The sequence below is a fragment of the Lactuca sativa genome, chromosome 4 (genome assembly GCF_002870075.4).
Source record: "Lactuca sativa cultivar Salinas chromosome 4, Lsat_Salinas_v11, whole genome shotgun sequence".
Classification (NCBI taxonomy): Eukaryota; Viridiplantae; Streptophyta; class Magnoliopsida; order Asterales; family Asteraceae; genus Lactuca; species Lactuca sativa.
In genome coordinates, this window is record NC_056626.2 from 161,517,702 (window position 1) to 161,589,790 (window position 72,089).

General features: G+C 37.5%; 5 protein-coding genes across 5 annotated transcripts; 4 read left to right on the top strand and 1 right to left on the bottom strand.

The window, feature by feature from the left end:
- Window positions 1–5,043: 5,043 nt before the first annotated feature.
- Window positions 5,044–9,053, top strand: LOC111921361 (uncharacterized). Its single transcript, XM_023916917.3, has 8 exons — window positions 5,044–5,231; window positions 5,676–5,997; window positions 6,090–6,287; window positions 6,427–6,699; window positions 6,791–6,893; window positions 7,018–7,136; window positions 7,209–7,385; window positions 8,197–9,053. Exons 2-8 carry the CDS (start codon window positions 5,698–5,700, stop codon window positions 8,923–8,925), a joined length of 1,899 nt encoding a protein of 632 aa, XP_023772685.2. The 5' UTR covers window positions 5,044–5,231; window positions 5,676–5,697; the 3' UTR covers window positions 8,926–9,053.
- Window positions 9,054–12,771: 3,718 nt separating this feature from the next.
- On the bottom strand, window positions 12,772–14,324 carry LOC111921363 (protein ELF4-LIKE 4). The gene is made up of 2 exons (XM_023916918.3): window positions 13,999–14,324; window positions 12,772–13,447 (listed from the first exon to the last, which is right to left on the bottom strand). Exon 2 carries the CDS (start codon window positions 13,385–13,387, stop codon window positions 13,046–13,048), a length of 342 nt encoding a protein of 113 aa, XP_023772686.1. The 5' UTR covers window positions 13,388–13,447; window positions 13,999–14,324; the 3' UTR covers window positions 12,772–13,045.
- Window positions 14,325–24,151: 9,827 nt separating this feature from the next.
- On the top strand, window positions 24,152–25,466 carry LOC111921364 (ubiquitin-like protein ATG12). Its single transcript, XM_023916919.3, has 5 exons — window positions 24,152–24,305; window positions 24,454–24,512; window positions 24,899–24,967; window positions 25,053–25,115; window positions 25,202–25,466. Exons 1-5 carry the CDS (start codon window positions 24,272–24,274, stop codon window positions 25,259–25,261), a joined length of 285 nt encoding a protein of 94 aa, XP_023772687.1. The 5' UTR covers window positions 24,152–24,271; the 3' UTR covers window positions 25,262–25,466.
- A 33,046-nt stretch (window positions 25,467–58,512) lies between these two features.
- Window positions 58,513–59,860, top strand: LOC111921348 (uncharacterized). Its single transcript, XM_023916903.1, has 2 exons — window positions 58,513–59,320; window positions 59,373–59,860. Exons 1-2 carry the CDS (start codon window positions 58,513–58,515, stop codon window positions 59,858–59,860), a joined length of 1,296 nt encoding a protein of 431 aa, XP_023772671.1.
- Window positions 59,861–60,475: 615 nt separating this feature from the next.
- LOC111921349 (uncharacterized) lies at window positions 60,476–62,500 on the top strand. Its single transcript, XM_023916904.2, has 3 exons — window positions 60,476–60,728; window positions 60,811–61,238; window positions 61,748–62,500. The coding sequence occupies exons 1-3, from the start codon at window positions 60,476–60,478 to the stop codon at window positions 62,498–62,500; spliced, it is 1,434 nt and encodes a 477-aa protein (XP_023772672.2).
- The last annotated feature ends 9,589 nt before the right edge of the window (window positions 62,501–72,089 follow it).

Sequence of the window (72,089 nt, forward strand, 5' to 3'; positions counted from 1 at the left end):
CCGTTAGCTTGTTCAACTCCCGGTAATCAATGCACATCCGGTGTGAACCATCCTTCTTCTTGACGAACAGAATGGGTGCTCCCCATGGCGAGCTGCTCGGCCGAATGAATCCCTTTCCCAGCAACTCCTGGAGTTGCGAGGACAACTCTTGCATCTCTGGAGGTGCAAGGCGATAGGGCACTTTAGCAATAGGCGCGGCCCCCGGAACCAGATCGATACCAAACTCTACTTGCCTCACAGGAGGTACTCCCGGCAGTTCCTCGGGAAAAACATCTGAAAACTCACGCACCACAGGGACCTCCTTAACTGACTTCGGTCTCTCGGAAACCTCCCGCGTATCCGTCACATACGCCACAAAACCCTTACAGCCCTGCTGTAGACACTGCCTCGCCCTAGCGGCCGAACAAAAAGCTGTTCCTGAACGGGTACCCTCACCGTACACCGAAAGAACTCCCCCACTATGGTCTCGTATGGTCACCAACTGACGCTCGCAGTCGATGACAGCGCCGAATCGGCTCAACCAGTCCATGCCCACGATAACACAGACATCCCCCATCGCAATAGGAATCAGGTCAATCGGGAATTCAACCCCGAAAATCTCTAGTACACATCCCCGAAGAACCTCCGTAGCACGAATCACTTTCTCGTCAGCTATAGAAACTCGTAAAGGTCGACTCAACGACTCACGACTAACGCCGATCTGCTGACTAAAGGCTAAGGACACAAAGGACCTACTCGCACCCGAGTCAAATAACACTAAGGCAGGCACAGAGTTCACAAGGAAAGTACCTACGCGCATAATAACATAAGCATAATATATCGACATTAAAATAATTACACAAATTACAACATACCTGCCACAACATCGGGCGCAGCGCGGACCTCCTCCGCAGTCAGTTGAAAGGCTCTCCCACGAGCCCTCGGGGCCTCGACCTTCACCGGTCGAGTCTCAGTAGTCCTAGCAACAGGTGCAGATCCCTGACGAAGCTGCGGACACTCGGCCCTCCGATGGCCGGTCTGGTTGCAATGGAAGCAAACCATAAACCCCTTGGGGCACTCCCTAGCAATGTGCCCCTCCTTGCCGCACTTGTAGCAGGCACCGGCTCGACACGCCCCATCGTGACCCTTGCCGCACTTTACACAAGTGCGGTTCTTCGAACCTCCCGTCCTCGAATCGGCGGACTTGATCCGCTTGGCTGCCGGCTGAGACTGAGCCGGCCGCCGGTCTGCCTGCTGAGACTCGGCCTCCTCCCTGGCCTGAGTCTCCAACTCGATCTCACGCTTCCTGGCATTCGCCTGAAGCTCAGTAAAAGTATGGTAAGTGGAGTTTGACACAAACTCCCGGATCTCCCTCCTCAGAACACCCAAGTACCGGCTCATCCGAGCCTGCTCTGTGGCCACCAGCTCGGGGCAAAACATCGCCCTTTCATGGAACTTCCGCGTGATCGCCGCCACCGAATCAGTACCCTGCTTGAGGGTTAAGAACTCCTGAACCAATCGTTCCCGCTCCACCGGGGGAACGTACTCCTCCCTGAACATGGTAGTGAACCCCTCCCATGTCACTGCCGCAGTCTCTGCCAAAGTGAAGTTCGCCGTCACGAACTTCCACCAGTCCTTTGCTCCCAGACGGAGCTGGTTCAAAGCGAACCGTACCCTCAGGTGCTCCGGGCATGAACAAGTGTAGAAGCACCCCTCTATATCTGCGATCCACCTCATCGCAGCAATCGGATCCTGCGTCCCATCGAACTCTGGTGGCTTCGTGTTGCTGAACTCTCGGAACAGCAATGAATCACCCCCCTGTGGCCTGGCAGCGGCCACAGCTGCGGTAGCTGCAGCGGTTGCAGCCTCAGTCAATGCGGCGTACCGCTCGTCGAACGTCTCCATCAGGGTGGTCTTGATAGACCCAAACATCTCCGGGATCTCAGCCCGGATCGCCGCCGCCACTTCCTCGTGGATCATCTGACGAATATCCTCGTCACTCACACCGCTCGTACTTGCTCCGTGACGCGGTCTAACCATGATATCTCTGAAATACAACATAAAACTATCAGAGATTCTACCGAGTATAATCGTACTCGATACGCAACCCTACTCAGTCCCAGATATCCAGGGATTCTTACTTGGGCCTCCCACTGACCCGGTGTCCTCGGTAGTACGGGCCCAATACTACCGACCACACCACATCAATGTTCATCCCAAGTCCTCCTCCCCAAACTCCGGATAGTGAGTACTCTACTTCTGATACGCTCTATCTACCCGCATACTAGCAAAGCATCTCATATAGGCAATTTCCCTAGACTAAGGCATCACAAATCAGGCCACTCTAGTCCTATCATGAATACCTAGTCTTCTAGCATGCATAACAATTCATATCATATAATATTGTAAGGTATTTTGGGGATCTTTACCGTTCGGGCGCTGACTGATCGTACACACTGCTTCTTTCTTGCTTACCACAAAACCATTTACAAAAGTTTATGCCTTTATTTGAAAAGCTTCCTCAAATCCTCGGTTTGAGTTCAGTTACCCCCCTAAGGTGCACCCGAATCCCTCAAACCTGGCTCTGATACCAATTGTAACAGCTCAAATTTTTCAAACAAATTTTTCATTTTAAAAACATAATTGTTTCCATTTTAAACATGGCGTAAATAGATTAATTATTCTGTCAAATACAATTATTCAAAATCCCAAGATCATAAAGACAATCTTCAGTGTGTATCGATCATGCCGGCGCCTTCCCACGGTCCTCGCTAGTACCTGAAATACATGCACAACAACTGTAAGCATAAATGCTTAGTGAGTTCCCCAATATACACTTACGTACATACGCCTTTCCAGGCCCTGACCTTCCGGTCCTCATAACATAATCGCCTTCCGGCCCATAACATATTGCCTTCCGGCCCACATATCATACATAGCACACATAACAATTAACTTACCACATATAGCATACATATCACATAACCTATCCGACCTTCCGGTCACACAGTCAAACCCATTCCGGGTACAGTATAGTGAGAAGACTCACCTCGTAAATGCTGAAAGCTAGCAACTCTTGAAATCACTCGTGCACAATCCGACGAGCTACAACCTTCCTATAACATCACATATCTCATTAACACTTATAACTTCTAAGGGTGACTATCCCTAAGAAGTCAGACTTAGGTCAACTCTGGTCAACGGTCAACGGTCAGCTCGACCGGACTCGGCGAGTACCATGACGACTCGGCGAGTCTAGACGTCCTCCAACTTTCTGAGATTCCTTATCTACTCGTCGAGTACCCTCCTCGACCCGACGAGTTACCCTTGAAAGAATCGCGGGGCCACCCCGACTCCACTCGCCGAGTCTGAAGAACAACTCGGCGAGTCCCAGTAAATCTTCAAGCTACTCGCCGAGTCTGAAGAACAACTCGGCGAGTCCATGCCATGCAGACGAGCAACTGCTTCCTGAATTACGTGTGGTCCCGAGATATACAACCATGGGACTTTCTGGACTTCTAAGCATCTCATTACTGGGGGTATAAACGTTTGGGTAATAACATAATAACCCATCTAATCACTAAATGGGTTTCATAAACCCTAACTTCATAAACACAACAAACAACAGAAGGAAATCCGAAATATTACCTGGAATATGCCCTCTCTGTGTTTCCAAACCGCAGAACTCGAATCCTTTGCTGTTCCTTTAGCCAAACCTTTCTTCTCTTTGTCCCACAACCTCTTCAAGCCCTAATATCCTCCAATCTTGCTCTAGATGCCCACAACCGATTAGGGTTCCTCTCAATCGACTAAAAACGAACAATGACGGCACATAAGAGCATTTTATACGATCCAAAACCGAACGGTTAGGGTTTCTGCTGAACAGCGTCGACTCGCCGAGTCCATACCTGGACTCGTCGAGTCCAGTCGCGATCCCGTGACCAAGTCTGCGATCCTACTCGGCGAGTCTAGGCTCCAACTCGCCGAGTCCCCTCTTAAATCACCCAAAAACATAATTTAAACAATACCTGCGATTTCGGGCTGTTACAGTTATGCTTATGTGGTGGATTTTGGGGGAACTTAATAAGTGTTGGCTTACAGTTTTAGTTTTGTTTCAGGTACTTTTGAGGACTGTGGCAAGGCGAATATGTGACCGTACACATACTTGGTTTATGTTGATTGGATCTTGGGAGACTCTAATTTTTGATAATATTTTGAAAACAATTGTTATGTAAACAGTTTTTTTAGAAAATGGGTTGTTTTGAAAAGTTTAAATTTGTTGTGATTTTTGAGACGTCACACAAAAAACTTGGAGCTTGAAGACTTGAAGAAGTCTAGAGCAAGGAAAGCAGGTTGATACTTATGAAGATCTAGCACTCTAGCATCCAAAACACTTCCTTCACCTTCTTATTTCACACAACAACACACCAAACTCAAGAGATGCTCAAATGGGATTAGGGTTAAGGCAATGGACGTTTGCGGGAGATGGAGGTTGTCAAATTAGGCAACAATAGAAGTTAGTGTTTTTAAATAGGGCCTAAAGACCGAAAATTAGAGTTTTCTCCATTCAACAAGGCCGCACGAATTTTATGTGTCACACCGTGAACTTCATTAGATGGTCGTGCGGTGACCAATCCTATTGTCACGTCGTGAGTCCATCCAATCCACAAATTAAACAACAAAAAAAGTTACATACCAGGAATCGAGAAGCAGATGTTAGATTCGTAGATGACCATATGTACGAATCCTGCAGATGGCGTCCTACCGTCATGCAATATCGTAACTATTTTTTTAACATTTTACTATTTTTTTAATTATTTTTTAACAAATAATTTATAAGACTAACATAGTTCATCATTTTCAAATAAATAACTCTTATTTATTTCGTCATAATACTACTACTACTCATGCCGTTTGGGTCGAGTCACCTTTTTGGACCATGTACACCCAATATCGAAGTCAAGAAAGTGCCCACCGGCCACCTCTCGTTTTCACACAAACATTTCAAACTCTTTCGATCTCTTCTTATTTTACATAAAAGGAAAAATAATAAAATAAAACAAAAAATAAGAATAATAAGTCGGTTATTTCTTCTTTGTTCTTCCAAACAGATGGCTTCTCTGCCAACTTTATCAAACAGACGTTCTTGGTTTTAGGATTTATCCAACTTCAAATTCCTCTCCTTGATTTCTCCGGTTTAACCTTCGAATGCTTTCCAGATTTCTCTAGCACCCGGGGTTCTCTTCTCACAGGTTCGTAATCAAATCGTGTTCTATTTCTTGTTTTTGTGATCGCTTATCGGAATAATATCGTCTCTCGGAGTTTGGGTTTTTAGGGTTTTTGTTTTGTTAAATATTATCATGATCAGGTTCTAATTCTACCCTCGGTTTTTAATGTTTTGATGAATTTGAGTTTATTTGCTTTGATCGTCATCGTTATTTCCACATTTTTCTTCTGCTTAATTCCCGAGTGATAGTTCCCAAAAGAATAGTCTTCCTTTTAAGCCATGGCTATACGACTTCTGTCGGAATCCGTTTCTTGTAGGAAATGTCTGTTGATTTCTTTGTTTACAATTTTAGTTTAAAGAAGTTGTACAAATTTGAGATTAACTGTCTTCAAAGAAAACGATTGAAGAATTCCATACGCGTTTTCTATTTAGAGAAACTGTTTTTCATACAACTTTTTTGGTTCTTCAGCCGATATCAAGCTCTTAATCTCATGGCGACAGCAACAATGGCAACAGCAGCGGGTGCAGCTGCTCTGTTATATTATACTTTAAACAAAAAACTACAATCAGGCACAACACCCGATGATGAAGAAGAAAGTGATAGCCTTGTACAGAGTCATGGTTCTTCAGGAGTTGAACGAGTATCCAGTAGACTAATCCAGGCTCCTGCAACATGGCTGGAAACCATTTCAACTTTATCAGAAACTCTTCGATTTACATATTCAGAAACTTTAGGTAAATGGCCAATTGGAGATTTAGCTTTCGGCATCACCTATTTGTTGAAAAGACAGGTTAGCATGTAAACATGATGCCAATTTCACGCCATGATTTGACTCTTCATTTGCTTGATGGAAATATGGAATTTGACAACTTTGATCTACAGGGGAATTTGCATGTCAGTAGTGTATATGGAGGTGAAGAAAGCCTGCAACTTACAGGGCCTGAAATAGTTTCTGAGCTTAAATATCTCTTGGACTTGTTGACTCTTTGCTGGCATTTCTCCAAAAAAACATTTCCCATGTTTCTAGAGGAGACAGGCTTTTCACCTGAAGATGTTCTTATTCAGGAACCCAAAGCTGGAGTAAGTAAATGATGTTGTGTATTAAGTAAAAAAGAAAACATAGCTTACTAGATTAAGGACTGTTTCTTTGACTAAATGACCATTTTACCCTCAAAAGAAAACAAGACTGTAATATGACATTTTGGTTGATTTATTTCAGATTTTGAAGCCGGCTTTTACAATATTAATAAACCATAAGACAAAAACATTCCTTCTATTGATTCGTGGGACCCACAGCATCAAGGACACTCTAACAGCTGCAACAGGGGCAGTTGTGCCATTTCATCATACAATTGTGCATGAAGGAGGAGTTACTAATTTGGTATTAGGTTATGCTCATTGTGGAATGGTTGCAGCTGCTCGATGGATTGCAAAGCTTGCAACTCCTCTTCTTCTTAAAGCATTCCAAGATTACCCTGATTATAAGCTTCAGGCATTACTTTTTACTTCTTATCTTTCCTTTTCTTATATTCCAACATTTAATAGTAATATATATTTAAAAAAAGATTTTCTATTAAATTCAGATCGTTGGACATTCTTTGGGTGGTGGAACTGCTGCACTTTTAACTTATGTCTTAAGGGAACAGAAAGAACTCTCTGCAACTACCTGTGTCACATTTGCTCCAGGTAAACCTATCAAGTTATAGCATTGTACTTTAATTAATTTATTTTTTTTAAAAATTGAAGACATTTTACTTTTGAAAAAATCTAGATTTCTATAATTGAACATTGTTGATATGATAATTATTAGGTGCTTGTATGACATGGGAGTTGGCAGATTCAGGGAATGAATTCATTACATCTGTCATAAACGGAGCTGATCTTGTCCCCACATTCTCAGCTGCTTCAGTGGACGATTTACGTGCAGAGGCAAGTACTAAAATTGTAAATACAATATTCTTCAGGGGGTGAAATGAAACATTTTTTTGTTCTTCTTCACAGGTTACAGCATCAGCATGGCTGAATGATTTAAGAACTCAAATCGAACATACAAGAATTCTTAGAACATTTTACCGGTCAGCATCCGCTTTAGGCTCCCGCCTTCCATCCATGGCAACCGCCAGAGCAAAAGTCGCTGGAGCCGGCGAAATCCTCCGGCCAGTTTCCAGTGGCACACAGGTAAATACCACGTCCTTTTTGTCCTTTTTTCTAAAAGGGACAACTCAATAAAATTTGGCCTCATAATCGATTTAGTCCTTATATGTTTTTTTTTTATATTCAATTACGTCTCAAAAATCGGCAATTGTATTCGTTTTGACCCTTTTACTCGGTTAACAAGTCATCTCACTTTCAAAAATTACATTTTTGGCCCAGATTTTCAAATTTATTACAAATTTGGTCAAAAAGTTTCACTTTTGGACCAGATTTCAAAATTTTGTTATGAATTCATCTTAAATTTAGTTTTTTGCATCTTTTTTTTTTCAAAAAAAAAAATTGAATATGTTTTGTTTGTTGTATAAATTCATATTTATACAAAAAAAAAATTCACATAAAAAACCTTCTTTTTTCTATATAATTTTTTAAAAAACAATTTTGTATGCAAAATACCTATATAAAAACCTTTTTTTTAAAACAATTTTTTGATTCAATTGCCCATGAGTATAAATATGATTTTATACAACAAACAAAACATATTAGAATTTTTTTTTGAAAAAAAAAAGATGTAAAAAACTAAATTTAGGATGAAATCGTAACAAAACTTTGAAATCTGGGGCAAATGTGTAAATTTTGGACCAAATTTGTAATAAAATTTAAAATGTTGGCCAAAAGTGTAAATTTTGAAAGTGAGATGACCTGTTGACTGAGTAAAAGTGTTAAAATGAATAGATTTTTGAGACTTAATTGAATTAAAAAACAAAAACATATAAGGACTAAATTGATCAAGAGGCCAAAACATAAGGACTTTTATGGACACAATTGTAATTTGTAGGTGGTGATGAGGCGAGCACAAAGCATGGCTCAGGCGGCATCCGCATGGTCCCGCCCGACTCTCGACATCTCATCATGGTCCTGCATGGGCCCCCGCCGGAGACCGGCGGCAGCCGCCAACATGATGTTGCCGGAGCAGCCGTCTTCCACCACCGAAACGACAGCTCGAGCGCTCGAACTCCCAGTGTCTTCATCGGACGAAACAAACGTATCGGGCTCACGTTCTGCTGACGTGGCGGGCACCCATGAAGACCGAATGACCGAGTTTGAACTATGGGAACAGCTTGAACATGAGCTGTATGAGCAGAGTGAAGGGGAGGAGGCTGACGTGGCAAAGGAGATGAGAGAGGAGGAAGAGGCGGCAAAGGTGTCGCCGGAGAACAGTGCACCGGATACGAAGGAGGCGCATAGGTTTTTTCCGGCGGGGAAGATCATGCATATAGTGACGGCTCCAGAGGTTGTGGAGGAGAGAGAAAATATTGCCACGTCATCAAGTGAAACAGATGATGATAAGGTTGATGATGAGGTGGTGGAAGATAAAGTGGGGATATATTTGGCGCCAAGGTCGTTGTATAGTAAAATTAGATTGTCACATAGTATGATAACTGATCATTTTATGCCGGTTTATAGACGACAGATGGAGAAGTTATTACGAGAGCTTGAGAAAGAAGATAAGGTGTCGTTGAAAAGTCATAATAGTAGCTCTGAAGAAATTGAACTAGTGTTATAGTAACTGAGTCTTGTACATAGAGCTTGAAGGGCAGAAGCGTAAATAGTTCATATTTGAAGATTCTGACCTCTGACTGACACGTGTCATGTTTGTTGTGTTTAGTTTATAATGAAACCAAAGTTTTGATATCTTATGTAGTCACAAAGTGAGTTCTAACAGAGTCCTGATATGATGCCTGAGTTGCTTTCTTCTCATGATGCAAAAAATGATAGTATCCCCCATGTGATATCCTTCATAGAAAAACCAAATATTTCAAATTAAATGAAAAGCTTATTTTCAGAAGTAAATAAAGTGGTTCCCCAACTTATCTCAAAGGGAAATCTGACATGAGCAATAGTCGAAGATGTTGGATGAATTGGCAATATGATTGTGTTTGTTCTCTTTAAAGATTTGTTCGAGACATGATCAAAGTTTTTGAGTGTTGGTGTCATGTTTGATGATGATCGTTTGTGGCAAGAGCATTATATGCACATACATGGGTATGAAGAGTTCCGCTATAATGCATATTGGTTATCTGAGAATGCCGAAATTCTTTAGTTTACAGGTGAAAATAGGGCTGAAAGGAATTTTATAATCACCTGTTGTACCATTGGCCATGAGTAAAACAAAAGAAACGAGTGAGAAACTATTGGTGGGAAGAGGCGGTTGTTGGTGATTTTAGTGTTATGAAATTTATTACAAGTTAGTACAAGGGAATTTATAAATTACCAGTGGAGTTCAATTCTTTTTCACGGATAATGAGAATGACAAATTTATTACTAGTATAATGGCATTCATTGCAAGTTAGTAATAAGAGACGAGGTCCATAGATTATAAATCTTTTATCTCAGAAAAAACAAACAACATTCATGACATTTTAGTACAATGAAATTTATAGATTACAAATGGAGTTCAATTCTTGATTTTATTACAAGTTAGGATGTGTGGACTATATGTTTGTATAAAACGGATTTGATCTCGGTTCGACCAAATGACAAGGGTCGGTGGGGGCCTCCATCCCGGGTGCAGGGCAACGCCCGGACCCGATAATTTATTTGTTAAGAAAAAGGTTATTGAAATCTTATTTTTGGAATACATTCTTCATATTTATCCTTAAAACCAACATCTTTTATTTATGAGATAAAATCAGTATCTAATACTTCCCTAATACTTATCTTTGGTCATCAAAAGAATTTCAATTTTATACAAACCCAAATTTGTGGCATCATATTAGTGTCTTGATTCGAGACTATTCCTTGAAAGATTATCATCATAATTTGAATTTCATGTAACATAGGCATAAGTTCGAAACATCTGACTCGAAAAGTGTTCACACAATTCTTCAAAAAGATCAAAGTTTTTACTGGTTTCAAAAATCTTATCCTCCTCCCTACCCTAATAGTGGTGTGTAATAAAGGCTTACAAGGTAGAGGTTGTTTAGGATTAGGAGGTTGTGCAATAAAGACTTATAGCCACCTTAGTATGATAAAGAAATATTGTAGACATTTTTATTGGTTTTGTGCACATCAAACAGGAGATTAAGTGTTGACATAAAAAAAGTTTCAATAAAACATCAATGCATTGAATTCTATAAAATTCAATGGATTATCACATCATTATTTTATTTCATATAATTTTATTATTATTTTTATTTCATATAATGCATTGGAATCTACAAAAATTTATTGAAACATGTATTTCTTAATAAAACTAGTTATTTTTTAATCATTTTATATTACAAACCTTTTATAATAGAAGAGTTATATATATATATATATATATATATATATATATATATATATATATATATATATATATATATATATATATATATATATATATATATATATATATATATATTCAGGTTAATTTAAGACCATTCTAATTTTGTGAGATCGTGAGACCAAATCTAAAAATAATTTTAAAATGCAAAATAAATGGAAAAATCCAAAAATTCTTTTTTTAAATATTATTTTCGGAACTTGAATTAACTAAAAAATAAAAAATAAAAAAAAATCCCGTTTTCTTTTGAAAAATACGTGAAATATTCTAATAAAATATTACACTGACATATTCTAAAAAATAATTTTAAAATGCGAAATAAATGGAAAAATCTAAAAATTCTTTTTTTAAATATTATTTTCGGAACTTAAATTAACTAAAAAAAAATAAAAAAAAAATAAAAAAAATTCCATTTTTTTTGAAAAATACGTGAAATATTCTAATAGAATATTACACTGTACATATTCTAAAAAATAATTTTAAAATGCAAAATAAATGGAAAAATCCAAAATTTCTTTTTTTAAATATTATTTTCGGAACTTGAATTAACTAAAAAAAATAAAAAAATGTGTATTACGGTCTCACAAAATTAGGCCATCTCACATGAACCTAACCCTATATAAATATATATATATATATATATATATATATATATATATATATATATATATATATATATATATATATATATATATATATATATATATATATATATATATATATACACACACACTTGTAGTCCAAAATTATCTGGCGAAAATAGTATTTACTATTTATTAAAAGAGAAGAGATTTCAACATGGGCGGAGACACCATCGGGGCTTGTTTTCCCCCCTCCAAGCACATATCTTTTAAAAGCTATTAATGAGCTGTATAAGAGGATAAGACTGCTCTAATTTCTTTTAGTTGTGGTCATTGTTAACTTCTAAAAAATTAACAACTTCAAATTTTTATCTTTTTTGTTGTTGCAAGAGTGCTAAGATTTTTATCAATAACAAACAACAAAGTAATTTTAATTTTATTTAACTTATAATTAATATTATTTTTATTATTAGTAATTTGGTTTTGTATAATTAAATGATAAATCAAGAGCAATCAAAGAGTAATCCGTTTTTTCCACACCAAAAGAAAATTTTCTTTATCCATATCGCATCTCGTTAGTAATAACAGACAAGATTTTATACGTCCAGAACCGGAAAAAATAATAATGTTGAAAAAGCAATTAAAGTGATTATGTGAACTTAAAAAAAATGATATATCAAATTTAAAAGGTAAATTTTGGTTTTTTGATTCGTGATTGCGGAATGTTTTCGAGCTTATTACGTTGCCCCCTTATTCTAAAGTTCTGGGCTCCGTCCATATAACTTGTATATAGTGAAATCTATCAAATAGAAAAAAATCATAAAAAATTAATTATGAATTCAGCCCCTTGTCTTTTTAATTTTCAAAACTTAATCCCTGCTTCCTATTTTGTTTTGTTTCTAATCCACTTACATTATTAAAATATATTTGTTTCTCTAATGTTACATATAATTGGTACTATATAGCCGACCACTTGGTACAAGCACAATGGTTGATGTAAAAAGGACAAAAGAGTCCCGATGATTTGGCAGGGGATCATGATTACCAAAAGCTACTTTCGAATCCTACTTTCCCCACAAAACTAAAAGCATCTTCAATACAGACCTCATCCAAACCGAATCATCAAACATCACAGCTCACATCTCACAACCACACTGCTTACTTTTTCTTGATTTTGGGCCACCTTTTTTTAACAATATCTATGGCCGAATTCATGTCCTTCCTTCCAACCAAAATCACCATAATCAGATTCTTGAAATAGCACACAAAAAGCTTTTCCTTTTCATTTCAGAATCAACTTTGGTCAAGATAAAAGATACCCAAATGGCCACCTATCAGAATTATTCCATAAAGATTACATTTTTCTTCATTATAATATGAATCTTGATCATAATTGCTTAGAAGCTGTTTGATATGTCTCTTAGTTGATGTCGTAAAAGGTTGGGTTTGATTCTGTCAGATTCAGACTGTTTGATATCACATCAGATCTAACTCAATCAACAAATATCGAACAACCCTTGATTTATAAAGAGATGAGTATTATTACAAAAACCAAATTACATGGTGATTATTGGTGAAACCCCACTGCAATTTTATAACAAAAGAAGAAGAAACCTAAAAACATGCTTAAATCATGTGGAATAGCTAAACAAGAGACGTTTTAAACAAAAATTACAACATGGGTATGATATTTGGTAGCTTGAATTGCCAATTATGAAAATGATATTTCATTCCTAAAAGAGATGTTAAAAGATGTTGAACTTGATTTGATTAGCATTTTAGCCAGACCTCACTCTTTTTTTCCCATCAGATCTTGTTGTCCCACCTGACTCAGCTTCAGATGATGCATCCATTGATTTGCTAAAAGAGTTTGAAAGATCACCATAAAGATCAACCACTCTTTTAACATTGTTGTTGAGTTCTCTGATTAGACCCACGTTTCTTGTCAAATTAACAGGTAGTTTAGATTCTTGATTCTGATTGATTTCATTGATCAGCAGTCTGTTTTGATCCAAAATGTTTTGGACTTGAACAAAGCTCTTTTGAAATGTTTGTAGTACTTTCCCATCAACTCCTAATTGTGATCCGTTTCCAATTCCTGAAAATATATCACCTTCCATTGTTTTTTTTTTCTTTTTCTTCTCCCTTGTGTTGAATCAGAAACACCCAGAATTAAACACCTGAAGTTTATGAGTAGTGAAAGATTGTAAAGTTAATAGAGAAATCATCACAAATAGTCAATAATGGATTATCTTTTATGGGTCCTAGCAATCTTTCAATTCCGTTTTTGGTTTAGAATTTGGATTGAGATGTAATCTACCTATTTATGATTCAACAAGTCTTTTTATGGGTAAATGATGTTTTACAGAATTTTCTAAGTAGAATATACAATGCCCCAAAATTGGTAAACAGGCGTATAATATTGATATTTCAAGAAAGAAATCTATTGAAAAAAAAGATCATGGCATCTTTCAATAGTGTAAAGAGGAAAAAGGGTTCTTGCTTTAAGTATTTACGAACCCCAATTAAACACAACAATGTCATGAACTGCTTTATGAGAAAGATGGCATTTTATCGAACACCCAGAAGGCAAGATTACAAGAAAACCAAATCCATGAAGAAAAGGTCGAACAAAAAACAGAAAGAAGCATTGAAATTCACGGAATCGCATACATCAATTAGAAAATAAAGCAAAAAGGAAGGAGGAAGGAGGAAGGAGGAAATCATTCACCTGCAACATAAAGAACATTATTTGCGGAAACGTCAAAAAAGGGTATCGAAATCAGGTATTCCCCAAAGGCTGAGATTAAGCAGAGACCCTGAAATCATCAGCAAGAAAGAAGAGAGAGATATACAATTGGAGTCTTCTGTATACGAGATTTGACAGTACACACGACGTGTATTTTGGCTCTCTCTCTCTCTCTTTCTCTTTTCTGTTTCTGTTTCTCTCTCTTCCCTCGTTTACTTCACCTGCGGGATTCTCCGCTGTTTCTGAATTCTGATTGCGTTTTCTTTTGCTTTTCTGGACGAAAGAAGACGACTTTTGGCACTCATGAGATGTAAATGTAATGTACCGATGTCTATTGGACCGGGTGGGTTTGAATGTTTTCTGGACCGGATCTAATCCGACCTAATCCCCAATTTTCTTGATTTTGACAGAAAGCAATTATTGTAAATCCAATGATCCATAATGGCACAATCACTTTTTTGGGGTACATAACATAATGAGACCCAATCAAGTATTGCACGTTTAACAAAATATAATTGGTTTTTAAAAGGACCCAAAAGGAAAAATAAAAACCTATCTTTAAGGTAACCTTTTACGTTATTAGCTCATTGATCCATAACCTATATTAAAGATTTAACGGGTTACCATGCTTCTCATATTTTCTCTTCCATGAACGTCATTTCATTTCTTATAATTCTTCTTTTATATTTATTTTCACCTGTGGAATAGACACCTTATATTGTCCCTTATTTTTTAATGTAAAGACCCTTGTATCTACAATTAAAAATTGCACAAAATAAATTGAAACATAGGATGAGGCGTGGTGAGTTCTCACTGCACATGAGAAAAAATGAGGGTAAAAAAAAATGAGGGTAAAATGAAGGTGGGATGGTGTTACCATAAGCATTGCAATGTCATGTCGCCTTAACTGCACCCCATGATGAAAGTACTCTATTTTGACTATGGAATGTGAATGTATGTGTTGAAAGGAAGTTGATGATTAGATGTTGATGACATCAAAAGAATCAAGTGTTGAACGAAATATCCAATCAAAACACCAAATTTTCAAATATGATAATGAAATGACACTTCCATTACATATTTCAGTTGGTGTTTCGGAAACCTTCTTGGTTGGTAAGAGATTTAGGATTTTTATAGCAGTCTTTAAGGCATATTTCCATAAACATAAAGGAAGTGTAGTGCGACTCATCATGCAACGAACCATATCAAACAATGTTCAATTTCTTCTCTCAGCTACACCGTTATACGATGGTGTTATAGGTGGAGTCAGTTGTGATATTATCCCACAATTTCTATGATGATCGCAAAATACATCATTAAGATACCACCCTTATTGGATATGAGAATCTTAATCTTTTTCCCAAGTTGATTTTCTACTTCGTTTTAGTATGTTTTGAACACATTAAACGTTTTAGATTTGTGTTTAATTAAATTAACACAATCATATCTATTGAAATCATTAGTAGATGTAATAAAGTACCTTTCATTGTTCCTTGTAGTTGATATGAACGACCCACACACATCAATGTGTACGAGTTCCAACATAACCTTCCCTCTTTCATAATTTCCTATAAATGGTGCTTTTGTCATCTTCCACAATAAACATGATTCACATTCATCATAAGATGCAGTGTTGTAAAACTCACCGAGTTGGCTGATTACTCGGCCGAGTACTCCCTACTCGGCCCCTTACCGAGGCGAGGTATAGAATCCGAGTACTCCCCAATCGACCCCTTACTGAAGCGAGCAGTGTTGTAAAAATCGGCCAACTCGATGATTAATGTGTATAATATACTTAATGATTTATTATTTAACACACACACATGATTATTACTACATATATATATATATATATATATATATATATATATATATATATATATATATATCTTAAATTTTCAGTAATTATTCACAAAGTGAGACCATTGTGTGTTTTCAGTTTTTTTTGTATTCACATGTATCTAATTTTGTTATATATTTCAATTGACTTATGATTTTAACTTATGATTTTGACATATATGATTTCCCTAAAAATATTTTTACATGAATTACCGAATCCGAGTACTCGCTACTCGGCAATCGGCCGAACAGGTACCGAGTAGCAAGTTCTACAACCTTGATAATATGTATGATCAAATGATTCTAGAATTCCATCCGCTTGGATTTTGGTGATGCGTTTCTCGTTTATGTGGCTAAGACGACAATGCCACATGTACGTTTTATCCAAAGTATTTTTGGATGATATTGAATCAACATTAATTGAGGATTTAACTATTGTTGTCTCTTAAGTTAAAGATAGTTTCATAGATGCCATTACAAAGGACTAGACCTGAAATATAGCATTGCATTTTTTAAGTGCCCATATCGTTACATTTTCAAAAGCAAAATCAAATCCATCGTCATATAAGGCTTTAAAAGGGATAACATTTCTCACCATATCGACTACATAACAAACATTGAAAAATACCACAAACATACCAAAATCAAAAGTAAGCTCATGAGACCCAATCCTATCTACAAAAGTGATTTGCGTATTTCCCATTATTAGGGTTTGATTCTATAGAGTTTAAGAGTTCATATGGTAAAAATAACACTAGATTCAAAAATTATCATCATATTAAGATTTAACTTTTAAATTTGGATCTAAATCCAAACCATAGATCGAGTTATAGCAAGGAAAAGGGTGAGTTTCTGTCTTTAAATCAGGTTTATCAAGCTCATGTTATCTAGGCCCGGTTTGATATACCTCTTATTGGTCCAATAAGAGGTCACCTCTGACTCGGTCAGAGTCAAAGTGTTTGATACCACCATTTATGCCTCTTACTCGGTCCTTTAGCATCTTACTGGGTCATGGAAAAAATTACGCTGACCGAGAAAAACTCTAAATTGCCCTTCTCCAAAAACAACTCATTCTCTTCTTCTTTTCCCAGACGACCATATCGCCCTCACAAAAACAAGACATATCCTTCTTCAACGTTGGTTCTTCCCACCTCCGACTTCCTCCTCCATCGTCACACTACCTCTAGACCATTTCCCCATTTTTCCTTAAATTCACGAGATTGTTTTCCATTATTGTTGCTAGGTAGCGACATTGATGGCTACAGTAACTTCGCTGGCCACAATCGTTTCGTCGACCATCTACTTCCTCTGCCACTCCTCTACCAACGATGACTACCTGCTTCTTGATACTCCATCTATGGCGACAATACTCCAACTCTATTTTTTTTTTTCTGGAATGAATTATGAATGTTGAAATGTTTTCCTCTTGTTGCTTATTTTCCTGCTATGTGGCTGAAATTAGGTAAATATACAAGAAATAGAAAATGAAATCAGATACATATATATGAACATGAATGTTGGATTTTTTTTTTTCTGATATCACATTCCTTTGTTAACATGAATGATGTTTTTTTTTCTTTTGATACCAGGAAGATGATAATTAAATTTTTGGGTTGAATTTATGAATTTTGTATGCTCTTATGAACTTGTATGTTGAATTTTGTTTTCAGAAAACTTGTATGTTGAATTTTGTTTTATTTTTCTGAAATTACATGATATTGTTTTCTAAAATTAGATGTATTAACTTGTATGTTGAAGGTTGATTTCTTGAAGTTGTATGTTGAAGGCCACTTTAGGACTTGAGATAGATTCATTATGTTGTCCAAGTATCCCTAATATTTGGTTCTTTGATTTTTGTAGTTAACATCAAACAAGAACCATTAGAAAGCTGAAAGAATGATGACAAAGAAATTTGTTGATTATTACAGTGAAAAGGGTGTAAACCAAAACCAGTCAAGAGATTGAGGCTTGAAGAATGATGACAAGAAACTTCATTGCTTGGTATTGATGGGTTTTATACAAACAATCCTAATTTGGATCTATGTTTTCACTATTAGACATACAAAAAATAAACACAAAAGAAAAAACCCTAGCATGCATCTAAAGTTTTGAAATACACAAACAAAAGATTAGAATACATAACTTTGTTGCTATATAGTAATAACAACTAAATCTTGAAGTTCCTTTGGTCATGAGAACAAGTACCACAAATGTAGTACCTCTAGTGGCTCACAAACACACAAGAGTGAAAGGATGAATATGAGAGAGAGGAAAGAAGGTAGCTTGCTTTAGAAATTGTCTCTTCTAGGGTTTATCAAGGGTGGGACGAAATCTTAAGCCTAGAGGGTCTATTTATACTTGAGGCTAGCTAGGGTTTCAGGGTGGAAACCCTGATCCCTTAGCTTAGGGCCTAAGCAAGTCCATGGACCTCCTCACCTTAGGCCTTGGACAAAAAATCCTAGATCTTTCTAGGATTTTCGGCCTAGCCCTAATAAGGGTGATCTAATGGCCTAAAGCCTCAACTATTAAATAATTAAAAAACAGCCCCCGTACTTTTAATCAGTTCCTTTAATCCCAAAATTAATTCCAAATTAATTTTTGATTAAATGCTAATTAATAATATGATTCCTAATTAATATATTATTCTTATAATATATTAATAAATCATATTTATGCCCTAATTTATTATTCTTAATAATAAATCAACCTCTCTCCTTAACAGTCATCCTGTCCAGTCATCAGTATGAATGCAACCCAAAAGGACCATGCTACTATCAGGTCAAGTACATACCAATTATAGTTATGGGCTTAGAAACTTAATCCAACAGTCTCTCACTTGGATAATTCTAATAACTATAACTGCCAATGTTACTTCAAGATCTAATTAGTAATCGTAGCTCTCAATAGCCGTTGTCGAACTTTGACCTAGTCAATGACACGTCCTTTAGATAAGGGATCATGTAGTCCTCCGTTCTCAAGATATCATGCGGAAAAAAACATGGAACATAGTCATACTTATTGTATAACAATTTGTTTCCCGATTTTGGATGTGTCTGGCATAGAACTTAATCGAACACATCAACTTAGTCCTGATCGAACCCGACACATAAGTCAACACAAAATCATCGAGGGGCCCAAGATATCGCTTTTAATCCTCCTAGGATAAAAGGAATAGATAAACTTTGACTTATATGCTTGTACTATTTACTCATTGAATCATACACAACAATACATTTTATAACATCAAGTTGTTGATGCATTTATGCATTATCAATGCACAGCCAACTTGTAAACAACAACTCATATATCTCGGTTTAAAGACTATACAATATTATCATCTCACAATCACCCGTGATGAATTCCATGAAGTGATTCATGTGAGCGTGAGTTTAATCCAATACTCAAATCTTATTTCAGGAGCACTCATGAACGTTGTAACAAACTTTTGCTATGTCTAAACGCTTAGACAATCTACAAGTCAATTAATGATAGTCTTGCATTAATACCTACTTTCAATGTATGATCGACTGTGGATAGTTTGAATAATCCTATTATTCAGGAAGTCAAAACATGCAAAAGTGAAATAATAGTAAACAATTGACACAAGATAGTAACTTTACTCATAAATAAAACTCATTTATTTAATCATCAAATGTCAATTACATTGTATATATTACAAGTTTCTAAATATCTATCTAATCACTAAAACTAATATCGTCATTCAACCCAATACTCCTAGCATGTTGTGAGTGCTTAACCCTACTCAGTCCTTTCGTAAGGGGATTTGTTGGGTTCTCCTCTTACGACACATTCTTCACTACGAGGAGTCCCTTTTCTACTCGATGCTTGATGAAATGATATTTTTTGTCGATGTGCCTAGATCTATCATGATCCCTTGGTTCCTTGGTTAAGGCGACCGCACCCTCGTTATCACAGAAAGTCTTCATATACAAAATAACGGAACAACCCCATATACATTTTATTCAACAAAAAATAGAATAGAAGGGTAAAATTATCAATTTAGCAAAGTGAAACTCACGCAAAACATGTAAACAATCGTAAAAGGTGTCCACATCTAGAAATCATTTTCAACATTCAACACATACAATCAGATGCGTAATCAAACAACATAGCTTCAGTCAGAGGCAAATGTAGTAAAAGAGGCAGATGCAGTCAGAGCTTTAAACCCGATCAGTCTCTGACTTAGTTAGCAACTACCAAACAACCCCTTAGTGACTTTTGAAATGGTTAGGAAGGAATGTAAACCAAATACAACCGCATTTGGTACTTTGATTGTTAGATCTTATCAAGGTTGTAGAAGACGCTTGACGTTAGCTAGTCAATGGATTGGTGTTACGGGATTAATTGGGGACCCTAAATTGCTAATTTGTAGAATTTTAAAAAATTAAAAATATGAGTAATATCATAAAAAATCTCGTAAATACAACTAATACCAAAATAAAACATGTTAATATGATTAATACAACACAAATTATTTCTAAAATAGTTTCTATTGAGTTAGAAGCTCTTCAAAGTGTTAAAATTTTATCGTTTGCTTTTGTTTTGCTCATTTTGCATGTATGAATTAATAGATAAACGTCTTTTAGTCGATTGGGTAACGCCTAAGGATTAATCGAAACATAGTCGAAAATTTTACATTATGGATTTTACAATGTAGAGAAGTTTTGAAGAAGTTGGAAAGGTGATGGGGTTAACGAGGAAACATGAAGTCCCAATAAGGATCTCACCATATAACAATCATATTACCACCTTGTGTTTGTCTCTTAATTAATTTTTTATAAGTTGGGGCTAACCCATTTGACTAACATGGATGTTATAAATTAACAACTAATTAAGAAATCTTGGGTTCAATCCAAGGAAAGAAAAGAAAAATAATTATTTGTCGTTTAAAAAAAAATAATTTCTTATTTAACAATAAGTTGCTTTAATTGTTTTTTTTTCATTTTTTATTGGAATTGTTTCATCCCTAAGAAATTGATGGCATTTAGTTGTTTTTAACATAAACACATGATATTACGTGAAGTGATTATCTCTTAGGGCATGTTTGGTTCGCATAATGTTGCTGAAGGAATTGTATTTAGAATTGGAAAATGAATCTGCCAGGACTTTGCATCCAATTCCATGTCCTGTTTGGTTGGCAGAAAATTGAATTGGAATTAATTCCAGATTTTGTTTGGTTCACAGGAATTGGAATTGGAATCCATGTAAAATGACATAATTGCCCTTTTTGTCTATATTTCTTAATTCTACTTTATTTTTTAATTTATTTGTAACGATACATTGCATAAATTATAAAAATAATAAATTTAATTTAATTCAATATAATGTGAAAATCATGCAAATGACTTCATATAAAATTCTTTAAATACACAACCCAATAATGTTACCACAAAAAACATAACTTAAAAGTTATCACTTTCTTCACAAGATATCTTAATATTGTTACCAAATCGTGAAAAGAAGGAGAAATTAGAAAAATCATAAAATTAGAAAAGATGGAGAGAATGTGAAGAAATCGATTAGCTAACGGTTGTTGTAGACCATGAATCGACCATGAAATTCAGAAAGAACTTTAATTTAATCGATATGATTCACTTGAATTCAGAAATCAAATAGCTTGAAACCATGAATCGACCAAGAGAGAGAGAGAGAGAGAGAGAGAGAGAGAGAGAGAGAGAGAGAGAGAGAGAGAGAGAGAGAGAGAGAGAGAGAGAGAGAGAGAGAGAGAGAGAGAGAGAGAGAGAGAGAGAGAGAGAGAGAGAGGAGATCACCAGAAAGTCGTCGGCCAATCCTTGTTACGATGAGGAGAAGACGCGAAGAGGATGTCGGCTCAATGAGAATGGGATGAACGACTAGGTTAATGATATATTGTAATGTTTAGCGAGGGCAAAATTGTAATCTTGTGCTTTCCATGTTATGAAAGAATTAATTCCTTTGAGATTGTGAAGGAATGAACTTTATTTTATTTGAACGGAAAATAATTCATTTAGCATTCTTTTTCCTTCCCTTGAAGTTGAGCCAAACAAGGAATTTGAGGGAATTGGAATCATTTTCCCTCAAATTTCATTCCATTCCTGCCAAACAAACACTCCTTATTTGTTGACCTTATGATGGCTGCATCATGGGACCGTCGAAAGAGTTTAACCCTTAATGTAATTTTATACGATGCTAAACATGCTCATACCAGTTAAATAATACATAATTGGATATATTTTTTGTTTTATAAATATTATACATTAAAATAATCCATCGAGTATACAAATAAATTATGAAGTCAGTAATGAGACTACATGACATAAATAAATTGAACATACATAAAGAGAACATGTAATAATGATTTGGCATCGTGATTTAAAAAATGCCTTTGTTATTCTTCTTTCTTTTTTTAGATAAAAACCAATGATTAAAAAATGACTATATCATATGATTTGACTTTTAATATATTAATATTTTTCATCAATAACAAATGACTATCAATTATGTTTTTGTCGGTTGTGAACTGTGGAATTATTTATGAATAATTTACACAATTTGTTTTTCACGAAAAATCATATTTCATAATTGTGTTGCAAAACTATTCATATATTATAAAAGGGATAATGACTTATAGGGTAAGGTATTTTTTGAAATGTATATATTTAGTCTTTATTTTTTTTTTCTTGTAAAATAAACCCTTGTATTTTATTAATATGTACACATTAGGTCCTTTTCACCGGATTCTACAGGTTTTGCTGACGTGGAAGAGTTTATTTTACAAAAAAAAGAATAAGGACTAAATGTGTACATTTCAAAAAGTATCTTACCATATCAAGTCATTTTCCCTTTCTTTTATTTTGTTGAAATGAAATATCAGGTGGCATCCACATATCCACAACGAGATTTTTCCAACTTTTATTCATCATGAAAAAGAGAGAGAACCCCGATCTCCGTTGACTCCTTTGTGTGTTCCTATACATCACTGGTAGCAAGGAGGAATGATGGCAAAAACAACAAGGTCGAAGGGGGAGGCAGGAGGAAGTAGAGAAGGTAGTTGGCTGCGAGGAGCTGCTCTGGTAGCCCCCTCGTCGATCCTTTCTTCTTTTTTTCTGGTAACATATCTCAAAGATGGAGGCAAGGAGAGACAGATCAAAGAAACACAATAGGTAAAGGGTGTTTGACTATTGTTGTTCGACCGAAAGGAAGAGAGACGAGAAAGCGAAGGGTCGTCACCCTTTTCTTGTTGCTGGATGATCACCCATCTTTGGTGACTAAGCTAATTAATTGCTATTTAGTGTCACTTGTGCTTCCACATCAGCAAAACCTGTAGAATCCAGTGAAAAGGACCTAATGTGTACATATTAATAAAGTATAAGGGTTTATTTTACAAAAAAAAGAATAAGGACTAAATGTGTATATTTCAAAAAGTATCTTACCCTATCAAGTCATTTTCCTTAAAAGAAAATTTGTATACGACCGGTATACCGGGTATAGCCGGTCACAAGGACTGCATTGTTACAAAAAATAAAGTATAAGGGTTTATTTTACAAGAAAAAAAAAATAAGGACTAAATGTGTACATTTCAAAAAGTATCTTACCCTATCAAGTCGTTATCCCATTATAAAATTAGATGTGAGACCCGTATATTATACGGATTGATTAAAACAAAATGGTAAATAGAAAGTAGCAAACAAGAAGTTTATTTGTATTTAAATTTTGAAATAAGTGAAAATTATGAGAAAAGAATTAAAAATAAATAAACATGCGAAAAATAAATAAATTAAAATTACGTGTTCAGTTGCAAGACCCGTGTACCAAACATGTTAATTATAACAAATGTTAAATACGAAGGTTTAAACTGTAATTTATTAGAAATTGAAATTGAAATTTAAAATTTGAAACTCGAAATTAATATCGTTATTATGATATATTTAATTTATGAAAACTAAATTAATGATATATTGAAAAATAAAAAATAAAGTAAATGAGAAGCGACAAGTGCAAAATATATATCTCTAAATTACATAAATTGACATTTAACAAACTGAAAGAAAGAATGACATGTAACAAAATTATTTTTATTTATTAGGGGAGGATGATGATAATGTTATCTTACCAAGACTTCAAGTATTTTTGCACGGTAAAGCTTTCGTAAAAAAAAAAAAAAAACAACTTTACAATTTTTTTGAATTTCATAATTGATATATTACAAAATATATAACTAAAAAAAATGACAATCTATTAAATATCAATCATACATTTGTGAATTCTGATGATCCCTAAAATCAGATACATATTTTCGCCTAAATCGAAAGGAGCCCAGTACATATATACTTCGACGTGATGAGGCCCAATAGGTGTTTCCGGGCAAAAATTCAAGTTTTTACACGTTTCGACTCCTGAGCAAGAAACTGTTTCTATGGCTTCCGATTCTCCGATTGCTTCTCGTAAAGGTTAGCTGACTATGATCTAAATCAATTTCTCGAATACCAGATTTGATCACTTTCCTTGTTAGGTTTTAGTTTCATTGTCTTGTACTATTCACAAAACATGATTGATTAGGTTTAATCTTATTTGTTCTTCATCGGCTTTGATACACAGTCGTTGTACATCTGAGAGCTACCGGTGATGCTCCGATTCTCAAACAAGCTAAATTCAAGGTACTTTTCACTTTAATCAAATTGATTTTGGTTCTTCTTATGATATATCCCGTACGCTAAGCGCGATTTTCATCACATCTCAGCACTTCTGGTTTGGAGTGTACGAAATCGTTTTTGGAAACCCTAGTTCATCTTATATGCACGTTTGTAATAGTATGATCATAAGCTGTTATGCGAATAGAGTTGATGATTATCATGTACGAAGTATGACCGATGATTTGTCTTGTTTACTTGTATAAATGAAACACTTAAAAGGCATCCACAACTCTATCTTTAGGCATTTCACTAACAACAACAACAAGTTGTTAGATTCTGCTCAAGTTTTAGTTTGCGTTTAGATGATAAGAACTATACTTTTTAACTGAAACTGTTTCTTGAAATTTCAGATTGCTGGAACTGATAGATTTTCTAAGGTGATTGATTTTCTTTGTCGTCAGCTTCACAGGGAAACTCTGGTTAGTAAGCTGCTATAATCATCAGCTTCAAGTTTGAAAATCTATGAACATGCTTACTAAATTGGGTTCTTTTTTTATCTTTCAGTTTGTGTATGTGAACAGTGCCTTTTCTCCAAGTCCAGATGAACTAGTGAATGATCTGTATGATGTAAGCTTTCTTTTATCTGCATCTAGTTCATGTCCCATTTTTTTGAGTAATATGCAAAGATAAATTGCTGTTACAAAATGCTGCAGAATTTTGGATTTGATGGTAAATTGGTGGTGAACTATGCGTGTTCTATGGCTTGGGGATAAAGTTGATCATTTACAGCTGGAAGAATTCTTTGATTGGGAATTACATTTGGTAAATTTAGGTAATCTTCTTGCTTGTATTCATAGTTGTTTTAAGAAGATGAAATTTGTAAAATGTTTGATCAACTCTTTAGCTTGGAGTTTATTCATTTGATTGGTGACTTTGTAATTGATACTCGTAGCATATTTCACAAGAATTTCCTGAGCACTAAGCTAAGAGCCAATCAAAATAGAATGCAAAATAAGTGAACATGTGAAATGAAGTATCCTCTTTCCCCTTTTATTCTTACTCCTCACATCATTGCTCATGAAGCCACTTTTTCCATTTGACCCTTTTGTTCTTCTTGAGTACACCTTCCAGATTCTGGGCTTTGTTGTATTTGGGCTTGAGTGGATCCTCATCATACTTTGTGTCTTTTTCACACACCTTGATAAATATAAATTACATAAATATTGTAAGAACATATCACAACCGTCTAAATTTTTAGATCTAGGGTTAATATGAATGTGTCATTTATGTAAATTGTGAAACAAATTGTACCGATTTGTAATTTTAAAGGGACAACATGAGTATTAAGGTAATTATGATTTATTATAATTTCTATAAAATCAGGTTAGATTCAAGTACACCAAGCTCGTGATTCAACCTAATTCATACCATCGTCATTCTAAAACCCCTAAAACCCGGTGATTGCATCCTCTTTCTTTGCATCTCTTTTCCAAATAGTAAATACATTACAAGTGACAAGTTCTGATTGATCACTATCGTCCTTAATTTTCCCCATAAACAATTTTTATTTGGGTTTATGATATACGATTTAACCAACCTGAACCCGCCAAAACCAAAACCTGATTTGTAAACTGAAAACCGAAATATATATTATTCGGTTTATTGTCAGTTTGGTGGCCAACCAATAACCGTTTTAACCAATCAAACCTAAAAAACATCTGATGGGCACATATAGTATTTGAGGAAGGTACAACAATGACATTGAAAGACCTATCAGTAATCAACCGGTGAAAGTTTAGGAATCTGTTGGAGATCAGATAATATTGGAAATGTTGGTGCGTGTGGTAGTGAAGCCTCAAATGATGGTAGTGAAAGAGGAGATTGTAGGAGAGAACCCACAAAAGCAACAACTTCTGGAATCCCCTTGAGATGCACTAGAGTAAGAAATCCTTCAGTGAGATATTATCCATCAATAAATTACTTAACAAGAACCAAATTTGGTCATTGGTCAATTATTTAACAGAAAATAAATACATATATTAAGGTTCAAGGATGAGACCGATAGAAGCAAGGCATACAAGGTTTGATTGGTAGTAAAGGGGTTCTAACAAAAAGCGGTAATTGGTTACAATGAATTTCTCTCTATAGTTGAGTGGATGACCACAATTAGATTGATCCTTGGTTTGTTAACATCTAGAGCAGCTAGATGTAAAGACACCATTTTTGCATGAAGACCTTGCATGAAATAACAAGAAAATTTTCAAATTGTAGTCCTGGTGTGCAAACTAAAGAAAAGTATGTATAGTTTGAAGCAGGCTGCAAGGTTGTGGTACTTGAAGTTTGATAGTTTCATGTAGAGGAACGAATACAAGAGATGTGAAATATATCATTGTTGTTACCTATAGAATTTTAGTTCCTCTTACATCATCCTCTTAAATCTTATTATAAGTTAGTGACATCTTGGTAGTTGGATCCACTGCATAAGTAGTTGTCTAAAGTGATCGAAATGGATGATTAGGGAGTATCTAAGTAGATTATAGGCATAAGTATAGTTAGATACAATGTCTTTGGTACTATAAAGCTTTCCCAACATAAATACATCAGCATAATGTTAAATTACTTCAGCATGGCATTGCTAAGCCATAAGAACACCTTTAAGGAGTCATTTAAGACTCTCAAAGAAGTAATCACCCAAGACCGAAGAAGACAGGGAAAAACTAAAAGAAATAAGAATTACTTAATAACACTACTCCAACAGTTAAACCTAAAACATATCATCTAATAGTACTTAGGTTATGTTTGACAGACTAGCTGAAAAGCTAGTTGCCAACTGATAGATAAAAAGTTAGGTGGTAGCTGATAAAAAAAAAATGATATTTGGTAAAACTAGCTGATAAGCTAGCTGAAATATGCAAAATGACATAAAAATGTATGTGGAACATTGAGTTTTTCTATAATCAATAAATGTTATATTTGAGATAATTTTAAAAAAGTTAAGTAAGGGGTCGTTTGATAGTTGTTGACCGAGTTAGTGCTGATTGAGTTAGTGTTGATTGGGTTAGAACTTCTGACCGAGTCCATGTCTGACTGAAACCATGTTGTTTGATTATATCTCTGACCGGTTGTGATGAATGATGCAAAATGACCATATTATCCCTTGATGGAAATTTCTTTATAGTGCCAAAAATAATGAAGAATTTTATTTATGATTCCAGTAAAAGCAATGAACTTTGATGATACATATACATACGCAAAGTGAACATAATAAAAAAAACATGAATTATTTGTTTTAATCAAATTATAAAGCAAATTGGAACACCAACTTTGACTTTTAATTCAATATTTCACCTTTATTTGAATCATTCTCGACTCTTCTCCCTGATAAAAATAAAAGTTTAAAATCAACAATAAAAATCTTTTTAACAAGAATAACAACATATATTAATATAAAAAACTGCAAGGCCATTTCTATGTTCATAAGGTTCTCCTGGTTCAACCTTTTTAGGTCCATTCAAGTTTCAATTGGCACCACTTGAGAGATAGAGATTAACATATATAGAATATATATATCATGAAATCTGTGAATGGTTAATATGTTGAGCAAATTCGAACAACATAACATAGTGCAACATGATACAAGATTTATTTAATCATAATACCAAATGTTTATATTTCCTTACATGTGAATTAAAGAGTCACATGGAATCTATCTCGGTGGAAATTCAAAGAGTCAAACAATTTTTTTATCTCTTCCATTAATGTGGCACTGGAAATGGTGGAAACGGAGTAACAATAAACAAGTGTATCAACTGATTTTCACAGCAACAATTGACAGCAAAAACCAAACAACAAAAAGGAGCAAAAATCGATTAGCAAAGAAATTACCCTAAATCCAGATATATATTCATCAGAATTTCACACATAAAAATTATGAAAACCCGCTATTGATGGAGATGCTTACCTATCACACTATGTATATAGATTTCAAAAACGATTTAGTGAAACCGATTTCATGAACTGATTAAAGAGGAAGATTAAAAACGTCAGAGCTTACCAGCGATTGAAGAAGTCCCCGACAGGAAGAATCATGATGAAGAAGGCGTTGACGATGGCAGAAGGGAGTTGCAAACTCGGTGAAGACAGAAGCAGGAGATAGAGAAACAATGGGATTGTCGTTCACGTCCTCATGATGTAGCGTAAAAAGAATCAGGGGTAAAGTGAGGAAATGTTCCGGTCAACTTCCTTTTTACCATGGACTGAATCAGCCAATTACCTAGGACCGAATCAGAACAATGGACTGGGTTTGACAGGATTAGCCCCTTTATCAAACAGGCTGACTGGACCGAGTCAGCCAAAAGTGCTGACCGGACCCAGTCAGCTGCTAATCAAACATGCCCTAAGTTTGTTGAAACCATAGTCTGAATAGTTTTTTTAAAAAGCTAGCTTATAAGCAAACTTATAAGCTTTTGGTTTTCAAACATGTTAACCTAAAAAATCTTGAAAAACAAAATAGCTTATAAGCTAGTGTATCTCACAAAACATAACCTTAAAACATTACTCCATGCCACACATGAAGTAAACTAAGCAAAAAAAAAGTATCGAAGAAATTAATAAAAGACATTAACATAGGATTAAACCTAAGCAATCTTTAACGGGGAAAGAGATGTAGCTTTAACAAGCTTCTTAATTCTCGAAATCTTCCTTCATTTGGAAATTATACACAAAACTGGGAGAAAATGAAGGGGATAGTCGCACAAAGAAAACCCTAGAGATAAAAGATAAAATACCTACACTGAGCTGTTAATATTCATCCTTAGCCTAATTAAATTCGGCTACCCCGATACCTGTAATCGTTAATCTTGCGAGAGCTAGGAAGATATGTATAGATCTCTACGAGGATTGACACCCCTAATTGCGATTGCTAGCAACAATCTCGTTGGGATAACTTTCTTATTAATCACTATTCGACGTCTGATGAAGTGTCGTGGCTGGGAAATCACTAGTCAAACAACGTCGATTATGAGGGCTCATGGTAATACATCACAATCGCTTTAGAGATCCGACTACCATTTGGGACGCCTTAGAATTGTAGATAAAATATGTTAGGATTAGTTAAATATCCTACAAAGATAGTAAATTAGTATTAATAAAGCATCCTAAAAAATATTAAGATATGATCGTTAGATATTCTCAAATGATAGTAAGTTAGGGTTGATAAAATATTTTAAGAAAACTTTTTCTAAAAGAAAAAGGATTCTTAATTTAATACAACCAAATAAACTATAAAACTTGTGCACTCACCAAAATTATGTTGACGTTTTCAAAAATACATGTATTCTCATGGAGATGAGTGTGGAAGATAGTTGTGCCGATGATGAGGTTTTCAAGGAATCTTGTTGGAGTTTAATTTCGTATGTTTTTCATTTCTAGTTATCTTTAGGATGTGTGCTTGACCCATTTAAACTATGTAATCCTAAATAAATTATAATAAATAAAAGTATGGTTTGTGATATACTTTTGTGTTATATATATATATATATATATATATATATATATATATATATATATATATATATATATATATATATATATATATATATATATATATATATATATATATATATGCCCTCAATTCAATTTACCCCATGTCGTACCGCCCGACGTTTCTGCCGCCTACCGGGGGTGTGATAGATTGGTATCAGAGCTACAAGTTATAGCGAACTAGTAATTCCATAGGAACTACGACTATAATGTAGGTCATATACTATGAATTAGTTAAACCTAATAAAAGTATTATTATTAATTAACGTACAGATAGATTACTTACGGGAGAGGTAACTAGTTTGAACTATCGCTTAGGTTGCCGAATTTTAGAACAACTATATGCTAAAATGGTCCTACCATCTGGCACTTCTCATCTAGCCTATCCTTGCTTAGTAGTCTTGAAATACAAAAAATAGAATTAATAAAATACCATAATCAAACACTAATTAGATAAAGAGTTATACAAACTCTTATAAATACACTCTTATATTGTAAAAACTATCCATTCAAATCACAACTTAAGAATTTAGGTAAAAAACGAATCCTAGGATTAGTCTAGTATTACAGCCGTACCACAACTAGACCTAGAGAGAGAGAGAAAGAGAGAGAGAGATGTGAGCCCAAGTTATTAAAAAAAAATTAAGTAAAGAAAATAAAAATTATATTAAAAATGATAAATAGTTCTTTATATATGGGTGATAGACTATTTGTTAAAAGTTTTGAAACCACATAGACCATCTATACGATTTTTTAAACTTAGGAACTACATTCCAGATTTCGGAAAACAACAAGGACCGTTGAGGTTTTGTCTTTTATAAACATGCAATATATTTTTTCTAAATACTAAGAATGATATGGTGTGGTTATTCTAAACATTGTGGTTGGTTTGTTTTTTGCCAACCCCACCAAAGACGGTTTGTTTGATACCAACTATATCATTTTCAATTTATGATGTGTCTGCCATGTTAGCCGGAAATAGTGGTAGAAAACACAATATCAGATTTGAGTGATTATGTGGATGTCATGGAAAACGGAATGAACGAAAGCAACTTCATATTTTATGGTTGATGTTACGAAGAAAATTATCAGACAGCAATTCATCCCGCTTCTGTGAATAAGGTTTCAACAACAAATAACAACACTCTTCAAGAAATATCTCGTGAATACCCGCCATAATTTTCTCCGGCTACATCTATACATCCTCTAAATCATAAGAATGAATTGTTGGTGTATTTGAATCCTATGAGTAAGGAAGATTCATGCAATGACACTACAGATTACCCTCCATGATTCACTCCAATAGCTAAAGTTGAGGAAGCGAATAATAGTTGTAATGAGACAACTAAATTCCAATAACCACGTTTTATAGTATGGAAGCTGTTATACAACACCTACATATTAACAACAAATAACCACCAAGGTTGATGTTTTATTTCAGACGGGTTTGATAGTGAAGCGATCGTTTGGGAGTTGGAAACGAACATCATATGGGGACTTCTTGTATGGTAAGAAGGTGGGGAGACCAAATAATCGTGGTAAAGTTTCTTTCTTGTGGAGAACTCAAAATCAAACGAAATACATGGTTTCTCGTTGATCAATGAATTATGTCACCATCGAAATTTGAAAGACAAAGGGGTATATGATGAAGGGTTTTGAGAAAGATTTAAACGTCATCATTAGTGTGGCAGGGGGACATAAATGTCCCCGATGAGTAAAGTTTTAGTTAACACTCGAAGTATTGGGTGCTAGTTAAATTGTGGTGGGATTATGGGTTTTTGTGTGAAGAACGAGGTTATATATTTAGGAGTTCAAGAAGCGATGATGATGATGTTGGATTTATTTGGTGGCATGATTTTACTTATTTATTTATTTTTGAAATCCAGACCACCCAAGGTTGGAACTTTTGAGATTCGAACCTGAGTCAACTCCATTTAGAATGTTTCATACCAAGTGATTTTTGGCTTTGGCTTTGTTTAAAGCGTCAACAAGGAGAGTACATTACATTTTGCGTTTTATTTGAGTTACTAGATATTGAAGTTGTATGTCGACATCTCTTTAGATTAAAGAACCTTCTGAAGGCCTTTTTTTTTTGTCAAGATTGTTACATTTTCTATTTTGTAGTTTTTATTGTCTACTTTTTTTGTTCCTTTTAATGTTTATGTTGTCTATTATTTTCCCCAGAGTTTTACCCAATGTACCAGGCTTTCGGGTATGCTCCGAATGCGTCACCTAAATGATATAGTTTATCACCTTTTTAAATTTCTTATGTCTTGGGAAAAAAAGGAACAGTAAGGGGGTGTTTGAGAGTGCTTTTTTGAAATGAGAAATGATTTTTTTTAACTTATTAACTTATAGCGGTATTAAAACGAAGTTTTAAAAAAAATGGATTAGCTTATATAGTATCAAAATACTATAAGTTGACAAATATTTTTTTTATTGTTATAACAAAATTACACAAAAAAGATTTCATTGAGTAACTTATCAAAAATAATGTATCTGGTTCTACATCGTGATAAATTGTTTTTAAAAAACTATCTATTCAAACACTCATTTTAACTTATACGAATATGAAACAAATAATAAATTATTAATTTTTAAAAAACTTATACGAATATGAAACAAATAATAAATTATTATTTTTTTTTTTAAGCTTAACCAAACATCCTATTTCAAAAAATGATTTTCACCTTTAAACCTACCCAAAGTAGGTCCTCAACTATAGCAAGCCTTGAGATATTGCAACTACGTTTTCTCGACAATAGTCATCGTTGGGCTTCTTCTTCTTCTTCTTCTTCTTCTTCTTTTCTCTCTCTCTCTCTCTCTCTCTCTCTCTCTCTCTCTCTTTGTTTTTTTTTTTTGTTTTTTTTTTAATTATCTAAGAATCTTAGCCGGATGATCTACTTTACGAGTATATAAAAAAATGCATAGTTCGCATTGAAATATCTGTGTAGTTTCTCATGTTTGCCCATGTGATGGCAAATTCTAGATGCTTCTTAAGTTATCCAGTGCATTGGTTTTTTATTACCTTTTTCTTTTTGTTATGCTGTTGGTGTTTCATTTGGTACGAATGAGTTGATGGAAAACATATATAGAATAGTGGTTTCAGTTTCTGGGGTCTATTACAATGAGTCTTGGATGTCATCTACATGTTCTATTGATAAATGTTTGAATTTAATTTCTTTTGTATTTTCATAAGCATTTGAATTTTTATTTTTATTTTAGTTTTTGTCATTCAAATTCTTCTTTTTACCGTTCATATATTTTTTAAAAAAAATCTATCATCTAACCAGCTCACTTAACCCGTTTCAAGGTCTATATAAAAGCTCAACCACGAAATACTAACAATTTTGTGTTAGAATTTGAAAGATATTTCACTCTTCAACCATTATCATTGAGCTACCTCATATTAATTCATCAAGCCTAGAAATATGATAAAATAGCCATTTATATTAACGAGATAGTTCACTTAGTCCAAAAGATATATATATATATATATATATATATATATATATATATATATATATATATATATATATATATATATATATATATATATATATATATATATATATATATATATATATATATATATATATATATATTTTTTTTTTTTTTTTTTTTCTATATAAATTTACTAATGGAAAAAAAAAAAACTGTCCTCTAAATTCAAACCTGCATAACCGTATTTATTGTTGTCCAATATAGTACATAATACGGTCGGACATAGTTACATTTGCTATCAAATCATATAAAACAATGAAATCAATAAAGTTTTCACTTTAAATACATTTTGATCTTATATAAATTTACTCCATCAAATATGTAACATTAAAATAAAAGAATTATCCTCTCTCTCTCTCTCTCTCTCTCTCTCTCTCTCTCTCTCTCTCTCTCTCTCTCTCTCTCTCTCTCTCTCTCTCTCTCTCTCTCTCTCTCTCTCTCTCTCTCCCTCCCTCCCTCCCTCCCTCCCTCCCTCCCTCCCTCCTTTGAATAGAAAGTAAACTGTTCGATTTACTACCCTTGTCTGTCTGCTTGTGTGTTCACTGAATAAATGAGTAAACCAATTTGGACCCATTTCTATTTATTCAATCCTCATCCTAAATGCCCACACAAAAAACCTTCTAGATGATTACTTATTTAGAAAAAAAATTATGTCGCTATTAAATTATATGATATTAAAATGTGGTTTAAGGAAAAAAAATGTTGGATTACTTTTTATGTGATCTTTCTTCTATGTCAAAGTGGCTATTAACTTATATATGATATTAAAATGTGGTTTAAGAAAAAATATGTTGGATTACTTTTTATGTGATGTCAAAACCTAAAACATAAATTATTTTTTATTTTATATGATTGCTAAAACTCAGAATAAGTAAATTGGTACGTTGGTAGCCAGTCATAAAAAGTAAATACCAACGACGCTATAATTCATATGGTTTTTAAAGGTTTAGAAAGTGGCAGCAATGTCAATTGATTTATACATATAATAAATTATTTCAAATAAATTAACAATTTATTAAAAAATTTGTATTCAAAAGGGTATAGATCATTTTTAATAAGTGAACTTTTCTAAATATTTTATTTTGATCATTATATTTTGTTTAAGTTAGCATTAGTTATTGAACTTGTTTATTTTTTGTTATTTTGGTCATTCTAACCGGTGTATAACATTGTTAATGTTATAATTAGTCATTAAACTTTTCTTATTGTTTTATTTTAGTTATTATACTTTGTTTAAGATACCATTGGTCATTGAACTTTTTATTTTTTTCATTTTAGTCACTCTATTTTTTATCATCAATTATAAAAAAAAATTAAAAAAACTATATATATATATATATATATATATATATATATATATATATATATATATATATATATATATTCCATTTCTCCACAATTAAACTTGTTACATCAATTATTTTAGAGTAAATTATATGAATAATCGATTTATGGTAGCATGCATGTTTAATGTTTTCAATTGCTTCATACAAAACATAACCTTTGTGCGTTGAATGATGATTAAGTCCCCAGATTCGGCCTTTTGGAAGAAGAAGGAGACGTGTTAGTGTTTTCAATTAATTGATATGTACTATGATATTTTCTGCTTTGAGCCACCCGATACGAAGACTTTCAATGGGGTCACCTAACGTAAAATAGTTATCGATGATGATTGGGTGCATTTCTACCAATGACGAGCAATGAGGTGGATAATGACAAAATAGTCTTTTTTTTAAAGTCATTGTGAGCGTTCGAGTTAAAAAAGTTAAACACAAAATGTGCACTCTACCCTAAATCACAAGGATTATTCATATAATTTATTCTAAATAATTGATGTAACAAGTTTAGTTGTGGAGAAAAACAAATAGTAGCTTTTTTTTTTTTTTTTAATTTTTATAAATGATAATAAAAAAATAAAACGATTAAAATGAAAAGTAAACAAATTCAGTGACCAATGGTAGCTTAAACAAATTATAATTACTAAAAAAACACTCATAAAAATTCGATAACTAATTATAACCTTGATAACTTCGTTAGATGTTATATATATGCTATCTCCGGTTAGATTGACTAAAATGAACAAAATAAACAAGTTCAATGATCAATGATAGGAAACAAAGTATAACGACTAATATAAAACATCCAGAAAAGTTCATTAACTAAAAATGACATAAACCCTACTTAAACTTGTAACATCCCGATGATAAGGTACTTCTAATTTTAGCCCTATAATTTAATTATGTTGCATTTTGTTCCGTAAGTTCAGGAAAGTGTGCAAAAAGAGCCCTAGTAGCATTTTCGTAAATAAGCCTTGGGCGAGTACGCCATGCGTACGCGTGTACGCTTACGTTGGGTGTACATGTTGTACATTAGGTGTACTAGCCAGAAATGAAAACCCTAATTTTTAGGGTTTAGTTGTATTTAAACCTCACTATAACCTCATTTCCCCTCACCTCATCAACCACCTTTCTCTTAGATCGTTCTTGCAACCCAAATTTGCCTTGTGGAGCCATTTCAAGCTTAAGAATGTGTGTTTTTGTGCTTTGAAGAAGAAGGAAGGGAATAAAACTCACCTTGGAGGTGTGAAACACTTTGGATATGGGATTTGTACCTCATTGGCAACCTTTTTAAGGTATAAAGATAAAAACATTATCCCGCCATCATATTGATCTAGAAATGGGTATTTTAATGATGCTTTTTGGTCCTAAAATGTTAGATCTTGAGCATGGCATGTTCTTGACCCATTAAGCTGTCCTTTCAGAACCTAAGATGGGTCTTAAGTCATAAAAATGGAGTCCCAATGGTTGGTTTTGTCGCATGAATGTTATGGAGAGTCTTAAGGCATTAAGATGTTGGGTTTTTATGGATTAGGCACTTAGTAAGCATGCAAGGTAATAAAGTTGGAAACTTTATTACTCCTAATGACATTTTGACCTTGGATCTACATTTGGACGTGTTAACACATTGTATTAAGGACTTAATGGGAAAAAGAAAAGTTTGGGGTTACACTAAGCGTACTTGGGTTACGCCCAACGTACATGGTCAACGAACCCGATATGGTCAAATAGAGGAGTATGCCTAGCATACCAGTTGACTCGGATGAGTTGACTCGGTTGCTTTGACTCAGTTGATTTATGGATTTTGACAGTTTAACCTTGACTTTGACCAAGTTTGACCTTAAGAGTATTTTGGGCATTTTGGGATTTTGATTGAGATTGATCATTTGGTTGGAATATGTGCAAGTTAGAGATGAGATTAGGAGTCGAGATCTCATCATATTTTGTCCAGTTTGTGATGTGAGTTCCCTCATTGTACTTACGGTTCGAAGGCACCAAGGCCGGTCCTTTGGATTTGATATCCTGTTATGTGATAATATGTTATCGTGCTGTCGTGATCTGTTAGATCTGTATCCTGGTATATAGGATGATGGTATGGTTAGTGATATGTGATCTGTCATACTGTCTGTAGACTGTTTATATGTTTATCTGTTATATGTGCATATATTTGGTTGGTCGTTGAGGCTTTACTGCTTTTTGCGTAAGCCAATAGGCCGGGGGCATACCAACCTGATGGATGATTAGGCCTGAGGGTATTCCATCCCAAGGATGACAGAACCCGTTGAATATTGGTATTCCAACCCGATGGTTGATTCGGAATGGGTATCCCAACCCGATGGTTGACTAGACTCATAGTATATTGGCATTCCAACCCGATGGTTGATTGAGCCTGGGGTATTCCAACTCGATGGTTGATTGGACCCGACATGTTGTTATTGTATATGTTATCTGGTTATGTGTTGGTACTTTAGGGAACTCACTAAGCGTTGGCTTACAGTTTTGGGTTATGTTTCAGGTACTTCGGATGAACGCGGGAAGGCGAAGGCGTGACCGTACACATCCTCTTGTTTATGGATTATGATTTTGGGAGACTCTGATGTTTGAAAATGTTTTGAAAACTATGATTATAAACAATTTATGAATTTGGGTTGTTTTTAAAAGTTTAAATTTCTTTGGGTTTTATGGGTGTTATAAGTTGGTATCAGAGCCTTGGTTTGAGTGAATTGGAGGAACACTCATGTGAATCCAATCTCAAATTAAGAAAAAGGATTTAAAAAAATATTTTTCAAATTGTTTTCAAAATAATCAAAGACGATGCAATGTGTACGATCAGCCAGAGTCAGTAAGTAAACCCCAAATTACCACATTGTTATTTGCTATTGTGATATGTTAGAACAATATGCTAGTCATAGGCTAGGGATCTTCAGGAATTTCATGACAGAATTGCATGATTACATGATGCATGATAGCCTTGGGTTCTTCGTTATATGGAATTGTCATCATTATTGTAGTTGCTTAGTGTACGCATCATAGTTGTACATAACTAAGATTCTATAGTCCGAGAGTGGTTGGTTTGGCCTTATTTCATGTTCTTGTTTAATGAAGGGCTTAGGGTAGAATCAGGTATTCGACTTTCTGTAGGATCCAACATTATGTATGATTAGCATACATGAGTGCTGCAGGGTTTGTGGAAGTTTCATGGATGAGTTGTGTGGGGTCATCCAGCCAGTTTCGTAAGTTTATCCTTCTTATAGGAAGTGAGGATTGAGTGTATGTGTATGCTAGTGTGTATTGTTAGGGTTGTTGTGATGATCCTCTTAGACAAATACAGGTAGGTGTGGAAGGTAGTATGGGCTCGTACTACTGGAAGCACATGACCGTATGCGTAGCAGGGAAGTCACAACCCCTAGGGCTTTGTTGGGAGTTGGTTCCCCTGGTATGATATGCATTTTATCTGATATCTCCCTGGTTTATTTTCATTATGATGATGACAAGACGATTTAAGGCAGGATCCGGATTAGGATAGGGAGTTGGTGGTCAGGATAGGACAACTTTTGATGGGTTTGAGCATTCTAACACTTCCTAAGTGTACATGCAACCCTAATAACCTTGGATCTATGTTTGTCTAATTATCATGCAAAGTTGATTTCCAAGGCTATGATCCTATCTAGCATACATGGGGAACAATTTTAACTTGAATAATAGATAGAACTACATACCTTGTTGTTGATAGTGTTCCTTGAAACCTTGTGAGCCTAGCACCTCAAGTGTGATGCCTCAAATGCTTCATACAAAACCAAATGCAAAGTATAAACTTGATAGAATACTCTAACACACTCAAAATCGGCCAAGCCCTCTTGTTTCACTAGTGTAGCCGATTTTGGGGAGAGATATGGTCCTTATATAGTGTGTTGCATTAGGCAAAACCCTAATGTAACATGACTCTTCATTTCTCAATCCATGGGTTAACTCCATGGAGCATCCATGGAGCATCCTATGGGTGGAACCCAACTTGATAATCCATGGAGCCTTTTAGCCCACTATATAAGATATGGAAGATTTACATAATCTACCCATATATTTAATTAGTTATTCTTTTGATCACTTAATTAATTCTAAATTAATTCTTGATCAAAACTAATTAAATAATATTATTAATATATTAGAACTTATAATATATTAATAAACCATATGTGTTATTTCTCTCATTTAGTTTATCTAATTGGATGGTGCCATGCAACCCAAATGGACCATGCCGGGTCGGGTCAAGTATTTACCAGAAATAGTTATGGACTTAGACACCTTATCCAACAGTCTCCCACTTGGATAAGTCTAATAACTATAACTGCAATACTTCAGGAACCGATCGACAATCGTAGCTCTTTCAAGGTCTCTCGGAACTGAGAAGATGTTGATACGCCATTTAAGATAAGTGACCATATAATCCTCTGTTCTAGATATCAGCCGGACAATTACATGGAACAATGTCTTACTTGTTGTCCAACAGTTTGTTTCCCGATTTCCGATTTGTTTGACAAAGAACTTAATTGAACACATCAACTTAGTTCTGATCGGGCCCGATACATAGGTCAAAACAAAATCATCGAGGGGCCCAAATATCAGCTTCTAATCCAAGAAGGAACAAATAAACTTCGACTCATATGTTTGTTCTACCACTCATTGAATTATACATAAAAGCACGTTTTATAACATCGAGTTACCAATGCGTTTTCGTACAATCAATGTATAACCAACTCGTAAGTAACAAATCATATCTCTAGGTTTGAAGACTTATATGATATTACCGTCTCACGATCACTCGAGATAAAATTCCTTGTTGTGATTCCAGTGAGCGTGGGTTGATTCCAATACTCAGAACTTATGAGCACTCATGAAGTGTTGTCTTATATCTTGACACCTACAACCAACTTCATGACAGTCTTACTTCATATCTACTTCCAACATATGACCGACTGTGGAAAATTTGAATAATATGTAAAATCACAACATACTATTATGGAAGTCAAAACATGCAAAAGAAATTATAGTAAACGATTGACAAAAGATAGTAACACTTTACTCATAAATAAACACAACTTTTATTCATCATCAAATGTCAATTACACTTTACAAATTTTGAAATTATCTAACAACTAAAACTAATATCATCCTTCAGCCCTATGCTCCGAGCATGCTGGAGATGCTTAACCCTAGTCAGTCCCTTCGTGAGGGGATCTGCTGGGTTCTCATCCGATGATACCCTCTTTGCCACGAGGATTCCTTCTTCTATGCGATGTCTGATAAAGTGATATTTTCTGTCGATGTGTCTGGATCTCCCGTGATCCCTTGGTTCCTTGGCTAAGGCAACAACACTTTCACTATCATAGAAAATTTCCATAGGCTCCTTTATAGCTGGTACTACTCCAAGGTCTCCTATGAAGTTCTTCAGCCATATAGCCTCCTTTGCTGCCTTGCTTGCTGCTATATACTCTGATTCACAAGTAGAATCAGCCACTGTCTCCTGCTTGGAACTCTTCCAAGTGATTGCTCTTCCGTTTAAGGTAAAGACCCAGCCCGACTGAGAGCAGAAATTATCCCTATCAGTCTGGAAACCAGCATCACAATACCCTACAACTCTCAAGTCATCATTCCCACCGAGGGTAAGGACCCAGTCCTTAGTCCTTCGTAGGTACTTGAGGATATTCTTTACCGCAGTCCAGTGAGCCTTGCCAGGGTTCCCCTGATACCTGCTAACCATGCTCAAGGCAAAGGCTACATCAGGTCGAGTACAAGTCATAGCATACACGATCGAGCCTACTGCCGAAGCATAAGGTACTCGACTCATTTCTGCTATCTCAGCCTCAGTACTAGGGCTTTGTGTCTTACTCAGTCTGGCGTTACTTTGGATAGGTAACTCTCCTTTCTTGGAGTTTTGCATGCTGAATCTCTTCAACACTTTTTCCAAGTAGGTACTTTGACTAAGTCCAATTAGTCTTTTACTCCGGTCTCTCAAGATCCTTATCCCTAGAATATAGGCAGCTTCTCCTAGGTCCTTCATAGAGAAACACTTCCCAAGCCAGGACTTAACTTCCTGCAGAGTTGGGATGTCATTTCCTGTAAGTAGTATGTCATCCACATACAATACCAAAAAGCTAACTATACTCCCACTAGCCTTGACATAAACACAAGATTCATCTTCACTCCTAGAATAGCCAAATTCCTTGACCTTTTCATCAAAGCTAAGATTCCATTTGCGAGGTGCTTGCTTTAATCTATAAATGGATTTCTCAAGCTTACACACTCTATTAGGGTACTCGTTGCTGACAAAACCTTCTGGCTGACTCATGTAAACATCTTCAGTCAACTTTCCATTAAGGAAAGCGGTTTTGACATCCATTTGCCATATTTCATAGTCATGAAATGCAGCTATGGCTAACATAACCCTAATAGACTTAATCTTGGCTACTGGAGAAAAGGTCTCATCATAATCCACTCTAGGAGTTTGAGAGAAGCCCTTTGCAACTAGTCGAGCCTTATAAATGTGTACATTACCATCCATGTCAGTCTTCTTCTTGAAGATCCATTTGCACCCTACAGTCTTACGACCTGGTACATTTTCAACCAAGTTCCAAACTTGATTGTCACACATGGATTGTATCTCGCTATCCATAGCCTCTTTCCATTTAGCAGACTCAGGGCCTGCCATGGCTTCTGCGTAGCTGTTAGGTTCATCCAGACCTACTAGTGTCTCATCACTAATAAGTGTCTCACCTTCTGCAGCAATATGGAAACCATAGTAATGCTCAGGTGCATTCCTAACTCTTGTGGAACGTCTCAGAGGTACAGAATCGTCAATTGGCTCAACAGGAGTTTCCTCCTCAAGTTGAGGGCTAGGGTTTGAAGTTCCTTCACCACTTGACTCTTGAAGTTCTTCATGGTCAATTTGCCTCCCACTGTCTCCTTGGCTTATAAATTCTCTCTCACGAAAGACTCCTCTTCTTGCTACAAAGACCACATTATCACTAGGTCTGTAGAAGAGGTAACCAAAGGATCTTTGTGGGTAGCCGATGAAAATACACCTCTTGCTTCGGGGTTCAAGCTTATCATGAGTCTCACGTCTCATGAAAGCTTCACAACCCCAAATCTTGATGTGGTCTAGTTTGGGTACTTTACTAGTCCACATCTCGTGAGGAGTTTTGGCAACTTTCTTTTTAGGGACTAGGTTAAGGATATGGGCGGCAGTCTCTAAGGCATACCCCCAAAATGAGATTGGTAGCGAAGTTCGACTCATCATGGAACGAACCATATCCAACAAGGTTCGATTACGCCTCTCAGATACACCATTCAACTGTGGTGTCCTGGGAGGTGTCAATTGTGAGACAATCCCACATTCTAGAATCCGTCCACCCCTATCCAATATGGATTTATAGTCTAAAGTTTAACTATCAAACAATTGACAGTTTATACCCTCTTATTTAATTAATCTCTTTAAGTCACCAAACTAATACCAATTAATTTATGACTTATATTAATCAAATAACAATATTATTATTCTTTATATTATTATCATAATATATTAATAATATTTATTCTCTCTTAATAAATCATCCTATCAAGTTGCTATGGTGAAGGCAACCCAAAAGGACCATGCACAATCGGGTCAAATACTTGCCTAATATAGTTGCAGCCTTAGACACTATTCCAACAATCTCCCACTTGGATAAGTCTAGTAACTATATGCACAAGTACAATTCAATTTGCAATCGTAGCTCTCAAAGACGTTGTCAAACTCTGATCTAATCAATCTTGTCCTTTAGATAAGGGATCGTACAGTCCTCTGTTAGATATCATGCTGATAATTCTATGGAATGATCAGTCAAGCATTTAGGTTTCTCGATCTCTAATTTATTTGACATAGAACTTAATCGAACACATCAATTTAGTTCTGACCGGGCCCGGCACATAAGTCAAATCAAATCATCGAGCGGTCGAGATATCGCTTTTACCTACTTAGGATAAAAGTTACAGATAAACTTCGACTTATATGCATTTACTTATTCATTAATCAACTATACACAACAATGTGTTTTATAACACCGAGTTACTGATGCGTGTTTGCATTATCAATGTATGATCAATTAACAAATAACAAACCATATATCTAGGTTTTAAGACTATATGATATTATCGTCTTGCGATCACCCTTTTATATCATATTCCATAAGGTGATTCCAGCAAGCGCGGGTTTGTTCCAATGCTCAAAACTAGTTCATAAGCACTCATGAACTTCACAGCAACCCTTTGCTATGTCTAATACCATTTAGACAATCTACGCACCAATTCACGACAATCTTCTCTCATATCTACTTCCAACATATGAACGATTGTGGACAATTTGAATAATTCGATTATTCTTAATAAACTCAATTATTCTGGAAGTCAAAACATGCAAAAATGAAACAATAGTTAAACAATTAACATAAGATAGTAACATTACTCATAAATAAAACTCCTTTATTTAATCATCAAATGTTAATTACATTTATCTATTACACGTTCCTACTACTATCTAATCTATGCTAATATCATCCTTTAGCCCAATACTCCTAGCATGCTGCAAGTGCTTAACCCTGCTCAGTCCCTTTCTAAGCGGATCTGCTAGGTTATCTTCTGATGATATCCTCTTCACTACGAGTTGTCCTTCTACACGATGTCTAATAAAGTGATATTTTCTGTCGATATGTCTTGATCTACCATGATCTCTCGGTTCCTTGGTTAAGGCAACCACTCCTTCATTATCACAGAAAATCTCCATGGGCTCCTTTATGGCAGGTACAACTCCAAGATCACCGATGAAGTTCTTCAGCCATATTGCCTCCTTCGACACTTCGCTTGCTGCAATGTACTCTGATTCGCACGTTGAATCAGCTACGGTTTCCTGCTTGGAACTTTTCCAAGTCACTGCTCCTCCATTCAGGGTAAAGACCCAGCCCGACTGCGAACGGTAGTTGTCCCTGTCGGTCTGAAAGCTGGCGTCACTATACCCTCACACCTTCAAGTCATCACTCCCTCCGAGGACTAAGAACCATTCCTTCGTCCTCCGAAGGTACTTAAGGATGTTCTTCACCACAATCCAATGGGCTCTGCCAGGATTCCCTTGATATCTACTAACCATGCTCGAAGCAAAGGCTACATCAGGGCGAGTACAAGTCATAACGTACATGATTGAGCCAACTGCGGAAGCGTATGGTACTCGGCTCATTTCTGCTATTTCAGCTTCGGTACTCGGACTTTGAGTCTTACTCAACTTAGCATTACTTTATATCGGTAATTCTCCCTTCTTTGAGTTTTCCATACTAAAATGTTTTAGTACCTTCTCTAAGTAAGTGTTCTGACTAAGTCCAATTAGTCTCTTACTTCTCTCTCTTACTCTCCTTATTCCCAAAATGTAAGAAGCCTCTCCGAGGTCCTTCATAGCGAAGCACTTCCCGAGCCAGGACTTAACTTCCTGCAGAGTCGGGATGTCGTTTCCTATGAGCAATATGTCATCGACATATAAAACGAGGAAGCTTACTATACTCCCACTGGCTTTGACATATACACAAGATTCATTTTCGCTTCGTACAAATCCAAACTCTTTGACTTTCTCATCGAAGCAAAGATTCCATCTGCGAGACGCTTGCTTAAGTCCATAAATGGACTTCTCAAGCTTACACACTCTATTCGGATGCTTCGGATCCACAAACCCCTCTGGCTGAGCCATGTAAACATCCTCAGCCAACTTTCCGTTAAGGAAAGCGATCTTGACATCCATTTGCCAAATCTCATAATCATGAAATGCGGCAATCGCTAGCATCACTCTAATAGATTTTATCTTCGCAACTGGTGAGAAGGTCTCATCATAGTCAACTCCGGGAGTTTGAGTAAAGCCCTTCGTGACCAATCGCGCTTTATATGTGTGTACGTTTCCATCCATGTCGGTCTTCTTCTTGAAGATCCACTTGCACCCAACGGTCTTACATTATCGACCAAATTCCAAACTTGGTTATCATACATGGATTGGATCTTGCTATCCATTGCTTCTTTCCATTTTGCAGACTCCGGGCCTGCCATGGCTTCCTTATAGCTATTAGGTTCATCAAGATTTATTAGTGTACCATCACTAATATACGTGTCCCCTTCGGTAGTAATATGAAAACCATAAAACTGGGGTTGAACTCTAACTCTATCGGAACGTCTAAGAGGTAAGGATTCATCAATCGGTTCAACCGGAGTTTCCTCCTCAGGTTGAGTGCCAGCGGTAGAGGTTCCTTCATCTATCGACTCTTGAATCTCTTCAAGTTCGATTTGCCTCCCAGTGTCTCCTTGGCTTATGAGTTCTCGCTCTCGGAAAACTCCTCTCCTCGCAACGAAGACAACATTGTCCTTCGGTCTATAGAAGAGATATCCAAAGGATTTCTGCGGGTAGCCGATGAAAATACATCGCTCACTACGAGGTTCGAGCTTGTCGTGAGTATCTCGTCTTATGAAAGCCTCGCAACCCCAAACTTTGGTATGTGCTAATGAGGGAGCTTTCCCTGCCCACATCTCATGAGGTGTTTTGGCAACCTTCTTAGTAGGGACTCGGTTAAGGATATGGGCGGCAGTCTCTAAGGCATACCCCCAAAAAGAGATAGGTAGTGAAGCACGACTCATCATAGAGCGAACCATGTCCAACAAGGTTCGATTACGCCTTTCTGCCACACCATTCAACTGCGGTGTCCTAGGAGGCATCAATTGTGAAACTATTCCACACTCGTTGAGATAATCGTGGAATTCAAGACTTAGGTACTCTCCTCCTCGATCGGATCGAAGCATCTTGATTTTCCTGCCCAATTGATTCTCCATTTCATTCTTGAACTCTTTGAACTTTTCAAAGGTTTCTGACTTTTGCTTGATTAAATAGATATACCCATATCTACTATAATCATCGGTAAAAGTTACGTAGAAGCGGTTCCCATCCTTCGTGGTTGATCTAAATGGTCCACATACATCGGTATGTATTAGGTCCAATAGACCCTCACCCCTTTCACACGTACTTGTGAAGGGTGACTTAGTCATCTTTCCAAGTAAACAAGACTCGCACGTGTCATCTTCCCTAAGGTCGAATGACTCCAACACTCCATCCTTTTGGAGTTGGGCTATGCGTTTCTTGTTGACATGTCCAAGACGACAATGCCACAAGGATGCTTTATCCATACTAGTGGAAGAATCTATGTTTAAAACATCATTTCCTAAGTTATCAACAATCATAACAGTTTCATATATTCCATTACATGGTATAGCTTCAAAGTAAAAGACACCATTTAGATAAGCTAAAATAGAACCATTCTCGTTATTAAAAGAAAATCTAAAACCTTGTCTAAACAAACCATGAAATGAAATGATGTTTCTAGCCATTTCTGGCGAATAGCAACAATTGTTCAAATCTAAACATAAATTATTCCTAAGCACTAAAGAATATGCTCCTATCTTGGTCACAGGCGATGATCTTCTGTTCCCCATGATTAGATTGATTCTTCCTTGCTCCACATCCCTACTTCTTCTTAGTCCCTGCACATTAGAACAAATGTGGTAACCACAACCGGTGTCAAGAACCCAAGAAATAGCATGATTAGAATCGTTAGATTTAATTGTGTATATACCTGCGAAAGATGGCTTGATCTTTCCTTCCTTGATGGCTTGCATGTACTCTGGGCAGCTTCTCTTCCAATGTCCTATCTTGTGGCAGTGGTGGCACTCTGCCTCCTTAGGATTAGGACAGGGCTTAGTAGGATCAACTTTGGTCCCACTAGAAGAGGCACCATCTCGGGCTTTAACCTTGCGATAGTTCTTAGACGAAGCCTTCCTCTTCTTTCCCTTTCCTTGACCAATAGCCAAGACAGGAGCAACGGGTGGATTGGGAGTTGGTGCAACAGACTTGTCTTTGAAGTAGCTATCAGCGACCCTCAAGAGACCTTGGAGTTTGCTTAGGGTGAGCTCCTATTTGTTTATGTGGTAGGTCATCCTAAATTGATTGTACATCGGAGGTAAAGAGTGAAGCACCATGTCGATCGTCAAGTCTTCCCCAAAGTCAACATTTAACTTGCGAAGGCGGTCGACATACCTTTGCATCTTTTGCAGGTGCACGGTAAGAGACTCTCCATGACCCATCTTAGCGGAAATCATGTTAGTGAAAATCTCATAACGCTCTTGTCTCGTGTTTTGGTGGTATCTCTCTAATAAGTCTTGATGCATCTCGTACGGGTACATGTCCTCATAGGACTTTTGGAATTCGGAGTTCATGGTGGCTATCATGATGCAATGTACCTTCGTTGCATCGCACTCATGAGTTTCAAAAGCGGTAATTTCAGCCGGAGTAGCGATTTCAGGGTTGATTTTCTCGAGCTTCTCATCGAGGACATACTCCTTATCCTCATAGCGAGCAATGGTGCGAATGTATCTTATCCATTCGCTAAAGTTCGTTCCATCGAAGGTAACCTTTTGACAAAGGCTCATCAATGTGAAAGAACTAGCAGCAACGTTGTTTGCGTTCGACATCTACAAATAGAAAGGACAAAGATAGATTAGAATATGAATCCCTAATTATCACCCAATAAGAAAAATTAGGGCTAGGATCCAACAATAATATTTACATATTAGAAAAGGGGTGCCGTAATCCAACATGCAAATAATATGAAGGTAAGTGAATGACGATTCACTAATTCTCCACCATAAAAAACTAACTATAAGTCCTAAATGTATTGAGAATTCCTAGGTTCGGATGAGATTCATTGAAACTATTCAATGGCATGTTTAAATCTCGATATGCCCCTCTTGTTTGTGACTGGGATACCGAGGATCACAAAGCGGGTGTGAATTACCATGCAAATTCACATGGTGCCTTCATTGTAACGATCACCTATTCGATGTGCCGGTAAACCATACACGCTCCATCGAACTATGATAAACAATGAATCACCCTTTGCCACCTTTGCTTAGAACCAATTAGTGTGCCGGTAAACCACACATGCTCCACTAACTTCTTAGCAAGGGTGCAAAGTGTAATTTCATGGGATTGCATCAATTCACTTTTCCTAAAGTAACTAAGATTGGGAAATTTTAAAAATGTGTAGTTACTTTGTATTTCATATTATACTTTTAATGAGAGGATGAGGTTGCCCTATCCTACCCGTTCGGCTAACGACCCTCCACCGATCAAGCAAGCGGTGGGTGTGAGTGTACACCCATTAAGCGCCATTTTATAGGCCGCAACCTTATACCCACCTTATAGATCGGCTTCGTGAATGAGGCCTACTAATGGTAAGACTAGCATTTTAGTTATACATATATATATATATATATATATATATATATATATATATATATATATATATATTAATCTTGTAATATTATATTAGTATAGGGTTATATTTTAAACTTTTAAAAACTTAGGGTTTGAAATTTAAATTGTCTAAATTAAAACTTTTAATTACAATACATAAATTTCAAAACTTGAGGACAAGTTTTAAACATTTAAAACATGGAGGATCAAATAACAAATAATTCTAATTAACAATTAATTTCCTAATTATCCATATTTGATTTATTCAAGATTTCTTGCAAGATAATTGCCAAATTAATCAAAATAATTAATTAATTATCATATAAGGAAATTAAATATTTTATTAGTTGATAAATATATTTAATTAGATCAAGATTATAGTCATATATATCAAAAAATCGGATTAGGGTTGATCTAATATGATTAAGGTAAGTTTCCATAAGATAATCATGAAGAAATCCCGAATCTGGCCATTCCTGACGCTTGGACTCGCCGAGTGCACCAAAGGACTCGCCGAGTCAGGCCAACTCACCGAGTCCCTATGGAACTCACCGAGTCCATGACTCAGAAACACAAAAATCGAATTTTGCAGTTAAGTTTTAAACAAACAAGCAACAATTTATTAGAAACCAAGCTAGGCTCTGATACCACTGATGGGTTTTAGCCATAAGAACTTTCCTTTGTGCGCATGCAAAACCCTAATGCTTGGACGTAGGCTTTCTAATTAAACATGCTTTGAATCCAAGACTTCTAATGACTAATTAGGTATAAGAACAATACAAAACAGATCTAGAATCATATCTTTGAATCTCTTGTTTGATCTTGTTGTTTTGGAGCTCTAGAGTCACAATTGTAACTCCTCTAATGGCTTACAAACACCAAATAGCAAGGAGGATGATTTGAGAGAGAGGAGAGGGGAGGGAATTCGGCCAGGGGTTCTCTAATTTAGATAAAAGTGTCAATTTCCCTTTGCCATAGGGTCTATTTATACTTGTAGACTCCTTAAGGGTTACAACTTAAACCCTAGTTGGATAATCTTCTCTTAAAACAATCCAAATCCATTCCTTAGATAGCCTTGGACGATTTTAAGCTATCCTTTAGCTTCTAGAATCCGTCCACCCCTATCCAATATGGATTTACAGTCTAAAGTTTAACTATCAAACAATTGACAGTTTATACCCTCTTATTTAATTAATCTCTTTAAGTCACCAAACTAATACCAATTAATTTATGACTTATATTAATCAAATAACAATATTATTATTCTTTATATTATTCTCATAATATATTAATAATATTTATTCTCTCTTAATAAATCATCCTATCAAGTTGCTATGGTGAAGGCAACCCAAAAGGACCATGCACAATCGGGTCAAATACTTGCCTAATATAGTTGCAGCCTTAGACACTATTCCAACAGTTATTATCATTAATAGAATCAATACACATCACATTATTTCCTAAGTTATCTACAACAGACACAACTTCATACACACCATCACAAGGTAATGCTTTAAAATAAAGAACATTATTAAAGAAAGCATCAATAGAACCAACTTCATTATTAAATGAAAAGGTAAAACCTTGTTTATACAATGCATGAAAGGAAATAATATTTCTTGCCATTTCTGGGGAGTAACAATATTTATTCAAATCTAAATTAAACCCACTACTTAGCGATAAAGTATAAACTCCAATCTTGGTGACAGGTGTAACTTTCCTATTCCCCATGATTAAGTTAATTCTTCCTTACTCCACATTCTCACTTCTTCTTAGTCCCTGCAAGTCACAACATATATGAATACCACAACCGGTATCAAGTGCCCATGAGTTAGAATGGGGTGAGTTATTAGATAAGATAGTGTAAATACCTGCATGGTTGGGTTTAACTTTCCCATCCTTCACATCTTGCTGGTACTTTGGGTAGTTCCGCTTCTAATGTGCCTTTTCATGGCAATAGAAGCATTCAGCCTCTTTTGGGTTAGAAGGAGTGATGAAACCTTTCTTGGTTCCAATTGAAGAAGAGCCATGAAGGGTCCTAACCTTGGTACCCTTCGAAGAACTCTTTCTCTTCTTCCCTCGTCCTTTCCTGATTGCCAAGACAGGGGTGGAGTTGGTAGGAGTAGGAGTAGTAACAACTGCCTTACCCTTAAGACCACTTTCCGCGGTCTTTAAGAGTCCTTGAAGTTTGCTGAGAGTGACCTCTTCCTTGTTCATGTGGTATGTCATGCAGAATTGATCATAACATGAAGGTAGGGAGTGCAAACTGATATCTATTGCAAGCTCCTCGGGGAAGTTCACATTAAGCTTCAGCAAACGGTCCACAAATCTTTGCATTTTATGCATGTGGCCCGTGATGGGTTCACCATCCTTCATTTGGGTTGTTATCATGGAGGAGATGATTTCATACCTCTCTTGTATTGCACTTTGATGGTATCTTTCCATCAAATCTTGGTGCATTTCAAAAGGGTAGAAGTCCTCGTAGGACTTTTGGAGGTCGGCTGTCATAGTGGCCATCATGATGCATGCCACCTTGGTGGAATCCCTTTCATGTGCCCTAAAGTCAACGATCTCTTGAGGAGTAGCAACTGTCTCATCAATCTCCTTAAGCTCCTTATCAATGACATATTCTTTGTCCTCGTAGTGGGTAATCATTCAGATGTTTTTGATCCATTCATTAAAGTTGGATCCATCAAAAGTGACTTTCCCACACAAGTTCATAAGGGTAAAAGAGCCATTAGGATTAGAGCCAGAAGCAGCAGTGTTTGCAGACATCTGAAGAGAAGGAAAAATTTAGTTTAGATATAGAGATAGTCCTTAATAAAACACCCAAATGTAGTATTAAGGCTAGGACCCAATCACAATATATTATACTTAGAAGAGGTATGCCGTAATCTAAGTAATAACATATTTGAAAGGTAGGTGAATGACGATTCACCAATTTCCACCAAAGACGAAATATTAAAATGTTTAATTTGGTTCTTATAAACTCCTAGATTCTTTTGAGATTCAATGAAATTTTCAAAGGCATGTTTCAATCTCGAGTGTGCCCTCCAAGTTTTATGACTGAGATGCCGAGGATCACAAAACGAGGTGTGAAGTAACCATGCAAATTACTTGGTACCCTTAATGTATTACCCCTCAATCGATGTGCTGGTTAACCACACACGCTCCATCGATACTATGATAAACATTAAGTCACCCTTTACCTACCTTGTTAAGTTCAAGTTAGTGTGCCGGTTAACCACACACGCTCCACTAACGACTTAGACAAAGCGTAAAGTGTAATTTCATGGATTAGCACCTTATTCACATTTTTCCTAAAGTAACTAAGATTGGGAATTTAATAAAACATTTAGTTACTTTATAATATTCATCATACTTTTAATGAGAATTTATAAGTTCTTGTCCTACGCGTTCGGCTAACGACCCTCCACCAGTCAAGCAAGCGGTGGGTGAGAGTGGACACCCATTAAGTTGCCATTTTATAGGCAACAACCTTATACCCACCTTATAGACTGGCTTCGTGAATGAGGCGTACTAGCGGTAAGACGACTTTGATCTTATATATATATATATATATATATATATATATATATATATATATATATATATATATATATATATATTATGAACTTATAATATTATAAGTATAACGGTTGAATTTTAACTTTTTAAATTCTAAGGGTTGGAACTAAAGTTTTAATATGACTTTACTTGTTCCAAAACTTGAGGGCAAGATTTGTAAACTTTCAAAACTTTTCATTTCTTGTAACTTATGAGTTAATTAGAGTATTAAAAATGAAAACTCTTCATTTTATAACCCATGTGTTCTTTTAATGGTTTTAAAAACAAAGTGACTTTTGGTTTTCCATAACTTGAGGACAAGTTATGGACTCCATTAAAACACATAATGATCATGAATTAATCTACCACATAGGTTACAAATAATTCATATGATCATCTAAACATCATAAGATCAAGAATATGAATATGAACACTTTCATAAATCAGAAATTACACTTAAAAACTTGTAATTTTGATAATTTGTCATTGTAAATGGATTAACATGAACATTACACCAACTAAAACAAGTTTTAAAACACCAAAACAGTTTATGGTAATTTTCCTAGTCCATTTCCAGCAACAAGAATCGAAATTCTGAAAACTGCAGCCTCTACTCGTCGAGTCCCCCCATGGACTCGGCGAGTTCATACGGGCAGAAAGCAGAAAACTCGATTTTTCATGCAGTTTGCACAAAAATCAAACAAGCAAGCCTAGACTCTGATACCACTGATGGGTTTTGAGCATTCTAACACTTCCTAAGTATACATGCAACCCTAATAACCTTGGATCTATGTTTGTCTAATTATCATGAAAAGTTGATTTCCAAGGCTATGATCCTATCTAGCATACACGGGGAACAATTTTAACTTGAATAATAGATAGAACTACATACCTTGTTGTTGATAGTGTTCCTTGAAACCTTGTGAGCCTAGAACCTCAAGTGTGATGCCTCAAATGCTTCACACAGCACCAAATGCAAAGTATAAACTTGAGAGAATACTCTAACACACTCAAAATCAGCCAAGCCCTCTTGTTTCACTAGTGTAGTCGATTTTGGGGAGAGACATGGTCCTTATATAGTGTGTTGCATTAGGCAAAACCCTAATGTAACATGAATCTTCATTTCTCAATCCATAGGTTAACTCCATGGAGCATCCTATGGGTGGAACCCAACTTGATAATCCATGGAGCCTTTTAGCCCACTATATAAGATATGGAAGATTTACATAATCTACCCATATATTTAATTAGTTATTCTTTTGATCACTTAATTAATTCTAAATTAATTCTTGATCAAAACTAATTAAATAATATTCTTAATATATTAGAACTTATAATATATTAATAAACCATATGTGTTATTTCTCTCATTTAATTTATCCAATTGCATGGTGCCATGCAACCCAAATGGACCATGCCGGGTCAGGTCAAGTATTTACCAGAAATGGTTATGGACTTAGACACCTTATCCAACAACTTTAACTAAGGAGCGGGTGAGGAGATCATGCAGGAGGAGGTTGTTTCCCTCTTTCGGGCATAGTTACCAGAGATGTTTGGGTTTATTAAGACCGCTATAGTGGAGTACTTTGACGAGCGATACACCGTACTTTCTGAGGCTATTGCTGCTGCAGCCACCACAACCGTTGCTGCTACTGGGATTGGCACTGGGAGAGCCTTTCAGTATCGGGACTTCGACAATATGAAGCCCCCTACATTTGATGGAGTTCAGGATCTGATCATAGCCATGAGGTGGTTGTCTGACATCGAGGGATGCTTCTTCACTTGCTCTTGCCCAACTGACCAGAAGGTCAGGTGCGCTCTGAACCTTCTTATGTACAGAGCGAAGGATTGGTGGAGAGTTGTTACCAGCTCGTATTCTCCTGAGTAGAGGACTATAGTGAATTGGGTGTAGTTCTCGGAGATGTTCCATTCTAGATATGTTCCATTGGTGGAGCGTGAGAGGTTGTCCCAAGAGTACCTGGATTTGAGACAGAAGACTGAGTCAGTGACGGAGATCACCAAGATGCTCATGGAGAGGTCCATGTTTTGTCTTGAGTTTGCTGTTTCTGAGCAAGCTCAGATGACCCGTTACTTGAGCATGCTCAAGATGGACATCAGACAGTTTGTATCCACTCAATGTTATGGTTTATTGTTAGAGTTGTTGGGGGCCGCCAGGCGGTATGACATTGAGACGAGTTCCTGACGAGGGAGCAGAGATCGGCCCCGACGCAGTCGTAACCTGTGCTGAAGCGGTTCAAGGTCGCTGATACTGGATCTGGGAGTCAGAGGGACCACACTTGTAGGAAGTGTGGTAAGGTTCATGATGGAGCTTGTCGATCTTCTTCAGAACGCCACAAATGTGGCAAGCAGGGACACATTGTGAGGGACTGCTAGCAGCAGGCTCTAGTATCCAGCATTAGGATTTGTTATCATTGTGATTAGTTGGCCCATCTGAAGGCCCAGTGCCCCTTGCTTGCTATTAGGCCGGTGTAGGTTCCAGATCTGGCTACTCTGAGGATCACAGATAGGAGTTTGGGCAGGGCGGAGCCCACGATGGATCGAGGTCGTGCTTTCCAACTCAAGGCAGAGGAGCCCAGGGCGGCACTAGACGTCATGACCAATATGTTTCTATTTATTACTATGTTGATTATGTTTTATGTATGCTCATTTTTATGCCCCTAATAAGTACATTCTTAGTGAAATCTTTTTCTGCTCTTGTGTTATTTGACTCGGGTGCAAGTCGATCCTTTATATCTTGATCATTCAGTAGGGGGTTTGATATGCCTATTAAGGAGTTAGAGTGTCCTTTGTGGGTTTCTATCGCCAAAAAACACGGGGTTTCTACATCCACAGTATATCAGGCTTATGTATTTGAGATCTTCAGAGTGCCTTATCCGATTGATCTGATCCCTATCCCCATGGGGGATGTACGCATGATAGTGTGCATGGACTGGCTGAGCAGGTTTGGTGCCAAGATTGATTGTGAGGGCTATCAAGTGGTATTTCAAACCCCGAGTGGGGGAGAACTGGTTATCTATGGAGAGGACACCAGGGTTGGTTCGGGGTTTTGTTCGGCAGCCAAGGCTCGACAGTATATTCAGCACAGGTGTGCAGGTTATTTGGCTTATGTGGTTGATACTCGGATTAGGGAGCATACTTCAGTTTCAAAGGTTCCAGTTGTCAGGGAGTTTTCTGATGTTTTCCTGGAGTAGTTACTCAGTGTGCCTCTTAAGAGGCAAGTCAAGTTCATGATTGATCTTGTGCCAGGTGCAGCCCCAATTGCCAAGACGACGTACCACTTGGCACCACCTGAGATACAAGAGTTGTCATCTCAGCTATAGGAGCTGCTAGGCAAGGAGTTCATTAGACAGAGCAATTCTCCGTGGGGAGCGCCGATACTGTTCGTCAAGAAGAAGGATGGTTCAAACTGGATGTGAATTGATTACTGGGAGTTGAACAAGTTAACAATGAAGAACCGTTATCCCCTTCCGTGGATTGATAACCTCTTTAATTAGTTACAGGGTGCATCTTGGTTCTCCAAGATAGATCTGAGGTCTGGGTATCATCAGGTGAAAATGAGAGAGGTGGACGTGGATAAGACCGCATTTCAGACTCGATATGGGAAATACGAGTTCGTGGTAATACCATTTGGGCTCACTAACATGCTTGCAGTATTTATGGATTTGATGAATCGAGTATGCAGGCCGACGCTCGACCAATCTGTTATCGTATTCATTAATGATATCTTGGTGTATTCTGTTAGGTGCTATTTGTGCACCTTTTTGCACACCTTTTAGTCTCATTTCATGCATCTATTTAGCACAATTGTTCTTCCTTTTTCTTGCATTTCATCATATTCATGTTAGTCTCTAGAACAAAGCTTATTTGCACACTTTAATGTATTTTTCAGGTAAACCGGAGGTTAGAACACGCTTTTGGAGGTGTCGGGGGGAATTGGTGAAGATTGCGGGATGATCGGGCGTAAAACGGAAGAATTGAGAAAATCAAGTTTGGGCTCGGACTCAGAGAGCAACACGGGGCGTGTTTGACCATCCCAGGCAGTTTGACCTCACTAAACACGACCCGTGTTCATTTACTTTATATCGACACGGGCCGTGTTTGACTTAAAAACTGCTTTTTGGCAATTTTTCCCTTTTGCCTTATGTCGAGAATTGGGTCATTTACAGAAAAAAAAGAACATATCAGAGCACCATTGGAGAGGAGATTTCGAAGGTTTTTGCAAGGGTTTCTCCGTTAATCATTTGGAAACATTAATTCTCGTTTTTGTAAGTTGTAATTGCACTTAATTTCATCTTTTAGACTTGTGATCTTTTTCTAGCCATGTGTGGCTAGAACCTTAACTTCTCCAATTTCATGTTTTGACTTTTTGGTTGTGAATCAAGTCATATGACTTGATGTTAGTGTTCAATTTCTATCTAGTGAAACTGATTTTACTTCAATCGAATGTTTGATTCTAATAATGATTCTTATTGGCCATTTGAATTAGGGTTAGGTTATTCAAGTTATTCATTTTGAAAAATCCGTAATTGTTTTGTGAATTGAACTAAGTAACAAGCATTATATTGATTTCTTATGAATGAATTTAGTGTAAATCTTTTCACACATTCTTACGCTCCCGAGCTTGTGAGGAGTATTGGGTGTTGTTGGGAACATTCACAATAAGCCTAATGCAATCTTTTAATCTACTTCAAAGAGCTTGTTTAGATTAGGTTAGTAAGGTTAGGATTAATCAAAGAGCTTGTTTTGATTGATTAATGTGGTGAATGGAAAGTGTTAGAGCTTGTTTGCACTTTCAAGTACCAACCTAGATAGAATGAAACAAATGTCTTGTCATCTTTGATTCACATTGCTAGATTGTCATACATGGAGTTGGAGTCCTTACAAAAATCTGAACTTAATTCATTAGTTTAATTGTTTACTTGTGTTTTAAATTGGCTTGCCACATCATTACACTCAACCCCCCCCCCTCTTTATTGTTGGTGACCATAGTACCTTGCGCAAAGAGGTATAGACTAATTATTTCGTGTCTCTGTGGATCGACCCTGCTTTCCTTGTACTACCTTTTAGTGCAATATAGTGGGATTCTTTTAGGAGTATATCGTACCCCTATTATTTGTTGGGTCTGACACGCCTAACAAATTGGCGTCGTTTCCGGGGACACGGTGTTACTAATTGTTTATGCCTAGATCTTTTCGTACAGGTACACCACTGCCAATTGACTCGGAGATAGAGAAGACTGTAAAGAAGTTAAGGAAGCAAGCCAAGCTTCGTAAGAGGCAAACGGTTTCCGGTATTTCTTCATCATCCAATCCCCCGGTCATCAACATTTGGTAGGACATACCCCTCTCAAGTGTATCCGCATCAGAAACAGAAAGCCCATCACTCTCACCACAACCATCATCACCCATAAATACCACTCCACCCTCTTCACCTGTTCATAATATCCTAAACACTTCACCTACAAAAACATCACCCACTTCTCAAGCCATGGCAGATAACCCTGGAGGGAATCAAGGTCCTCCAAAACCACCACCCGAACAAACTCTCCGTCAATGGTCAAGACATGAGGTTACTCAACAACTTATTTCCATCACATACCTAGCCGCCACCAACTTGGAACTAAAATCCGGGCTCATTCACTTACTCCCAACATTTAGGGGCCTGGAAAATGAAGACCCTTACAAGTTTCTCATAGAGTTCCATGTAGTATGTGTGGGTATGAAACCAAACAATGTCACAGAGGATCAGATCAAACTTAGGGCATTCCCACCGCGGACGGTGACTACTTGGGTAGACCTTGCACGGTGGTTCTTGGATAAGTACTTTCCCAAAATGAAAGCTTCAGCCCTACGGAGGGAAATTATCGGAATCAAGCAACACAAAAGAGAAGCTTTCCACACATATTGGGAAAGATTTAAGAAACTTTGTGCCCGTTGTTCAAAGCACGGGATTACCGAGTATCAGCTCCTATATTACTTTCATTGAAGGCATGAACCCAATGGAAAGAAGACTTCTCAATGCTTCTAGTGGTGGATCTTTACCCGACAAAACTCCTACTGAAATCCGCAATCTAATCAAGAACATGGCTGAAGATTCCAAACATTCAAGCCATGATGAAGAATGGTACACGGATGCACCCCGAGGTGTAAAGGAGGTCCAAACTCCTCAAATTAAAGCTCAATTGTCTGAGCTTACGAAAGTGGTTATGATGCTAGCCAAAGAAAAAGGTGTGTAGCCCACACCTCACCTATGCGGTATTTGCACTCAAGTGGGGCATCCAACCAATATGTGCCCACAGCTCCAAGAGGAAGATTATGAAGAAGCAAAAGTCATGGGAGGCTATTCCGAGTCAAATCAGATGGGTTATGGGCAACCATGAGGTGATCATATATGAAACAATAATCAGGGTTGGGGAGGAAACCAACAAGGATATTATCAATCAAATCAATCACATCAATATTAGCAAAGACCACTATTTCCTCAAAATCAACAAAGACCACCCCTCCAACCTCAAAATTACTAGCCAAGGCAGCCACAGTACCCTCCTCAACAAGCGGGTTCATCAAGTATGTCTTGAGAGGACATAGTCAAAAGCCTTGCCACAAGCGCTCAAAGCTTCCAACAAGAAACCAAGGCAAGCATAAAAATCTTGGAGCAACAAGTGTCACAACTTGCTCAATCCATAAGTAAGATGGAGTCACAGGGCAAGCTACCATCTCAAATGGAGAAGAACCCGAAACACAATGCGTGTGCCATTACTTTAAGTGGTGGGAAAAGCTATGAAGGTCCAAAGATGCTGGATGAAGAAGAGGAAGAGAAAGAGATGGAGGTGGAAGAAGCTATCAAAGAAGAGGAAAAGAAAAGTACTTCCAAGTCAAAGAAGCCCATAGAGACCGAAGTGAAAATCACATCGGCTCCATTTCCTTCAAGGTTGGCAAGCACCAAAAGGGAGCGGGAAGATGATGAAATCATGGCCATGTTTCGAAAGGTTGAAATCAATATCCCTCTTTTAGATGCTATTACACAGATTCCTAGATATGCTAAGTTCCTCAAGGAACTTTGCACATCTAAGAAAAAGCTTAAAGGAAATCAAACTGTAAAAGTTGGTGAAAATGTCTTACCCTTGTTACAAAAGCGGCTACCGAAAAAATGCAAGGACCCGGGTGTTTTCACGGTTTCTTGTAAAATGGGTAAACTTTTTGTACCACGTGCCATGCTTGATCTTGGAGCATCAATCAATGTTTTACCCTATTCAAGCTATAAGACAATGGGAATTGGTCCTTTATCAAAAACCGGAGTTGTCATTCAACTTGCCGGCCGATCTTTGGTACACCCGAAAGGTGTATTGGAAGACGTGTTAGTGCAAGTTAATGAACTTGTGTTTCCCGCTGACTTTTATGTTTTGGATATGGGTGATGAAAACACCCCACAATCGAACTCCATCCTTTTGGGGAAACCTTTCATGAGTACCGCAAAAACAAAAATAGATGTAGCCAATGGTACTTTGTCCATGGAGTTCGATGGTGAGGTGATTAACTTTAAACTTTATAGATGTTATTGATACATGTACTAATGATTGCCTTGAGATGTCAAGCCAAGATGTGTTAATCACCATCTTGAGCAAGCAATTTGATGAGACAGGAATTAAGAATTTGGCTGACAAGTACACATTGGAGGATGAATTGATTGAAGTAATCAATTCCTTGGAAAAAGCAGAACTCATGAGAGTTGAACCACCCCACATGAAGCTAACAAGTTCCAATCCAAAACTTCTTCCCTCCATAGTACAACCACCGACTCTTGAGTTGAAGGCTCTTCCCGACCATCTCAAGTATGCCTATCTTGGAGAGGAAAAGACATTACTGGTGATAATTTCCAACAAGTTGTCTATTGCAGAAGAAGATAAGTTGGTGACCTTGTTGAAAAGGTATAAGAAGGCTATTGGGTGGACGATTGCTGATATAAAAGGGTTGATCCCTTCCTTGTGTATGCATAAGATTCTCATGGAGGAAGACTTTAAACCAATTCGAGAGGCGTAGAGGAGATTGAATCCACCCATGATTGAGGTGGTAAAGAAACAAATCATGAAGCTTTTGGATGCAAGTATGATCTACCCTATCTCAGACTGTAAATGGGTGAGCGCCGTTCAGGTGGTCCCGAAAAAAGCCGGTGTCACAGTTGTCAAGAATTCTGAGGGAGATTTGGTGCCAACCCGTGTGCAAAACGGGTGGAGGGTTTGTATTGACTATAGAAAGTTGAATGCCTCAATGAGAAAAGACCATTTCCCTTTGCCATTTATTGACAAAATGTTAGAGAGATTGGCGGGTAAATCTCATTACTGTTGTTTGGATGGTTTCTCGGGTTTTCATCAAATTCCGGTAGCCCCGGAAGACCAAGAGAAAACCACCTTCACTTGTCCCTTTGGAACATTTGCTTATAGGCGTATGCCTTTTGGTCTATGCAACGCACCCGCGGCATTTCAGAGATGCATGGTGAGCATTTTTTTCTGAATATGTTGAAAACATCATTGAAGTTTTGATGGATGATTTCACTGTCTATGGAAACTCCTTTGATGAATGTTTAAGCAATCTAACAAAAATTTTGCAAAGGTGCATTGACACAGACCTTGTGCTTAACTATGAAAATGTCATTTCATGGTGGACAAAGGATTGATTTTAGGTAATATTGTGTCCCAAAAAGGCTTGGAAGTTGACAAAGCCAAGATAGATGTTATCAAGAGTCTTCCTTACCCAAAAAATGTTCGGGAAGTTCGTTCGTTTCTTGGCCATGCAGGTTTTTATTGGCGGTTCAACAAAGAATTCTCAAAGATTACAGTGCCGATGTGTCAACTACTCCAAAAGGATGCTGATTTTGCGTTTACTCAGCCATGCAAGGATGCTTTTGATCGTTTGAAGGACCTACTCACCTCCGCTCCAATCATCCAACCACCTAATTGGGAGCTCTCATTTGAGATTATGTGTGACGCAAGCATTGGGTCAAAAGGTTGACCGAGCACATCATGTTATCTACTATGCATCAAAGACCCTTGATAGTGCACAAGGCAACTACACCACAATGGAGAAAGAGTTGCTTGCTATTGTCTTTGCTTTAGAGAAGTTCCGACAGTACCTCCTTGGAACTAAAGTGATCATATATTCGGACCATGCAGCCATAAAGCACTTACTTACAAAGAAAGATTCGAAGCCGAGGTTAATACGGTGGATGCTGCTTTTGCAAGAGTTCGATATTAAGATCAAAGACAAGAGTGGAAAGGAGAATTTAGTTGCGGATCATCTAAGCCGCATTTTGTCACCTGAAGATGGTTCACCAATCTGTGACACATTTCCAGACGATCATCTATTTGCAGCCAAAGAGGCACCATGGTATATAGAGATATCGTCAATTATTTGGTCACAAGTAAATTTCCCCCAGATTCATCCCGTTGGCAAAAAGATAAAATCAAGAAGGAAGCCAAGCGATACATATGGGACGAGCCGTACCTTTGGAAGTACTGTGCAGATCAAATAATCCGAAGGTGTGTTGAGCAAAAAGAGGTACAATCTATCCTTAATTTTTTCCATTCTTATGCTTGTGGTGGTCACTTTAGACCCCAAAGGACAACTAGGAAAGTTCTAGATAGCGGACTCTTTTGGCCTTCTATATTTCATGATTCTTATGTGTTTTGTGCACATTGCGAGAAGTGCCAAAAATCCGGATCCGTAAGCTCTAGGAATCAAATGCCCCTTACTCCCATTTTAGTGTGTGAGATATTTGATGTATGGGGTATTGACTTTATGGGACCATTTCCGCCCTCTTTTGGTTGTTCATACATTTTATTGGTTGTGGACTATGTGTCCAAATGGGTGGAGGCTAAGGCCACCCATACTAATGATTCCAAAGTTGTGGTAGATTTCCTTAAGGTACAGATTTTCTCACGGTTTGGCACACCAAAGGCGCTCATAAGTGACCGCGGGATCCATTTCTGCAATAGGATGCTCGAGGCTGTTTTGAAGAAGTATGGGGTGACACACAAAGTCTCAACAGCTTATCATCCCCAAACCAATGGACAAGCCGAGGTCTCAAACAGGAAAATCAAAAGCATTTTGGAGAAGACGGTCAACCCAAACCGCAAAGATTGGAGCTTAAGGCTAGATGATGCCTTATGGGCATACCGTACTGCCTTTAAAACCCCCATTGGTATGTCCCCATATAGGCTGGTGTTTGGAAAAGCATGCCATCTTCTGGTTGAGATTGAACATAAAGCTTTTTGGGCTATAAAGAAATTCAATATGAATGAAGATGAAGTGGGAAACAAAAGGAAGCTAGACATTCAAGAGTTAGAGGAGATTCGGAATGATGCATACGAAAGCAACATGATTTATAAAGAGAAAACCAAAGCGTACCATGACAAACTGATCTTCAAGAAAACATTTGTGCAAGGACAAAAGGTGCTTCTTTGCCACTCAAGGTTCGAGTTAATTCCAGGGAAGTTAAGATCAAGATGGGTTGGTCCTTTTGTGGTCACAAGGGTGTTTGGCCATGGTGCAGTGGAAATCATGAACAAGCAAACCGGTAAAACATTCAAAATCAATGGTCATAGATTGAAGCCATTTTATGAAGGATTCGAGGTGAAGAATGAGGAGGTTGATGTGTTGGAGAACCCCACGTACCAAGATTGAAGCATATTCGGGGGCAAAGTTGAGCCAACGACTTAAAACAAGGGCAGCTAATCGGGAGGCAAACCGGGGGTATTTTCGTCATCTTTCATTAAAACATTTTGTTCTTTGCATTTTTTATGGTTTTTAATGTTCCAAATGTGTTTTGTCATTGTTTCCAAACCAAAAAAATGGACCTTGGGATGCAAAATCATTTCATTTCAATGTGAGGGAATTTTTAAGTTCAAAAGAATGGGGAATAGCATCCAGAGGGGTACACGGGTCGTGCCCCACTTGGCCTAAATTGGACACGGGGCGTGTTCATGAAAAATTGTCCATTTTTCATCCAGAGACCAACACGAGTCGTGTTGGATTTTGGCACAAAGTCAACACGGGTCGTGTTCATAAAAAATCGACCTTGACGCATACAGAGAGCTACACGGGCCGTGTTGAGTTTTGCCTTATGCTCAACACGGGTCATGTTCGTGCTTCAGTCAGCTTAAAAACCCCCAACACGGGGCGTGTCAAATTGGCCTATGGGAACACGGGTCGTGTTCACGCAGCAGACCTGGTGGTTTTTAATGAAAAAAATCGGGACTTGGCCTCATTTACCCCCACAATCACCTCATAACAGCCCCTCTCTCCCAACAAAAACCCTAGGTCCGATTTTCATCAAAAACCTTTCAATTTCTATAAGATTTTGGCTTGCATGTCCAAAAAGGTTTGATTTTTATCATCTATACTTCATCTTCTCCATCCTAAACATCATTTTCTTGCATTCTAATGGTGGATTTAGGGGTTTTGACAAACCCTAGCTCTGAAAATCTCATATGATTTTGGTGTTTTTGTGTCTTAATCTTCAAAAGAGCAAGCTTGGGGAAGCTGAACAAGGTCTTTCACATCAAGAACAACACAATCCCACGCACAATTCGGTAAATTCCTTCCAATTCTTCACTTATGAGATTTATGTTCTTGAGTCAAATTGCTTGAAATTGTGGTCATATTGGACTTGACTCTCAAATAGGAAATCATTCAAAACCAAATTTCCCGCGAAATTTTGGTGGTCGAATTCGTGTTAACTGGACCCGTCAACAGTTGACTTTTTGGACTTGACTGGTTGACTTTTAATTTGTCCCAATTTGACTATAAAAGGTGAACCATCTAAAAGGCTTAGACGCACCAAATCATCCGCCCGCCGAACTAGGCCTAGGTCCCCATCACCACCACCTAGGTCCCCTTCACCACCACCCAACCCGGCTCATGGTGGTGTCGTGTGTCTTGGCCCAATTCAAGAGGGTGAATTTGATTCATTCCTTCAGCGGGTTCATGCCATCCAAAAGTTTGTGCATGTGCCATCTCTTAAAGCATTGCACATTTATAAACAAGTCTAAACCCTATTTCGCAACATAGGATGGCACGGGTTATTGAGGGTTCGCGAACTGAGTTACAAAGTCCCAACAACTGAGTTTCTATCCTTAGTCTATTTGGACCACGAGATCCTCTACTTCCGTCTCATGAATCAAGACTATGAGATTTCCTTAGACCAAATTAATGCCATTGTTGGGGCCCCAACTAAAAACACATTTGGCCCCACTGACCTAATTAGAGGATACTTTGATATGACATGGTGGACCCAACTCACCTAGTTACACCCATACGTCTCTAGCGTTGCTAAAGCATCATTACTTATCCATCCCGTGATGAAGGTGGCCCATAGAATCATTGCTTCACTCGTCGCCCCTAGAGAGGAGTGAAGCACCATCAGCGCGCTGGAGCTCAAAATCCTTTATGCAATGGCTCATCCCGAGGACCACCTCGTTCCTCATTATGGTCAATTTCTGTGCCACAAACTCATCCTCCTGAGCACATCCCGATCGGGAAAGATTTATTGCGGGGGTATTGTCAGCATGTTCGCCAAGAGCGCCCAAGTCCAAGCCCCATACCCCGGTCCCCACTAGCCACTGCCGGGTGAGCCTTATCTCACCACTGTTGTCCTTGACTCCATGCAACTATTCCGTTCGGCAGCGGATGGCACACACCACTGGACCATGGATCAAAATCATGATCCAAAGCTCCTCATCACACCAGAAAATAAAGGCATTCTTGATTTTCGAAACCCCATTCACATGACCGATTGACAAATCGTTCCATACATCTTCCCCCACTCATACTCCACCGAGGTAGATGAGCAAAGTGAAGAAAACGAGGAAGGCGGTGCCGACGATGATGAAGAGGAGGAGGAGCCCCACCGTGCTCCCCCCACCGGTGGTGCCAGCTCATCCCATTATGCTGCGCCCCCGTCTTATCATCAGCAGTATATGGATGAATTCCAGTCAATCCATACCCGCCTCGACACCTACCAGCAAGATATCGCAAGCCTCACTCAGAGTTTCTCTTCCTTCACTACCCAATACGCTAGGGATCAAGAGCGCCAGCGTAAGCATGAGGAGGACTTTTGGTCTTGGACCTGAAACTCCGATTACTATCCCTATCCTCCTCCTCCTCTGCAATAGGTTGTTCCACCCTCTTTAAGCATCGGGGACGATGCTTATCTTTAAGCTTGGGGAGGGGTAGTGTCACTTTAGGTTCATGCATCCATGCATCATTTTTCATTCTACATTTATAAAAACCAAAAAAAAAATTTATTTTTATTTTAAGTTTCTGCATTTCATCAATTGCATGTTTTTTTGAAAAATCAAAAAAATAAAATAAAATAAAATAAAATACCGAAGCAACCGGATAGGTACTGGAAGTATAGACTCGGTTGTCATAACTATAGGACTCAAACACCGTAATTTGAGACCCTAGCCTTAGATAATAAAAAGAATTTATATTGAAACGTTTTTGGGCGGTAATAACAGCTTTAGGATGATTTGCTTCTGAATGTATAAAAAGAATCTTTATCGACAACTTTGGACCCACAGAACACGATCCTATTTTTTGAAACGCGTTACCCCTGCGGTAACAGAGAGCTTAAGTATCAGATCGACACAGTCAAGAAAGAAGGAAGGGTACAACTGTCATATCTAGTAGCCAAATCAGAATTTCAAGTTCCAAAACGAAGAAATCTCAAGAGATTCCAAAAATGAAGATTGAAGAATCCAAGTTCAAAACGAAGTACAAATCAAAGTTCAATCAAATCAAAAGCCAATTCAAAGTCAAATCTGGCGAATGAAGAACTGTGTGATATGATACTTGTGGCTCTCGAAAAAGTGAAAGCATAGGAGCTGGGCCCCTTCGGGTGGGCTCACTGTTTTTGCGAAAGCTGATTCGTCGCGACGGGTTCTTAAGGATGCATCAATTCTGATTCTTGGCCATCTAGTCTTAAGGACATGAGATCGGGATTATGTTATTTTTTCCCGTAAAGCTTAGTAAGGTATAAAATTTTAATAAAACTAGAGTTAGATTATTGGGTTACACCGTTTTGGGTCTTCCTCACCTTGCGAGTCTGTGATATATGGAAGGAAGCAGGATGGTTGCCTAAGTATTAATGATTGGATCCATATTGATGTAAAGTCTGATCGTACTTACATAGATTATTTACTTGTGCCTAAAATTTCTTTTTGATACATTTTGTTCTTTAGTGCATATGTACATACTTTACTTTTTTCTTTCTCATGGTTTTCATTGCACGCATTCATTCCTAGTCCTTAGGACTTTCCTGTTCCCTTTTATTCTATGTTCCTTTTTGTCATCTAGAAATCGTCTTGTTTTGTCTGTTTCTTATTCTTTCTTGAGGACAAGAAAGGTCTAAGCTTGGGGAGATTTGTTAGGTGCTATTTGTGCACCTTTTTGCACACCTTTTAGTCCCATTTCATGCATCTATTTAGCACAATTGTTCTTCCTTTTTCTTTCATTTCATCATATTCATGTTAGTTTCTAGAACAACCTTATTTGCACACTTTTATGTCTTTTTCAGGTAAACCGGAGGTTGGAGCGCGCTTTTGGAGGTGTCGGGGAATTGGTGAAGATTGTGGGATGATCGGGCGTAAAACGAAAGAATTGAGAAAATCAAGTTTGGGCTCGGAGTCAGAGAGCAACACGGGGCATGTTGGGTTTGGCCCAAAAATCCAACACGGGGCGTGTTTGACCATCCCAGGCAGTTTGACCTCACTGAACATGACCCGTGTTCATTTACTCTATATCGACACGGGCCGTGTTCGACTTAAAAACTGCTTTTTGGCAGTTTTTCCCTTTTGCCTTATGTCGAGAATTGGGTCATTTACAAAAAAAAGAACATACCAGAGCACAATTGGAGAGGAGATTTCGAAGGTTTTTTCTAGGGTTTGTCTGTTAATCATTTGGAAACATTAATTCTCGTTTTTGTAAGTTGTAATTGCACTTAATTTCATCTTTTAGACTTGTGATCTTGTTCTAGCCATGTGTGGCTAGAACCTTAACTTCTCCAATTTCATGTTTTGACTTTTTGGTTGTGAATCAAGTCATATGACTTGATGTTAGTGTTCAATTTCTATCTAGTGAAACTGATTTTACTTCAATCGAATGTTTGATTCTAATAATGATTCTTATTGGCCATTTGAATTAGGGTTAGGTCATTCAAGTTATTTATTTTGCAAATTCCGTAATTGTTTTGTGAATTGAACTAAGTAACAAGCATTAAATTGATTTCTTATGAATGAATTTAGTGTAAATCTTTTCACACATTCTTATGCTCCCAAGCTTGTGAGGAGTATTGGGTGTTTTTGGGAACATTCACAATAAGCCTAATGCAATCTTTTAATCTACTTGTAAGAGCTTGTTTAGATTAGGTTAGTAAGGTTAAGATTAATCAAAGAGCTTTTTTTGATTGATTAATGTGGTGAATGGAAAGTGTTAGAGCTTGTTGGCACTTTCAAGTACCAACCTAGATAGAATGAAACAAATGTCTTGTCATCTTTTATTCACATTGCTAGATTGTCATACATGGAGTTGGAGTCCTTACAAAAATCTGAACTTAATTCATTAGTTTAGTTGTTTACTCGTGTTTTAAATTGGCTTGCCACATCATTACACTCCAACCCCCCCCCCCCCCCACTTTACTGTTGGTGACCATAGTACCTTGCGCAAAGAGTTATAGACTAATTATTCCGTGTCTCTGTGGATCGACCTTGCTTGCCTTGTACTACCTTTTAGTGCAATATAGTGGGATTCTATTAGGAGTATATCGTACCCCTATTATTTGTTGGGTTTGACACGCCTAACATATTCCAAGACCAAAGAGTAGCATGAGGAGCTCCTTCGCGAGCTTCTGGGGGCTTTGAGATGGGAATGTCTCTATGCCAAGTTCTCGAAGTGCGAGTTTTGGTTACGTAGGGTCCATTTCCTGGGGCATCTCATTAACCAGGATGATATTTTGGTTGATCTGGCCAAGATTGAGGTTGTAATGCAGTGCGAGGTTCCGAAATCTCCCTCAGAGATCAGGAGTTTATTGGGTTTTGCAGGGTACTATCGGAGATTTATTCAGGACTTCTCCAAGATTGCGGTACCCTCACCCGTCGAACGAGGAAGGGGTGGATTTTCGATGCGGCCCTGAGTAGTAGTCAGAATTTGAGACTCTTCAGCAAAGGTTATGTGAGGCCCTGGTGTTGAACCTCCCAAAAGGAGTCGAGGATTTTGTGGTATTCTGTGATACATCCATCACCGGTTTGGGGGCGATCCTCATGAAGAGAAGACGAGTGATTGCTTATGCTTCGCGGCACCTGAATCCGCATTAGACGTGTTATCCCACGCATGACCTGGAGTTGGGGGCAGTGGTTCATTCCCTCAAGATTTGGAGACATTATCCATATGGGGTCTGTTGTACTGTCTACACAGATCACAAGAGTTTGAGATATCTTATGGACCAGCCGAACCTGAACATGAGGCAACACAAGTGGCTGGACGTGGTTAAGGATTATGACTGCGAGATCCTTTACCATCTTGCTAAAGAAAATGTGGTAGCAGATGCTTTGAGCCGCAAGTCGGTTGGGTCTTCAGTCGGGGAGACGTGTATGAGGATATCCATTGATTCTCTGCTTTTTGGATTGATCAGAGAGGCTCAGGCGGAGGGAGTACAGAAGGAGAACTGGAAACAGGAAAGGATCAGGGGTGAGATTGACAAGTTTTTCATGGATAGTCTAGGGTTATTGACCCAGTGTGGTTATGTTTGGGTTCCAGTTTCTGGTGGGATCAGGCAGGTTGTGCTAAAGGAGGCTCATAAGTCTCGCTTTTTTATACACCTGGGAGCCACCAAGATGTATCGGGAATTGAGACTGAGTTACTGGTGGCCGTGTATGAAGAGGGAGATAGCCTGGTATGTCGAGAGATGCTTGACCTGCAAGATGGTCAAGGCCGAGCATCAGAGGTTGCATGGCAAGCTGCAACCTTTGGAGGTTCTGTAACATCCTGAAATCCAGGTAAGGCTATTTAGCCCTTCCTTTTTGTCAAATTGTCAAGAGTAGTCCCTTGAGTGAGTCCTTGTAGAACATGAGTACGTTGGGCGTACCGGGGCGTACGCTGCGCGTACTCATGTGCTTAAATTGGATGCGGACTTGCCTGGGTACGCTGGGCGTAACCAGGGTTACGCTGGGCGTAAAGGGTCCAGATGCAAACCCTAAATTTTTGGCTTGTGCACTATTTAAAGGATGCTAAGGCTCATTTCTCAGCCTCCATATAAGAGAGTGAAACCCTAAGAGAGCCTTCCATCGTCCTTAGCTTGAGTGTGTGTGTATTGGAGCTAAAAGTGCCTTGGTGTGTTAGTAAAGAAGAAGGAGAGGAGCTTGTGGAGGCTAGGGATTGAAGTGCAAGTTTGGATCTGAGATCTACAGAGGAAGGAGCTTCATTTAGAGGTATAAAGTTCAACATTTTCCTCTTTATTTTGGTTGATGTTGCATGGACCATTTCTAGGATTAAAAGTCCCAAAGGTGGAGACTTTATGAGTGTAATGGACTCCATGGACCTAGATCTGTCCCATTTCAGTGATATTTGTGTTATAGATCCATAAATATCCCATCTTGGTCGTTGTTATGGGGTCATGCTTGAGTTATGAGCTTTCTAGGGTTGGAAATGGAATGATATGCGTGTTGGTGACTTGTCCAGCCATGCAAAGGCTTAAAGTCACAAAATTTATGAATTAAGAGGCTTAGAAATAGTCAGATCTAGAAGTTGGACGTGGGTCTTAACTGTTTAAGATCTCAAGTGCTTAGAGTCTGAAACTGGGCGTTACGCTGGGCGTAATCCCAATACGTGCGGCATAAGGGGTCGCATACCCCGTTTCTGTGAGGACATCGGGTACGCCCATCGTACATGTTTGGTACACGCAGTGTAGCCCGGGGAGTTGACTTTCGTTGACTTTTAGGGTTTGGTAAACTTTAGGGTCTTTGAGCCATGGGAGGGGTAAAATGGTCTTTTACCCTTCTGAGAGTACTAAGAGAGAGAGAATAGTCTAGCATTGAGAGATGTATTGATTAAGAGTATTTATTTCGTATGACTATGCGGAGGCTAGGCCAGATTATTACATAGTTCGAGATTACCGAGTTACTCGAGGTGAGTCTTCTCACTATACGTTACCTAGAGTGGTAACTAGAGTTATGTGGCAGAGTATTTTTTATGCTATTTATATGATGTGATACACTGCATTATTTCTATGTGATTTATGCTATGTATGTTTCAGAGCTTACAGAGTTGGGACCGGAAGGTCGACAGAGTTAGGATCAGAGGGTCCACCGAGTTATGGGACTAGAGGGTCCCACTGAGACACATTGACCAGGGGGCCAAACAGAGTTATAGCCTCGAGTGGCTAATATGTGTTGTATGTGGTATTTTGGGGAACTCACTAAGCTTCGTGCTTACAATGTTATGTGTTATGTGTTTTCAAGTTTTCAGATTAGCGGGACGGCACCGGCTTGATTGTACACACCAGAGAAAGAGTTAAGAGGATCGTGGAATAATAATGGAATTGTGCTTTGTAATTAAATAAAAGAGATTTTTATACGATATGTTATGAAGAGTATGCATTTTAAAAATGAAAATTTGTTTTAGATTTTCACGTCGTTACAAGTTGGTATCGGAGCCTTGGTTTGAGGGATTCGGATGTACCTTCGGGTATATCTGGACTCAAACTGAGGAAAATGAGGAAATTTTCAAAAATAAATGATTTTTCTAAAACGAGCAAGAGTTTCTAAGAGAAAGCGGGAAAGAGCAGTGTGTACAATCAGCCAGAGCCGAACGGTGATTTCCTAAAATACCCTTACTTTTGTGTTATAAAATTTGTTATGAGATATTATGCATGCTAGAGATTGGCTAGGTGTTTCATATTTTAGGACTAGAAAGGCCTGATTTGTGATGCCTTAGCCTAGGAGTTGTTGTTATCTGTGATGCACTTCCTAGTATGTGCTGAGTAAGAGTATCCAGCGGGAATCCTTGTAGAGAGGGATTTGAGTAGAGGAGTAATCTAGGAGTGATACCCAGATGAGCATTGGTGGAGCCTACCAAGAGAGTAGCCAGATACCCACGGGGGTAGAGTTGCAGAGTTCGGGGATATCTTTTGGGTACGAGTAGAGCTAGTGGATTTATCACCTAGAGCAGGTTATAGGTGTTTATTCGACGCCCAAATGCTGCTTGCTTTGTGCTTTGTGGAACTCCCGACGATGGGAGTCAACTACCAAGTGAATGTGATGATATTCAGGAGGTAGATGACTGGCATCATAAGGAGTTTCTCAGCAGATGATGGTGGAGAAGTGTGAGAACCTGGAAAGAGTCTAGGAAGTGACCTTAGTCAGATGAGTACGCTGACAGAGTAGAGCATTGGTGATGAGAAGGTTGAGCAGCTACTTAGGGAATATGGGATGGTCCGTGTAGAGAGTATGGGTAGATGTGGCAGGTAGTATGGGCCCGTACTACTGAAAGCAGAGGACCCACACTCGATGCAGGGAGTATCCCAGGGGTTCGAGTACCATGATTGGTAGCAGATCGAGAGGTGATGTCATGGTTCGAGTACCATGATTGGTAGCAGATCGAGAGGTGATGTCATGGTTCGAGTACCATGATTGGTAGCAGATCGAGAGGTGATGTCATGGTTCGAGTACCATGATTGGTAGCAGATTGAGAGGTGATGTCATGGTTCGAGTACCATGATTGGTAGCAGATCGAGAGGTGATGTCATGGTTCGAGTACCATGATTGGTAGCAGATCGAGAGGTGATGTCATGGTTCGAGTATCATGATTTGTAGCAGATCGAGAGGTGATGTCATGGTTTGAGTACCATGATTTGAGGCAGGTTGAGAAGAGAGGACATGGTTCGAGTACCATGAAATGTGGCGGTTAGCGCTTTTAGTATTGCCGGTTATTCCGCAGTGATTATCTAGACCAAGGTCGAATGTGAAGGAGTATGGGCCCAGAAGGCCAGGGTGAACGAGTTTTAGGGGAGCATCCCTTGATAGGGAAACCGAGTTAGCTCCGAGGGATTGTTGGTGATATGCCAGTAGAGTCTTAAGACTCAGAGGTGAGTAGGGACGATGCGTTATCGAGGGGTACGGTCTGAGCTGGGTGACCGACCGATAGTAGATATGTCACCTTCTGTGACCTGAGTGGTGCTATTTCTGTTTCTTGTGGGAGACGTAAGGGGTGTTGAGAT

Bases quoted from the DNA above. Each gene is read 5' to 3' on its own strand.
- LOC111921361 (XM_023916917.3), top strand. From the start codon at position 5,698: ATGGCGACAGCAACAATGGCAACAGCAGCGGGTGCAGCTGCTCTGTTA. The intron at 6,288-6,426 runs GTAAGTAAATGA...GATTTATTTCAG, and splicing joins TTCAGGAACCCAAAGCTGGA to ATTTTGAAGCCGGCTTTTAC. The intron at 7,137-7,208 runs GCAAGTACTAAA...TCTTCTTCACAG, and splicing joins TGGACGATTTACGTGCAGAG to GTTACAGCATCAGCATGGCT.
- LOC111921363 (XM_023916918.3), bottom strand. From the start codon at position 13,387: ATGGAAGGTGATATATTTTCAGGAATTGGAAACGGATCACAATTAGGA.
- LOC111921364 (XM_023916919.3), top strand. From the start codon at position 24,272: ATGGCTTCCGATTCTCCGATTGCTTCTCGTAAAG. The intron at 24,513-24,898 runs GTACTTTTCACT...TTGAAATTTCAG, and splicing joins TCAAACAAGCTAAATTCAAG to ATTGCTGGAACTGATAGATT. The intron at 24,968-25,052 runs GTTAGTAAGCTG...TTTATCTTTCAG, and splicing joins AGCTTCACAGGGAAACTCTG to TTTGTGTATGTGAACAGTGC.
- LOC111921348 (XM_023916903.1), top strand. From the start codon at position 58,513: ATGGAGTCACAGGGCAAGCTACCATCTCAAATGGAGAAGAACCCGAAA. The intron at 59,321-59,372 runs GTACTTTGTCCA...TAAACTTTATAG, and splicing joins AAAAATAGATGTAGCCAATG to ATGTTATTGATACATGTACT.
- LOC111921349 (XM_023916904.2), top strand. From the start codon at position 60,476: ATGGTGGACAAAGGATTGATTTTAGGTAATATTGTGTCCCAAAAAGGC. The intron at 60,729-60,810 runs GTTTGAAGGACC...GTGTGACGCAAG, and splicing joins ATGCAAGGATGCTTTTGATC to CATTGGGTCAAAAGGTTGAC. The intron at 61,239-61,747 runs GTAAATTTCCCC...CTTAAGGTACAG, and splicing joins CGTCAATTATTTGGTCACAA to ATTTTCTCACGGTTTGGCAC.